The sequence below is a fragment of the Chiloscyllium plagiosum genome, unplaced genomic scaffold (genome assembly GCF_037043375.1).
Source record: "Chiloscyllium plagiosum isolate Xiang-an unplaced genomic scaffold, Cpla_swu_hap1 HiC_scaffold_51, whole genome shotgun sequence".
Classification (NCBI taxonomy): Eukaryota; Metazoa; Chordata; class Chondrichthyes; order Orectolobiformes; family Hemiscylliidae; genus Chiloscyllium; species Chiloscyllium plagiosum.
Genome location: NW_028270189.1, coordinates 31,607,221 through 31,679,309, shown reverse-complemented (window position 1 = coordinate 31,679,309; position 72,089 = coordinate 31,607,221). Strand labels below are relative to the sequence as shown.

Sequence of the window (72,089 nt, the reverse complement as noted above, 5' to 3'; positions counted from 1 at the left end):
CAAACAGCACAGCAGATCCGATTGGCTAAAGGGCTTAATTCTGCTTCAATTTCCTATTTTCTGAAGTGATTCATTTTGGAAAATCGAATTCAAATGCAGATTACAGGGTCAAAGGTAGCATTCTTGGCCGTGTGGAGGAACAGACGGATCTTAGGGTCCACGTCCTTAGGTACCTCCAAGTTGCCATTCAAATTGATAGGGGTGTTAAGAAGAATATGGTGAGTTGGCTTTCATTAACAGGGAGATTGAGTTTAAGTGCTGCGAGATTATGCTGTAGCTCTGTAAAGCCCTGGTTAGACCACACATGAAGTATTGTGTTGTGTTCTGGTCACCCCATTATGGGAAGAAATTGGAAGCTTTCCAGAGGGTGCAGACAGGATTTACCAGGATGTTGCCTGTGCAGGAGGGCATGTCTTATGGAGAATTTCTAAGGGAGCTAGGCCTTTTTCATTGGAGTGAAGAAGGATAAGGGATACATAACATAGGTGCAAGATGATGAGGCATAGATAGAGTGGACAGCTGGAGACTTTTTACCGGGGTGCAAATGGCTATCACGCAGGGAGCATAATTTTAAAGTGATTGGAGGAAGGCTGAGCGGTGATGTCAGAGACAGTTTTTTTTCGACAGGTAGTGGTAGGTGCATGGAATGCACAGCCAGCGGTAGTAGTAGAATCAGATACATTCGGAACATTCAAGCATCTCTTGGATAGACACATGGATGATAATAAAATGAAGGGTATGAAGTTTAGTTTAGTCTTAGACGAGGATAAAAGGTTGGCACAACATCGAAGGCTGAAGGGTTGTGCTGTGCTGCACTGTTCTATGTTCCAATTTCCTACACTCTTGTGAGCTTATGGTATCTGGAGTTCATCTAACCTCAGTTGAGGCTAAATTTGGTAAGTATTTGATTGTCGGTTGTTAAAGGAAATGTGGATAGGTTTGAGTTTTGAATGGCCTATATCTGTTTCTAATTGATGTGACCCTTTGTCAAAAGAATGGTGATTGGCTTGAGGGGAACACATTTTAAGAATAAGGGCATTCCCATTTCTGACTGAGACAGGGATGTTCCTTTCTCTTTAGTGTTGTGTGATCTGTAGTGTTCCCACGCCCAAGCAGCAGTGAAGACTGGGTTACTAAAAACATTCAAAATTGAGTTCCATAGATCAATGATGAACAAAAGAACCCATGTCTATTGGTAACAGACTGGAAATTGAAGTTTAGTTACAATCACATCAACAATGCACATTCTGAATGGAGCTGCAGGCTGTTCCTAACCCATGTCTTGTTCTCTCACTCAAACCCTCGATTCTGTCACAGAGGGAGAGGAAGGTCCAATTCAGCCCGTCAGCAATGAGACACAATGAGACCTTTTTGCCCTCTGAGGATTTACAAAGGAAGATGATAAAGTCAGTCAGCCATTTGAGTACATTACACAGCACACGAGGAGGCCATCCAATCTTTCTAAGCTGCTACACAGGAACTGGGAACCATTGGTAACTATCAGGAAATCGACAGTAGGGATTGATGTTTGTTTTCAGTTTGGAAATCTTTAACGTGGTGGAGTTCCTAAGAGATCAGTGCAAGATCAACAACTATTTCGAACCTGTTAATGATTTGGATGCGGGGACTGATTGGATTGGAGCTCAATTAGCTCAGCCACCAAGATATTCATTCAATAAGATGTCAAGTGGAGGTAGAGAGTCTGTAATGGGGTAGAGACAGGGGAGGTTATTGTGTAAACCTTTAGCAGAAACAGTATAACCTGGGCTAATGAAGTTTATGTTGTGACAAAAGGGTAAAACAACAGTAAACAACTTCAAAGGAGAGAGATCACACAACTCAGTGGTACAACGGGATTTGTGCACCCTAGTACATACATCACACAAAGTTATTATACAAATTGGTAAGTGGTTAGGAAAGTATATAGAATTATTCTATTCCATGCAAAGGCTATCAGAATAGCCTTTTTTTTTACTGCATCTGTACAGGGGCTGCCTGAGGCCACATCTGATGTATTGCATGTAGTGATGATTCCCTAAACTGAAAAATAAATATACTAAATTGATTTTGAAGCTTTGTAAAGATGTACATGTTCCTGGAAAGAAGGCCTTATTCTGTCATACAGCACAGAAACAGACCTTTCGATTCACCTTGTCCATGACGACCTGATGTCCTCAATTAATCTCGTTCCATTTGCCAGCACTTGGCCCATAACCCTTCCTATTCAAGTAGTTATTCAACTGGCTTTTACATGTTGTAATTTTCCCAGCCACCAACACTTCCTTTGCCAGTTCATTCCATACACTCCGTGAAAAGTTTACCACTTTTATTTCTTTTAAATCTTTCCCCCTCACCTTCAATCTATGTGCCCTAGTTTTGGACTCCCTCAACCTCAGACAATGTCCTTGGGTATTCATTGATTTCCATGCCCCTCATAATTTTATAAACCTCTACAAGGCCAGAGCACTTCAGGTTTGAGAATGAGAGATTTTCATACTGAACCATATAAGATCTTGAGGATCTTGAGCATCAGGTGCTTGGCTGATTGACATTTCCTCTGGTGTGGGAAACTAGAACTAAGGATTCAAATTTAAGAGAACAATGTATTCATTTTGACACATAGTCCAAAGACATGGATTTATTGGACAAAATTATGAGGACACATTCAAACGCATCTTCAAATTATAGCTTATAAATTGCTCCTACATGGATCAGGGAACACGGATGGAGTCATACAATCCTGAGCATATTCAAGGAGGCTTCACTTGGTCCAATTAGGTGGTCAGATAAAATTATTGTATATTTCATTTAAAAGTTGGAGAAGATGCAACTAGAGAAGTCACGGCTTATTGTTTTCTTTGTTTCCTTGTTCCATCTCACAGTAACGTATGAGTGGTGAAAACTCATCAGGCATCTTTAGCACTCGTGAAGGATTCTTGTTGAGAATTCATTGGAATCTCCACACTGCCAGAAGCAAAGGGAATTCATCCAAATCCAAATGTTCCAGTAAGGAATCCGATTGACAGCAGCTTGTGTGAACAGAATGACCTCCGATGCAGAATAAATTTAATATTTCCTTTTGTCTTGAATTTAACTTTTGCTACAAAACTCTCTTTCAAGTTGATATTCTGCAGAGATTTTTTCTGTTTGTCTTTATGCATGTGTATGTGTGTGTCTGCGTGCACTTGTGTGTGTGACACTGTGAGTGTCTCAGTGTATGTGCCTGTGTATGTGCGTGTTTCTGTATACACAAACTGCGTCTCAGTATACATTGAAAGATAAATATTAATGTACATATTTGTCCACACTGCTTGTCATGTATCTTTCCATTAGGTTGAGTAAGTTTACTCTGGTAAATTACTTTTCCAAATTTAAGCTATTTACCTGACTTGTCCCTAACAAAGAACCTGACCTAGTCTGAGACCTACATCATTGATTATATCACTTACCTAGCTCTATTTAAAATGTCATGACCAATGGAGGAGGGGGACTATAAAATGAAACAGAGACCTTTCCAGCCCCAGTCTGAACAGGAATGAGGAGAAATTATCAAAGGGCTGTTTGAGTGGGAATGGTCTTCCCCAGAAGTTTGTGGTGCTTGTGTGTTTGCATTTATTGAAAGCCATGCTACTTCAATATTGGATGGTAAAGGACAATGAACTACAGAAAGGAAACTGAGGCAGAAGCCACAATCTGATCAGCCACAATCTTAGTGCCTGGTGGAGAAGGCTCCAAGTGTGTAATGATCAACCCTTCTCCTCTGTCCCATGTTCCTATGTTCGAATGAACCTCTCAAACCTGCTGGACAGGAACAGTTGGAGGTCATTTACCCCAATAACCTGGTGCACAGTAACAGCGGAAATCATTCAGCAGATGAAGACTGTCACACACATTTTGACATGCCGTTGGAAAATATTCTTGGGAAAAGAAAGGGTTGGCAACGGTGGGAAAAATCTCACTCCTCTGTCTTTGCAGAACTGTCTTCATTTGTTGGTCATGTTGCCGATCCAGATTCACTGTAAATACAGCGCCCATACCTCACCCAGAGATGGGCCACAAAATCATCTGGTCTCTCTGACTGCAACATCCAATAACAGTACTTCCAGGAAAATAACTTACCAATAACAGAATGAGAGAACGTCAGATACACGAATAGGTCATTCAGCTCTTCTGGCCTGTCTTTCCCTTCAATATGATCAGAGCTAATCTGCAAAAGCCTGAACTCTTCTTTTAAGCTCCATCCCTGCAGCCCTCAACATCCTGATGCCTCATATATCCATTGTGCCCCCTTCTAAACATCTTAGTGATCTACCTCCCCTACATCTCTGGAATACAGAAGTCCCGACAGTCACTACCCTCTGTGAGAAGGAAACGCTGCTCACAAAGACACCATGAGCTATTCACATGAATAAAAGATATGAACACACGGTAAGTGTAACTGGCCTGATATCAAGGTAGGATTTCAAGGAACCCGAACAGAATTGAATGCAGTAGGAATGAGTCGTAAACTCCCCAGTGGTTAGATGCATTCAGAGGACAAGGGAAGATATTTGTGGTTGGTGAGGATCAATCATCTCTGTCACAGGATATCTCACGGTGCATCCTCAAGGTAGCTTTCTTCAGCTGCTTCAACGTCTTTCCCACATCATACGGTCAGAGGCGGGAGATGTTCACTGAAGACTGTTAAGAATAATTTGTCACTTGTCCACTGCTGAAGCAGTCCACATCCATGTGCAGCAAGACCTGGATCACATCTAAACTGTGTTGCTAAAGTGAAGGTAACATTCATGTAACAGTACTACTAGAAATTTCTCTTTCCCACAGTTAAGTAAGAGGAGCTCATTCAGCACCTCAAGCTGGTTGCAACAGAATGTATTCAACCCACTGAAACTATTGGTCAAGAATAGGGATAGCCCATTCAGTCCCTCCTACCTATTACACAAGGAGGGAAGGAGTGTAGGTAGCACATCGAGGTGGTAAACAGGAGCCAGGAGTTGCCAAGTCAGGTCTTTGAGTCTCTTCCATGTGACCAGGAAGAGGTCATCAGCCTGTCAAGTCAATTATGTAGAAATAGCAAAATGTTATTGATGCCCCAACATGACAAACAGTGAAGCAGAGACTACACAGATAAACTGTTCTATGTTGTTTCTCCTGGATCCATTGTGAGTGGTACAGGTGTTACTTTAACTTGGTTTACAGAAGGTGAGAAGGGAAAGTGGATGGTTCGTGCCAAGTCTCAACGAAATAGCTTCTGTCTCCGAGAAGACAGACTGGTGTTTCGATGAAGATTAGAAACTGGTGGGAATGGCTTACTCTTTCAGGAGTAAGGTATTGTGGCTGCTGACAGATTTGTGAACAGTGCAGGTTCATACACCAACTGCATATTGAGACAGTGAGAGTTCATTCAGAGCCTGGAGCTACCTCTCAACCAACATGGGGGCTCCGGGCAGGTATGTGAACTATTGGGAATCAAATATCATGGAAAAATGTAATATTTCACCTGACCAGTGTCTTTGTCTTGACAATATGAGTGTTAGTGCATAATCTTCAAGTTTAAATGTAAAAGCGTGTTATTTGCTCTCAGTGCCACGGATTAAACACTCATTTTCCTCACATTTTCCTCACGGTACCATCATCCAGGAATAAGTCTGGTAAAACTATTTTGCACTGTCTCAGTTGCAATGAAATCATTCCTTATAAAGGAGAGAGAATCTGTACTCAGTGGCCTAAATACTGTCCAAGCAACACGCTACAACTGCAGGAATATGAATTTACTTGAACACTTGAATCATTTTTTAATGAAGGACAACATACCATTTACTGTCCTGATTACTTGCTGGGTCATGTGAATTGTGTAAGTGATAACTGCAGTTCCCAATCTCTCATTTTCTAATAAATTCAAAATGAAACCGACTGTATTTGTTGCTCACGTTCAATTCATTTCTTTGCCTTGTGAGCAGCTGTGGCTACCCGATGAGCAATGACCTTTAGTCCAGAGCAGAATCTTACTCTCTGTATTCTCCCCATTACCCAATTCTCAATCCCTGTAGCATATTCACCCTTTACACAAGGACTTTAATGTTCTTCAATTACCTGTCAAAAGCCTCCTAAAAATACAAATACACTGTTCCCATTGGTTCTCATTTGTCGATGTCACAATCATCATCCTCCACAAACTCCAAGTGGCTTATCAAAAACGATTTCCGGGAATCCAAGATGGCGGCGACCCAGCAAGTCTGAGTCTACAGTGCTCCTCCCAAGACTTGGGCAAAGTGGGTCACCCACCCCGAACACACTCACCAAATTATTCAAAATTGCTTTTGCTTAATGTATTATGTTGTTTAATATTGAATTTAAACAATTTAATCGTCAGTAAAAATAACTAGACGGAAGGGAGCCCGCAGCTCTCATCAAGCAGGACCCCCTCCCTCTCCAGCTGCGGCAGAGGCATCCGAAGCCGCCCGGGGGGATTTACCTACGGTGGCGAGCCTTGTGGAAATCATCTTCAAACTGGATGCGAAGATCGACGCTTTTATTGAAGAATCCCGAAGTCAATGGGACTCATTCTCGGCCGCGCTGCAAAAGCACGACCCAGACATTAAGGAAATCGAGCGTCGAGTCTGAGGGGCGGAACTAAAGGCCGCGACCTCCGAAACTACAGCGCAATCGGCCGTGGATCAGGTCCGGAATGGAGGTCGTCGAAAAAATATTCGTTTGCTGGGCCTTCCCGAACGGGAAGAGGAAGGACAGCCTACAGTGTTTCTCGAACAGTGGCTGCCACAGCTTTTAAATCTGGACGCTGGATAAGGATAGAATGGTCCTCCCGGGTCGCAATATGCGGGCCTGGCTCGAACCAGCGCCCCCGCCCGGTCCTGTTCCGGCTGCAGAGCTATAAGGAGAGACAGATACTCCTAGAAGCCTCTAGAAATCATGGAAAAGATCCCCAAACCATGATCTATAAAGGATCCAAGATCATGTTATTCCAGGAGTTTTCCCCAGCTCTGGTACGAAAGAGGAAGGCATTCAATGAGGCGAAGAAGTGTTTAAGGAACTTAAATATTCAGTAATCCTTATGCTACCCAGCGATGCTACGCTTTAACCATGAAGGATCGGTGTATAACTTCAGATCGCCGGAAAAGGCCAAGAATTTTTGGACTCTCTTAGATAAATTGTAACAGATAATTGATGTTGATTTGCCTTCCCCCCATTCCGGTTTATATCCCCCCTTTTAAATATATTCATACCCTTTGTTTACCTTACTGTTAAATATTATCTTGGGGGGTGGGGAGAGGGATTTATTTATTTGTTCTCTACTTAACGATTTTCTCCCCCCCCTTATATATATATATATATTAACATTACTGAATATATCCAGGTGTTGGTGTGGGTGGGGGCATGGGGGTAGGGTGCTCACTGTTAACTCTAGCTTTGTAGTATATTTCCATTGTTCTTCATCCTATTGAGGAGCATCTGGATCAATGGCGGGGCATTGGTTGGGAGAGGATACTATGGACTTTTGGAAAGGAAGTGATAACCCCTGGGAACCAAGGGGAGAATCTCCGTTTAAATAAGTTTTATATTTTTTTAATCTCGAAATAGTTTTTTATTATACTGTTGTGAGTGTATTAGAAAACCTTTATTTTTTTGTGAATTTTATATGCTCTATGCTCGGGATGTTCTGGATAGGGTTTCTCCTCCCGAGGGGTCTCGGATTTACCCGAACGATTATGGTTGAGAAGTCGGTTAAGTGGTGCACCTGGAATGTCAAGGGGTGTAATTCACCAGTCAAAAGGAAGAAAATATTATCAAATCTCAAGAAAGAAAGGGTTGACATAGCTCTCCTACAGGAGACACACTTACTGAGTAAAGAACACCTGAAATTACAACAGTTTTGGATTTCATCAGGCCTTTTTCTCTTCTTTAACTCAAAAAGTAGGGGAGTTGTTATTGTTATTCGGAAGAATTTCCCTTTCAAACTCCTAAATCAGACAAAAGACGAATCTGGACGATATATTCTGATGAAAGCCCTTATAAATGGTGAGGAATATGGATTTTAAATTTGTATTGCCCCCCAGCACATCCTTTTAAATTTATAACGGAAGCCTTCTCAAAATTGATGGCTCTTGATGGCGAGGAACAATGAGACATTCCCTCCGTATTGGCGCGTGGACCACTTCTGGATGAAAGATAGTAAATTTGTAAGGTACTTCTCTGCAGAAATTAAAACTTTTTTAGAAATTAATTTAGGTACGGCTAGCAACCCATCAATGATGTGGGAGACCATCAAAGCTTACGTGCGAGGTTTGATCATCTCATACTCAGCGACCCAGAAGAAATTAATCGAGAACAACAGCGTCTGCTCGAAGTTCACTTAAAAGTGGCTGAAACAGCATACCTTGATAAACCATCTATTATATAATTGCAAAGCATTACGGCCCTTAGGACAGCTCTAAACACCACGCTTATCCAAACGGCTAAGAGGGAAAAAGTATTTGCAAAATAAATGTTATATGAATTTGGCGATAAACCGGGTAGATATTTAACATTTCTTGCAAAGAGAAAGAAGGGCCCTCAAACTATCACGTCTATCAAGGAAAGTACGGGTAATTTGACTCATGATCCTAAAAGGATGAACGCAATCTTTAGAAAACTTTATTCTGATTTGTATAAATCGCAGGATTGTGAGGATAGGACTAGGAGGATACAATCATTTTTTTTAAAAATGTGACCATTCCGGAACTAACTCCGGAACAGGTATCGGTCTTGAACGGTCCCCTAACAATCCAAGAAATACTTGACGCAATCAGGCAACTTCAGAGCGGTAAGGCACCTAGCCCAGATGGCTTTCAAGCTGAATTCTATAAAGAATTTACAGGAATATTGGCTGGTCCACTTATGGACATGTATAACTACGCATACAGTCAGGGCTTTCTCCCGCCTTCATTGAAAGAGTCAAATATCCCTCCTATCCTTAAAGAAGGAAAGGACGCAGAAGATTGCGCGTCATACAGACCAATATCCTTGCTAAATGTAGATTTTGAAATCCTTTCTAAAACGTTAGCATTGAGGCTAGAAAGGGTATTACCACATATCATAAAGGAGGATCAGACGGGATTTATTAAGAGCTGTCGACCATCTAATAATATTTGAAGGGCTTTGATTCAAGTCTGCCATCAGGGAAAGATACCAGGAGTAGTAGTCTCATTAGACGCGGAAAAGGCATTCAATAGGGTTGAATGATCATATTTGTTTTACACATTGGAGAGGTTTGGCATTGGAAAGGTGATAACCAAATGGGTCACAACATTGTATAGTGATCCCAAACCAGTTGTGGTTACCAATGCACTAGGTTCGGATAGCTTCAGTGTGGGTAGGGGCTGCCGTCAGTGATGTCCTCTCTCGCCATTGTTATTTACGCTAATAATTGAGCCACGAGCAGAAGCTATACGGGCTGACCCTAATATAATAGCCCTGAGGATTGGTACAGGTAAACATAAAATTACCTTTTATGCAGATGATGTTCTTCTGTTCCTCAGTAATCCTCTGATGTCCGTACCTTGCCTAATCCAAGTTATTAATACATTTATGCATTCTCAGGCTATAAAATTAATTTCTCAAAATCGGAGGCTATGCCAATGGGTGGCCTTGCTATGATACCCCACTTAGTGGACGGATCCCATTTTCCCTTTTGGTGGTCCCTAGAGGGTTTCTTATATTTAGGCATTTTTATTACCCCAGTCTTTGTTCAGTTATACAAGACTAACTTTGTGCATTTACTGGAAAGGATAAGGCATTTTGGGAAGATTTTCTCTTCCTTCCTCTGTGGAGACAGAACCAACATATTCACCTCACCGGACGGAGATGGCCTCTGTCACCTTGTGAGTACATGAGAGAATCGCACTCTGGCCAAACGGATGCTTCACCCACTCCTGCATGGAAAGTTTCAGAATCAAAACAGTTGATGGGCATTTTGAGTAGTCCTCTCCCTGGTGTGAGACTACAGGTTATGCTGGAGCAGGTTTCACAGCTCTGTGACCTCCTCATTGTTGAAATTAACTGGATTCACACTTTGCACATGGAAACCATTCAACATTGGGAAATATTTGTGGAAATCTCAGAAAGGATAGTGTAGTGTCCTGCTCCTTCCTATGCAGTCTCTGTAGACCCAGACTCTCTCCAAACTGCAGTGCCAAAACCTTGTCCAGAGTGGGGACACCAGACCCTCAGATTTCCCCAAGTCATTGTAGTAGTTGATGACACAAACCCAAGAAAACAATCCAGAGAACCTCCTCTCACTTTCCAGTGACGGGTACAAGTCAAATCTCTGTATACACGTCACACCCACTCAGAGTTAAGAAATTATTTTTTCTCCTCAGTTTCTATTCCTGGCTGAAAAACCATTGCAGCTCTGCACAGTCCCCGTGAGCTAAAATACTACTGGTTCTGTTCTCCATGGAAGTAGTTGACAATGTAACTGAAAAACTTTCTGTACCTCAGTCACAATAACAGCAACACTACCATTACCAGTGTAGATACTGGGATTGCGATGGTCTAGGGCTATTATCTCCAGACTATTAATCCATGGGCCCAGCTAACGACTCAAACCTGGACTTGGACCCGCCTCATCAGATTATGGAATTTGAATTCAATGGAGTATTTGGGTTAACAATCTAACGAAAGATTGTCAATTGTTAAATAAAAACAAACATCTGGCCCACTTGTGTCCTTCGTGGAAGGAAATCTGTTATCCTCACGTGGTCAGGCCTACATGTGACACCAGACCCAAAGCAATATGATTGACTCTCAACTGCCCTTTGAAACGGCCATTCCATCCATTCAGTTATATCACGACAAGGTCTCAAAGAAATGAAACTAGACAGATCTAAACACTGGCAGACTACAACATATGGACTGCTATGGTTCAAGAAGGCAGCTCACCAACAACTTCTCATGGGCAATCCGGAAAGGGAAATATACACTGGCCCAGCCAGTTACACCCATGCCGCATTAATGAATTAAAGAAGATGACCACACTCAGGAAAGAGAGACAGAGGGGACAAAAAGTATGGAACGTACAAAGACCTTGTTCATTAAAACCCCTGGATTAATGAGCCAGGGACAGAATGAAAATAACATTAGTTAGGAGACAGAAAGGAATGGGAGCAGTGGTTGTGGAGATTTGAGGGGAATACAACAATATTTCCATAGTCACCATCACGCCTTCTGGCAGACAGAATGAAATGCAACGCAAAGCAACGAAACTTATTGCATTTGGGCAAGAGAATGCTGATTGCTGATATGGTTCTGTGGGTCAGGGATTAGCATGACATTTTCACATGGCGATTCCAACCTCAGGCGAAGTTCTGTGTGGAGTTTGCATATTGTCGCCACGTCTGCATTTGTTTCATCCCACAGTTCAAAGATATGCAGAATAGGTGAAATAGCCAAGCTATCATCTCATTGTGTTCACCGATGTGTAGGTTAGGCACAATAGTGAGGGGTCAATATCGGGGGGTAGAAGAATGGGCCTGGTCAAGTTACTCTTCCAAGGAGCTGTTTCCACACTACATGCATTTGATGAATGCGAACAGGGCAATTTAAAATGGAAAGAATAGTATGCTACATACGTTTTTTAATCACTGGATATGCAGTTCGACAGGGTTGTGCACAGAAAGAACATAAAACATTCCACTGCAGTGCAGACCCTTCAGCCCTCGATGTTTGGCCAACCTATGAAACCAATCTGAAGTCCATCTAAACGACACTACTCCATTTTACATCCATATGCAGTGCTGGATCCTGTGGCTGCTAGACTGCGCTGCAGCAGGTTTTGCGGGAACCAATAAAAGGGAAACCTATAATTGTAATCTTTCTGCCTGCTGCAGATACACCCCTCCATTTCATACATCGGTAAAGATGGTCACTACACAGTCCTTATGGGGAGCAAGGGCTATCTTCACATTTTGCAGACCCTCCACACAATGATATGTACTGAATGGTACAGACTTTAAAAAGGTTGAACAACTAATGATGAGGCATCCATGAGGCACAATGGCCCATCGGCGGCGGCAGCAGCATCGTATTCAGTACAACTCATACAGTCTGCAACTTCCTGGACCGACATACCTCCCACTGTACAGTAACCATCACGGCCCGACATACCTCCCACTGTACAGTAACCATCACGGCCTGACATACCTCCCACTGTACAGTAACCATCACCGCCCGACATACCTCCCACTGTACAATAACCATCACGGCCCGACATACCTCCCACTGTACAGTAACCATCACGGCCCGACATACCTCCCACTGTACAGTAACCATCACGGCCCGACATACCTCCCACTGTACAGTAACCATCACCGCCCGACATACCTCCCACTGTACAATAACCATCACGGCCCGACATACCTCCCACTGTACAGTAACCACCACGGCCCGACATACCTCCCACTGTACAGTAACCATCACGGCCCGACATACCTCCCTCTGTACAGTAACCATCACGGCCTGACATACCTCCCACTGTACAGTAACCATCACGGCCTGACATACCTCCCACTGTACAGTAACCATCACGGCCCGACATACCTCCCACTGTACAGTAACCATCACACCCTGACATACCTCCCACTGTACAGTAATCATCACGGCCTGACATACCTCCCACTGTACAGTAACCATCACGGCCCGACATACCTCCCACTGTACAGTAACCATCACGGCCCGACATACCTCCCACTGTACAATAACCAGCACGGCCAGACATACCTCCCACTGTACAGTAACCGTCACGGCCTGACATACCTCCCAATGTACAGTAACCGTCACGGCCTGACATACCTCCCACTGTACATTAACCATCACCGCCCGACATACCTCCCACTGTACAATAACCATCACGGCCCGACATACCTCCCACTGTACAGTAACCATCACGGCCCGACATACCTCCCACTGTACAGTAACCATCACGGCCCGACATACCTCCCTCTGTACAGTAACCATCACGGCCCGACATACCTCCCACTGTACAGTAACCATCACGGCCAGACATACCTCCCACTGTACAGTAACCGTCACGGCCTGACATACCTCCCAATGTACAGTAACAATCACCGCCCGACATACCTCCCACTGTACAATAACCATCACGGCCCGACATACCTCCCACTGTACAGTAACCATCACCGCCCGACATACCTCCCACTGTACAGTAACCATCACCGCCCGACATACCTCCCACTGTACAGTAACCATCACGGCCCGACATACCTCCCAATGTACAGTAACAATCACCGCCCGACATACCTCCCACTGTACAATAACCATCACGGCCCGACATACCTCCCACTGTACAGTAACCATCACCGCCCGACATACCTCCCACTGTACAGTAACCATCACGGCCCGGCATACCTCCCTCTGTACAGTAACCATCACGGCCTGACATACCTCCCACTGTACAGTAACCATCACGGCCTGACATACCTCCCACTGTACAGTAACCATCACGGCCCGACATACCTCCCACTGTACAGTAACCATCACGGCCCGACATACCTCCCTCTGTACAGTAACCATCACGGCCTGACATACCTCCCACTGTACAGTAACCATCACGGCCCGACATACCTCCCACTGTACAGTAACCATCACGGCCCGACATACCTCCCTCTGTACAGTAACCATCACGGCCTGACATACCTCCCACTGTACAGTAACCATCACGGCCTGACATACCTCCCACTGTACAGTAACCATCACGGCCCGACATACCTCCCACTGTACAGTAACCATCACACCCTGACATACCTCCCACTGTACAGTAATCATCACGGCCTGACATACCTCCCACTGTACAGTAACCATCACGGCCCGACATACCTCCCACTGTACAGTAACCATCACGGCCCGACATACCTCCCACTGTACAGTAACCATCACGGCCCGACATACCTCCCACTGTACAATAACCAGCACGGCCAAACATACCTCCCACTGTACAGTAACCGTCACGGCCCGACATACCTCCCACTGTACAGTAACCGTCACGGCCTGACATACCTCCCAATGTACAGTAACCGTCACGGCCTGACATACCCCCCCCACTGTACAGTGACCGTTACTGCCTGACATACCTCCCACTGTACATTAACCATCGCGGCCTGACATACCTCCCTCTGTATAGTAACCGTCATGACCCAACATACCTCTCAGTCTACGGGAGCCATCAAATGTTTAGCACTGCTCCCTCACAGCGCCAAGGTCCTCAGTTCAATTCTGGCCTTGGGTACCTAACTGTGTGGAATGTGCACATTCCCGCTGTGTCTACATGGGTATCCTAAGACAGTCCAAAGATGTGCAGTTCAGGTGAATTGGCCACATTAAATTGCGAATTGTTTTAGTCATAAGGAAATGGGTGTGTGTGGGTTACTCTCCGGAGTGTTGACGTGGACTGGTTAGGCCGAAGGGCCTGTTTCCACACTGTAAGGAATCTAATCTACTCTCCAAGGTTCAAGTCAGGAATATGATGGAATAATCACTTGACTGAATGAGTGCAGCTCCAACAGTATTCTAGTATGCACTTATTAGCAACAGGCAACACAGTTGCATGGGGAAAATCATGTTTCACAAACTTGATTGAATGTTTTGAGGAAGTGACAAAATTGATTGATGAGAGTGTGGGGCTGGATGTTGGCCGTTTGGACCTTAGTAAGGCCTTTGATATAGTTTCTTATGGCAGGCTCATACAGAAGGTGAAGGGAATTGGGATCAGCGGTAAGATGGAGGGAGAACTGCTTGGCCACTGAAGACAGAGTAGTGGTGGAACAGTGTTTTTGTGACTGGAGATCTGTAAATTGATTGGCGGAGTTGGAGATTGTGAGGATGATTGCCAGAGAATACAGTAGGATATAGGTCAGCTGCAGATTTGGACAAAGAAAACACAAATGTAACTTTGTATGGACAATTGTGACGTGGTGCATTTTGCAAGGTCTAAGGCAGGAGCGAAGTATAAAATGGATGAAAAATACTGATTGCATCAGCATCCGAAGGGATCAAGGTGTACACCATGCAGTTCCCTGAAAGTGGCAACACAGGTTGATAGGGTGATCCAGAAGACTGACGGCTAACTTGCAGACATGCATCGGAGCATGCAGTATGAAAATTAGCAGGCCATATTGCAGCTGTAGGGAAACTTAGTTCGAGGTACATTTAGAATATTGTGTACAGTACCGGTTGCCACACGGTGTTGAAGTGTTGGAGAGGGTATGAAAAAGTTTTACCGAGGATGTTGTCTGGTTTGGAGGGTATTAGCCAGAAGGAGAAATTGAACACACATGGTTTGTGTGCACCTGGGCATCATTGACTATGGGGCTACCTGATAGATATTTACAAAATTATCAGAGGCATAGATAGAAGGACAGTTAGAGGCTTTTTCCCCCCCAGAGTAGAAATATCAAGTTCTCAGGACCGTAGGTTTTAGGTAAAAGAGAGCAAGTTCAGGAGATGTGTTAGGTAAGCTTTTTTTTGGTTTTGGACAGAATGTGAAGGTGCCTGAAACGCACTGATAGAGGGGAAGAAGCCAAGATAGCAAGGAGGGAACAGAATGACATAGAGGGTTTCGGAGCAAAAACTTTTGTTTTAACTTTAGAAAGGCATCATGTGTCAGTGCGGGTTTGCTGGGCTGAAGGGCCTGTTCCTGTACTGGACTGTTCTTTAAGACAATATTTGAGCGCGGGAGTGGCGAGATGCTCACTGAATGATTACTGATGATCAACAGCCACACATTATTGTGGATTCCGCCCCCCCCCCCCACCAACCACCATCAACTTGCAGCTTCATTTCCTCCCCCACTGTGGGGAAACTCAATATAGAGAATTTGACATGAAAGTCAGACCTGGTACCTGGTGACTCCATCTCGCCGCTCGCTCCTGCAGGTTTCTATCCAGAACACCAACGTCTTGGGGGAAAATGCATTAACAGAAGCTGCATGTACTCCACACCCACCAATGCTGACATCTGACACATGCCAGCTTCACCATGCATTCCCAGCACATCTCCGACCCCCTAACAATACGCTTCTGTACTTTAATGCTGCAGCTCAGGGTGCACTGACAACTCTCATTGCAATGCTACTGCAAGGACACTGTGCTCAGGGACACACACCCAGCTCATGGATTGTCCCTCTGGGCTGCTCACTCCGTGTTTGTACACACTCACTTTGAGCTGACTTGAATGCTCACAGAATGCCTTATCCTGCCCTCAGCAGTGTTTCCCCTCAGCCAGAGCTACCAGGCTCACCCGCCTGCTGTATTGTCTTGGTGTTTAGCACAGACACAAACCCAGGAAGCTTGATATCATTGTCCACAGTCAGTCACGGTCACGGTGCCCAGCACAGTCAGTCAGGGGGAGTCTCAGATCCCCATCTGGGAGTTTGGACACAATCAGTCAGCCTCTTGTGGTTGTTATGGTCAGGATCCATCCCGTGAGGGGGCGAGAAGCAGAATGTTTGGAGCCCCCTCTCCCTCTTGGCTCTTTCTGCTCTCGTGTAGAGTGTGGAATTGTTTGTAACAGCTGGTACAGACCGAGAGAAGGTGCTGCATTCAGTGAGAGTGGGATAACATGAGCCTTTGTGGGAGGTGGATGCAGTAACAGAGAGACAGTGAGGGCGAGCTCACAAAGTGCAGATGGTGGTACTTGCCATGGTGGAGTGGAGAAGGTCACTGACCTCCTTCCAACACTGCTGGGCATTCATCCAGCAGGCTGGCACCTCACTGACACAGGGGTCAACCACCAACCAAGCTGGCAGGGTATCGTATCATGGCTACCCCTGCCAGTCCTGGAGGAAGATAATGTCCCTCTCGTTCACCATGCCATCCAGCAGAACCTCAGCGGCTTGGTCTCAAAGTTAAGTCCCAGTTTTACCCCCTATGCCATGTCTTGGGCAGTTTCAGATTGACAATCTAAGAGTGTAATGACTTTTTACTAATGGCCCCTGGAACAGGGAGGCTGGTGCATTCTGGGATATCAAGGCAGTGGCAGTTGTTATGATGAAGGGGAAAATCATCGTGTTCGTGTCAGTTGAGAAGATAATCACGTGTGCAGGGAGTGTAGTTAATGAGGCAGATTGGGGATGGTATCATGAGAAAATGCACTTCACCTTTTGGAGAGAAACCCTCCATAAATCCTGACTAAAATGAGACTTGACCAAATCATAAGATGGGTTAGGCTTCTGTCTGTCTGAATCAAAGTAGGGATGCAGTGTGAAATATTGGGAGCAACAAACTTGGAGCGGAGGATTACAAAGGAGATTCAAATCCTTAAAAAGGGGTAACACAATGTTCCAGACTGTTAAAAGGAGCAGGGGGAAAATCCCTGCCTTATAGTTACCTACATTATCCAATCCCCACTGGATGCAGGGATGGTGCTGGAGGCCTGGAGAACGGCTAACACCGCAGCTTTGTTTAATGTGGAACAAGATTTAATAGGTCGCGGCTGGAATTCTGAGACAGTGGATAAACGGTCACTGAGGAAGTCCAGGGATTCCAGGACAGTCGGTCTGGATTTGTGCAAGGAAGATCGTGTGTAATTAATCTGACTGTATCGGTCTGAGGCAGTAACTTGGAACTGCATGTGACTTCTTTGGATTTGACGAGAGATCCCATGGCAGACTGTTTAAAAACAGAAACTATGGGGTCCAGGTGAACGGAGCAAACAACCCAGAGGAGTGCAAGGCAAGGCATTTGGGGACATCAGCAATAGAGAGGAATGTACAATAAATGAGAGTCTGGTCAGTGTGGGCAGATAAATGAAGGTAGCTGGAAACATCAATCTCGTTAATGTAGCAAATGGCACAATTTCCTCTATCAGCCGAAATGCAGAATTTCAGAGCAGGAAACCTATGCTGGAACTGCATAAATAATGAGTTCAGTGACAGCTTGAGGATGGTGTGCAGTTCTGGTCACCCCATCACATGGAAGGATTGAATTGGACTGGAGAGGGTAATTAAAAGATCCGTTACCCTGTGACAGTGGAAGTGCAGTTCTGAGGAAAGATAGGAATGGAGGATGCTGAGAGGAGATTTGATTGGGATGCACATGCTGTCAGGGGCCTGGGTAGAGAGGGAAATAACATCTTGTTCCTGTTGGTAAACTGCTTTACCAGTGGTGAATATTTAATGTAATTGGCTGAAATATCAGAAAAGTGGTGAGGAAAGTTGTTATTTTACCCAGAATATGGTTGGGATCTGGGAGGAACACATGGAAGCCAAGTAGAGGCAGAAACTCTCAAACCATTTTAAAAAGGTGCTGGGATCTGCAGCTGAAGGCCTATAGGATCCGGGGAGACAGAACTAGGACTTTAAAAAAAAAACATTACCTCTTGTCCAATGCAGACAGTGGACAGATTGATCTTGTTGAAACTGCTATTTTCTGAAGTTTTCAAAGATTACCAATATCTGATAGAATCAATACGCAGAGATGAGGGTGAGGGCAAGGAGGAGCAGTATGTGAATTGATTAGCATCACAATAATACTGATCCCATCCTTTATACACAATGCTCCTTCACTGCGTTGGCCTATTTATCCTTCCTGTAGAAATGGGGAAAACCTTTAATTATCCAGTTCCCAGTCATGGTCACACTGCAGCCCCATCTCCATAATCCCAGCTACACCTGAGCTGGTTCACCCTGTTTCAAGTTAACATTTCACTGGCCTCGTTGAAAAGTTCCCAGCTTCATTCTTGCCCCATTGAAGGCTGCTCTCAGTCAACTAATGCTTCTCACTCTCAATTATTGCATAGCATTCTCTATCATCATCCTGAACGTTACAATAAAATGATCGCTGCCCCCCAAAACGTTCCCCAATGGATCCACTTACCCCACCTCTTCCCCAAGGACCAGGTCCAACAGTACATGCTCTCTTCGGCTGGACATATACTCCTGCAGTGAGCTCTCCTCCATGTAATCCAGGAACACTCGCCCCTCAGGACGCTGCACCACCAGTAACCCAGTCAATACCTGAATAAATTAAGTTTCTCATTATAACTAATCTGTAATACTGTCTTCGCTCTCAAATGACTCTGCATATTTATTCTCTCCATCGTTTCTTTGGTTGTTGGCTCACAGACTGTACCTCACAGCTTAATTGTACACTTTTTGTTCTGTAGCTCCAGCCAAATTCATTCTGTCCTAGGACGGATCCTCTTTCTCTTGGACTCCTTAACTAACGCTAATCTAAACCAATACTTCTACCTTCATCCTTTCCCTTCCTTTCTATCATTTCAGAATCCCTTATACCGAGCAATATTTAATAGCCTGTCCTGCCATTCCTTGAGCCAGCTCTCGGTGATCAGTACATCAGATTTCCACACACCAAACTGCTTCTGTAACTCCGCACACTCCCAGTATTCAGGTCCATGCAGAGGACCTCAGATTAAGGCTTTCTTTCTCACTCCGTCTTCCACTGTTAATCGTGTTGTTGTAAGTTAGTACCAACTGTATCTCCCATTATTTTGAGAATCCTGGTACTCTCCTCTACTATTTCTTTTTGGAACCTAAGCACACACCAAGTTATTTACAATCCCTCCAAAAAAAACCGTAAGAAATTCAGTCCCAGCTCTGTCACGTTAGCCCATCCAGTTTGTGCAGTTGCTGTCTTCCCCAGAACCAGTTCCAATGTCCCAGGAATCTGAAGCCCTTCCTGCTGCACCATCGTTCCAGTCACACTCTCATCTACCTAAAACTCTGAGTCCTGTTCTCACTTGGACACGGCACTGGGAGTATTCCAGGGATTGCTACATTTGCAGACCGGCTTGCTAACAATCCAACTTGCTCCCTAAATTCTGACTCCCAGACCACGTCACCCTTCCTACCCAGGTCATTCCTACCAACATGGGCATGATCTTTGACTGCTCACTGTCCCCCAGACGAATGCTCTGCAGACACAGTGACATTCGTAACCCCACTATCCCGGAATGACAGACACGCTGACACCTTCTTTACTTCCCTGACTCCCCTGTGACTATTGCCCCTCCGTCCTTCTCCCTCCCCTCCTATACAGTCAGGCTGCTTGTGGGGCCACAGACATGGCTCTGACTGCCCTCCCTTGAGCAGCCTACATCTTCATCAGCTTCCAAACTGGGAGATTGAATTGGGAGGGAGACACCAGGATATGCTTGTATTCCCTGACTGTTTCTCTCCGATTGCCTAGACCCCAGACCCTTCCTTCTTCCAGGCCGTCATGACTGTAGGGTGATCTGCTCTGTGTGTGTGCTTTCCACTTAATCTCAGCATCACAGATGTCCCATAGTGTCTCTAGCCACTGTCTGAGCTCCATGTACCTGGGAGGGACTATGACTTCACAATTAACAGAACACATTTTACATCTGACAAACATGGCCTAAAATGCATTTTGTCTCGAGTTACTTAATTAATTACTTAGAATTAAGTTAACATCCAGGAAATAACAATATGCTTAAATCCCTTATTCAACTGTGGCTTACTGAGGGTAATTTATTATATTGGCTCACAATTTTACTTCTCCCTCTTATTTCTGTGTTCAACCCTTATTTCAGAAGTTGAAAAAAATTGCTAACTTATAGCAATTAACTGACAGTCGCTAATAACAGCGAATTTATCAGCCAATGAACTTACAGCATTTTCTGTGATGGCTCTTGTACTTATTTCAAACTCAGTGCAGGCAGGTCCCAGCAGCAGAAAGTTATCTCTGTGACTCCCAGGTACATGTAACCCTCCAGCTCCCACTGCACTCTGCTCCCTCACAGGGTCACCGTCTCTGTGACTCCCAGGTACGTGTACTCCTCCAGCTCTCACTCCACTCTGCTCCTTCACAGGGTCACTGTCTCTGTGATTCCCAGTGATGTGTAATCCTCCAGCTCACACTCCACTCTGCTCCCTCACAGGGTCACCGTCTCAGTGACTCCCAGGTATGTGTAATCCTCCAGCTCTCACTCCACTCTGCTCCTTCACAGGTTCACTGTCTCTGTGATATCCAGGTATGACTAGGCCTCGATCCTCAGTGCTGATTTATATCCTCTCACTTTGGTGCTTCTGTAACTCCCAGGCGTGAGTGAACCTCATGTTCCTGCTTCAAGTAACTCCCTCACATGGTCACACCCTCTGTGACTCGGTGCTGATTTCGCCCCTTCAGCTCTGCTGTTTCTCCAGCTCTGTGGTGCTCTCTCTCAGGTTCTCTCCCTTTGTGACTTCCAGGTAATGGTAGGCCTCAAGCCTCAGTTGAGATGTATAACATCCCATTGCACACTGGTCCCTCACAGGATCGCCGTTGTGCCTGGAAGATAGTGGAAAAGAGGATTAGACAGATCAGAGGGTGTTACAGTGATTGAGGGAGCTGTTGGGGATGGAACAGGTTATCTGGAGAGGTAGGCAGACCTGCAGTGTCTAAAGCAGGTTACTGGAAGATACATGGAGGGTTGTAGGCACTGAGGGAAGCAAAAGAAGTAGAGAGATGGCGGCTTGTTGTTGATGGAGCCTTGTAGAGTCTAAAGGGATTTTTGTGAGCTGCTTACTGAGATGTGAAGACTTCAACAAATTCAAATTGACAGCCAGGGAGTGTTGATTGGCACTGGAGACTGTTGGATGTTACAGAGTTAGAAGACTCGCAGTAACTGGGGGGTGGGGGGGGGGGGGGGGGTCGGTTTACAGATGTTTGAAGCACTCGTGGTGTTCAAGGACCCTCAGAACATAAGGAGGTACAGAGAATGGGAGCATTCTAAATAGTGGGATTGCAGGGGCTGGGAGAACTAGGATGGATGAGGAGGAGGATGAAAAGTACCAATGCAGCACAACCAGCCGCTGTAATTCACAGAGATTTAAGGAAGTGAACCTGTGCTGTCATTGAATACAGTTATATGGAGAGTTACAGATACTGAGGGGTTACAAATTTAGAAAGGAAGAGGTTATGGGTGATCAGAAGTTTAAACAAGAATACAGAAATTTGAGCGATCACTAGCACAGATGGCAATGGAAGTGGTGAGACATTCTGATGAACAATAAGAGTTGTCAGCAGAGGAGGATGTCACATATACAGGAAGAGCTGCATTGTCTGTATGCAGTTACAGATGTGTGGAGTGATGTAGCGCCTGCTGGAGGGGACACAGATAACAACAGTTCCAATGGCTGGTGCAGTGGTTCAGGAAGGCAGCTCACCACCACCTTCTCAGGGCAAACTCCAAATCAACAATACATCCAGCAATGCTCATGACCACGAGTGAATAAATAAATAAATAAATAAAGTATCTACAAGCAGCACTGAGGTCACTCAGGCAGGCCCCTTCAGCAGCACTTCACAAACCCGGAGCAACTATACCCTGGAAGGACAGGAGCTCCAGGTGCATGGTAACATCAGCATTTCCAAGGTGCCCTCCAAGCCACGCTCCATCCTCCTAGCACTGTGTCTGTCCCTACACCTAAAGGACCGCAATGGGTGAGGAAGGCAGCTCCCCACCACCTTCTCCAGGGAATTACAAATGGGAAGGTAATGATGGCCAAGCAAGTGATGGCCACATCACATCAGTGAATTTGTACGAGGGAAACTCATGGACTGTTCATGACCCCTTTGCTTCCTCCACACATCCCACATTCCCATCTCGTTCTGTGTCAGCAACAAACATGGAAGCAGTAGATTTTGTTCATCTATCAAATGCATCGAATCCCTTTGTGAATAGTTGGGGGTCAAGCACTAATCCATTTATTCCCACTTAGTTTTCTGTTAAAGAATTCCCAATCCATGCCAGTACATTCCCTCCAATCCCACATTTGACAATTTTGCTTATCCACATCTTCAGTGGGACCTTGTTGAAAGGTTTCTGAAAACCCCGACAAACCATTCCTCTCTTTTATCTACACTGCTTTTTCCACAGCCAGACAGGAAAACAAACCCAGCAGGGTTTGTGAAATAAAATTTCAGTTTCAGAACAACATGCTTGGCATGGGTAGAGGATTGGCTGATTAGCAGAACACAGAGTAGGTATAAAGGGGTCGTTTTCACGATGGGTACTGGTGACGAGGGGAACTCCGCAGGGGTCAGTGTTGGGACCACACTGTACATGTTATACATTAACAGTCTGGACAAAGGATGTGAGTGGGTACAAGAACTAATTTTACACGAAAGAGCCCAGGATGAAATGTTTGTCATATGAGAAGCTGGTGAAGTCTCTGAGTCTGTACTTGATGAATTTTCAGAGTTGGCGGTGGCAGGATCTCATTCAAACTTACAGAATACTGAGGGGCCTAGATGGAGTGGAGGGGGTGGGGAGATGTTTTCACTGCTGGAGAGACCAGGGCTCAAGAGCACAGCTTCAGAGGGAAGGAACAACCCTTTAGAATGGAGATCTGGGGGAATTTATTCAGCCAGAGGGTGATGAATCTGTGGAACGGTTCCTACCGTAGGGAGGGTTATAGATGAGGGTGGCATTTACTGGATAGGGTACAAGAGCTGGAGAAGGTTATGGAGATGATTAGATGGATGGAGATACTAGAGGAGCTTACATTGACAGGGTGAGTGATAGTGAGGGGAGACTGTTACACAGACAGTGAGTCTTGCAGGAACTGGATTGGGAGAGTCACAGGCATTGGATTGGGTTCTACAGATCGGGAGTAATGCAGGGACCTGTTGGATTACACAGATAGGGTGGATTGTGGGGTCTCCACATGTTGAGAGGTTTTCAGGAAGAGGTTACACCAATTACACAGGGATGTTGGAGCTGTCGTAGTTTACAGAGTTTGGGATGTTTGGAGCTGTTTAATTGTTAGAGGGACATTTTTAGGGTCATTAATATGGAACGCAGAGGGAGAGTTTAGATTTTATTAGATTCCCTACAATATGGAAATGGCACTTCGGCCCAACACGTCCACACCAACTCTCCAAAGAGTAATCCACCCAGACACACTTCCCTCTGAATGATGCACCTAACGCTCGGTCAGTTTAGAATGGCCAATTTATCTGACCTGCACATCTCTGGACTGTGGGAGGAAACCCATGAAGACACAGAGACAATGTGCCAACTCCATACAGACAGTCACCCGAGGCTGGAATTGAATCTGCGTCTCTGGCGCTGTGAGGCAGCAGTGCTCACCACTGAACCACCCAAACTGCAGAGCTACACATAGAGAGGGTGTTCGAGGGGCAGGGAGGAGCACACTGAGATGGGAAGTGTTGCTGCAGCTGGAAAAGGGTCTGGAGGTGTTTACACAGATAAGGAATTGGGTCGGGATGGGAGATGGTTACAGAGGTCATGTGGTGCTATAGGCCAGGAGACAGGAATGGGATCTGGCCTGCAGAAGGTTACAGTGATGTCATGTTCTCTTGGGGCTTGGGGAAGGTACACAGGTGGGTATTTTGGTCCAGGCTGGAGGATTTTACAGAGACAGGGTGGACTGTAGTTATTGTGGAAAACTACAGAAATAGAGATTATTGTACTGAGTGCAGGATGCGGTTACTGAGATTGGGCAAGTTACCGAGTTTGGAGCAAATTATACATCGGGAGAGTCGTCAGCATTGGAGTAGGTTTCAAATAAACAGCAGGATTATGGGAGGGGTGGAGGTTACAGAAATTGGAACTTTTCTGGGAATTACAAGCATTCAAGACACTGGCACAGATGCGTTGGACCGAAAGGTATGTCTCCTTGCTGTATGACTATCACATGACAAGAGACAGTGTGAGAGGGGGAATATAGAACAGAAAGACTCCAGGTTTTATTACGACCTTCTTAAGGGAGGCCTGCTTTCCCCTCTGTTGTCCTGATCCTCACTAAGACAGCACAGGTCTGGATTGATAACTCTCAACTTCCTATATTGACATAGGAAGACTCAGTACAGCAGTGATGAAAGTAAACAAGAGTGTGTGGATTGCGTCTGGGCCCATCATGCTCTATATTCACCCTTCAACACTATATCTGTGTCATGTCTTCTGGACTAAACTTCGATCCCTTAAATTCGCTCTGCTCTGTTCACCTCGCTGCAGGATTTATTGAAGAAACTAGATCTCCCTGTCCTCCGGTTGACTAATTGCTTTCAATGAGATGATGAATGAAACACCCAGCAATTGGGAGGTTTATTGAGTCAGGAACATCCTGAGTACCTGCAGGAGAAATAGACAGAATGGGAAATTAGACTGATGCAGTGAGGGTTGCACAGGGAGAAGGGCGCTGAGTACCACAGAGATCTGGAATATCCCAGTCTCCATCCATGGCCTGTGCTGCTGCGTCTCTCTGGAGTGGAGAGTTCTGTTGGCTCAGGGTCTGGAGTAACTACAAAAGCTGCAGTCACTGGCAGCAATTAGACTCTCACAGTGACAGATACCACATGGAGTGAGACTGGGTGATAGCATCAAATTGCAGGAAGGTATCAGGATCAAACCACGGTCAAGAAGAAGGGTTTTGATTCATGGTGCACTGGGATCAGTACTCAGGGATGAGGGAGCTGTCAGTGGGGCAGTGTTATTCTCACTAGACTGTTCATCCAGAATTTAATGACAGTGGCAGGGATACCCATCTGAATGCTCAATATCCTTTCAAGAACGAAATCTGCGATAGGCAGCTGGTCTGACCTACATATGACTCCAGACCCAGAGCAATAGGGTTGACTCTAAGCTGCCTTGTCTAATAGTCTCACAAGGCACTTGGCTCAATGGCAGCTCGGGGTGGTGGTGGGGTGGGGGGGGGGGGGGGGTTGGGGGGGGCATGAAATGCTGGCCAGCCAGAAACAGCAACATCCCATTGAGTGAATTGAAAACAACATCGTTGGGACCAGTGTCCTGGCAAATTATGTCGGTGGGTTTATGGACAGTGCTTTAATTGACAGAGAAGATGCAGCGACAGGGTTCAGGTGAAAGGAGCTTCCCAATTCCAAAGAGAAAAGGGGACACATTGGAACAGCATGGGAATGTGGCTGAAGACAAGCAGAAAGGAACAGGAAGGGACAGAGGTTAACTAAAACTGTACATCAGTGAATTAGGCTGTGACAGGACATTCTGGGAAAAAGTCAATTACAGTGTTCGTTTTTTTAGAATGAACAATGTATCTGTAATAAGGTAATAGACTTGTGACACCGAGATAAATAAGATTTAGTCACCAGGGAGATGTGGTTCGAGGAGAGGCAAAAGGCAGCACATAAATATTCAATCGTACCCATCCTTGAGGGGTCTCAGGGAGTGTAGGATGGGTAACCCTGAGAGTAATGGGTAACAAAGGCATAACAGAGAAAGCATGTGGCCTCAGATGATGCAGCTGAATCAGTCTGAATGCAGATTATGAGTAACTCGTGTCAAAAACACAAGCAAGAGAACAGTGGTTAGGCTGCGGAACAATATTTCATTGCTCAGCCCTGTTGCACATTCCAGTGAATTCCTGTGTAATGCAAAGGCAATGTGATAATTTTGGGAGACTTCAATCTTTGTCAAAAATGATATTCTCCGAACTCCTCTTCAAGTGTTTGTGTCAGTGTTTCTTTGAATAACACATTGTGTAAATGACCAGGGACGTGACTATCTCAGATCGACCGTTGGGTGATGAAGCTGAGTGAAGGAGTAATGTCACACTGAGATATCTTCTGGGAAATTGTAGTGTAGTGGAATTCAGCGAGATGATGGATTTTTAAAGTGACCATAAAGCACACCCTACAATCACAACCAAGCATGTGTTTGATGGGAGAATTGACCAAGGTAAACAGGGGAAACAGTGAAGTTTGTGGCTGGAAATGGACAGTGCTTTAATTGACAGAGAAGAGGCAGCGACAGGGTTCAGGTGAAAGGAGCTTCCCAAATCCAAAGAGAAAAGGGGACACATTGGAACAGCATGGGAATGTGGCTGAAGACAAGTAGAAAGGAACAGTGCAAAACATTTCGTCGTAGAGGTGTACAGCACAGAAATAGACTCTTCAGTCCATCTCGTTCACGCTGCCCACATACGCTAGCATAATTTTGTCTCACTTGCCAGCACTTGGCCCAAATCGCCCTCAACCCTTCCTGTTCGGATACCCATCCAGATGCCTTTTAGATGCAGTAATAGTACCAGCCTCCACCACTTCCTCTAGCAGTTCATTGCATTCACGCATCACCCTCTGCCTGAAAAAGTTGCCCCGAAGGTTCCTTTTATTTATTTCCCTTCTCACCCTGAACCCAGGCCGTCCGGTGCTGGACTCCACTACCTCAGGGAAAAGACCTTGTCTGGTAAACCTATCCATGCCTCTCATGATTGTATAAATCTCTATATGGTCACCCCGCAGCCTCAAGTAGCCTCAGCCCATTCAACCTCTCCCTTTAGCTCAAATCTTCCAATCCTGGCAACATCTTTGTAAATCTTTTCTGAAACCTTGCAATTTATACAACATCCTTCCTTGGGAGGAGACAAGAACTGCATGCAATATTCCAAAAATGGCTTATCCAATGTCCTGTACAGCCACAACATGACCTCCCAACTCCTCTACTCAGTGCTCTGATCAGTAAACGCAAGGAGAATAAACACCTTCTTCACTATCCTATTTACCTGGGATTATACTTTCAAGGAACTATGAACCTGGACTCCAAGGTCTCTTTGTTCAGTAACACTCCCTAGGACCTTACCACTCAGTGCACCAAGATCCTTCTGTATATCAATGTCCCTCAGTATCCTAACTTTCTTCTTGAATTTGACATGACCTCACACTTGTACAGATTACACTTAATTTGCAATTTCTTTGCACATCTTTCCAACTGATCAGTAACCTCCTGCAACCTTGGATCTCCTTGCTCATTCACCCAACTCCACCAATTTTCATATCCTCTGCAATAATTACCTTTGTGACTTCCTTTCGTTTCAATTGTGTGAGAATGTGTAACCAGACGGCAGAAAATCCCAGCAAGAGCTCACCCATTTAAGATGGAGATGAGGAGGAATGTCTTCACTCAGAGGGTAGGGAATCTGTGGGAATTCCTGACTGCAGGGGGCTGTCGAGGCTGGCTCATTAAGAATATTGACAGCAGAGATGGTCAGATGTTAATGGATCAGGGAAACAAGGGTTTTGTGGAAAAGGCAGGAATGTAGAGTTGGAGAGTATCAGGTCAGTCATGATCTGATTGAAGGGCAGAGCATCCTCAATGGGCCAAATGGCCTCATTCTACTCCGACATCTTATGGTCTTAACTCAAACTCAATATCTGCATTATCACACTATGGGTCTTTCCTCACAAAACTCCTCTAAAATGGGACGATTGGATATTTATTATTACACAGCATTTGAAATCCAATGGACAATTTTGTTGCTGGCTCCTTGATATGATGTTATAGAAAACCATCTCGTATACAATCCAGGATTCCATCCATTACAGCCCTGATCCTCATTAGTTATCCAGTCGGGATGGAGACCACTGTCACACACAGTTACTGTACTGCCCTTGCTACAAGTACATTCAGTGTCCTGACTGTAACCATATTGACATTCCCATCACTGGTTGATTCCTTTAAAGGAATTCCAGCCAATGACTGCTGCAGCTGCTTGTTCATTCCCAGCTCCATCCAAATAGACTCCAAATTTTGATCTTCAGTTCCACGTGGCTGTCTCATTAATGCATTAACCTCATCCTTTCTTCACAACTTGTTGGATTTTTGCCTATCCTGCCTAGATCCCAACAACCCTTCAATATTCCCTTCCCAGCGATGGTCATTCTTCAGCTCCATCTCCAGAATGACGGTTCCAGCATATCTGTTCACTGTCATTCCATCTGCCTTATGGCGAATGTAGGGTGTCATTCCTCAGTAGTGGGGGGGGGGGGGGGGGGTTGAACGGATGGATAGAGGTTACAGAGACAGGGAGGCTTACAGGGACTCGAGGATTTTCGAGCGAAATCTGGGCAGTAATGTTCATGGGAGAAAGGGGTTTGCGGATTGGAGGAATTTACAGAGGTAGAGGGAGCTGGATTAGATTCTGGAGATAGGGATAGGGATGGATATAGGGAGAGGCAGGCAGACTGAGAGGCACAGACAGGGAGTCTTCAGTAGGAGATTATTGTGTATATTGACAGAGATATGGAAGGTTGTAGTGACTGCAGATGTTTACAGATATAAGAAGGCTTCTAGGTTCTGGACGCTGCACAGATAGGAAGGCAATGGAGAATGCCAGGTTACTGGGCTGGAGACAGTTACACAAATGGGGAGGGTTGCACAAAATGAAAGAGGTTCCTGTGGTTGGGAGGGTTGGTGGGGAGAGGGCGAGGTTTAAATAGATTAAGATCGAAGATTAGTAGAACAATAAGGAGGTTACGATTTTTTTCCACAGGTAAGGAAGGGTTGTAAGAGCTGGAGAAGTTTACCCAGATAGGGATGGATGGAGAGGTTAGAGATAAAACACATTTACATGGAGGGTGGCATTGGTCGGAGGAGCTTACAGGGATAGACAGGGCTCGGCAATTACAGGGATGAAGGAATTTAGTATCTACTGGACAAGTTTAGGAATTAGGGTGTCAGGGATTGGAGAACCTGACAGAGACAGACAGCATTGTGTGTACTAGAGGAGATTCCAAATAGAGGAAGGATTATCGTGACTGTAGTATATTACAGAGATCACTAATAGAGTATGTGCCAAGACTGATGCCTGGGACCTCCTGTGCAGTCTCAGGGAGTTCCAGTACAGCAGACGTGACAGCAGGGCCCTCACAATATGGTGGGAATGAAGCCTAGAATGTTGCTGTTCCTCGCCCAACATTATAACTCTGTCCTGTGTTCCAGGTCTGAATAACGAAGGCCACTACCTCCACCCTGTGCTGTTTACTATGATTGATCTTACCAGCTGTAGGATTTACTGAAGGCTCCAGATCTCCCTCTCCATCTCTCTCTGACTGACCAAGTGTCTTCAATGAGGTGATGGATGAGACAGGAGTTAGAAACGTCCTGATTACCTGCATGAGACATAAATAGACAGAATGGGAAATTAGACTGATGCAGTGAGGATAACTCATGTCGAGTAGCACTGAGTCCAGCAGAGATCACAAAAATCCAAGTCTCCATCCCTGGTCCGTACTGTTGCGGATTGGAGGATTCTTTTGGCTCTGGATCCGGAGGAGCTATAAGAGTGAGAGACGCTGATAGGAGCAGCAATTAGACCCACACAGTGAGGGATACCAAATGGAGACAGACTGAGTGATATCACCAGAGATTTCAGGATCAAACCATAGTGTCAGAAGAAGTGGGTCTGATGCAGTGGGCACTGCTACCAGTACTCAGGGAGGAGTCAGCTATTTTATTGAGATGGTTCAGTGCTGGGATCAGTGTGTGTCCTGGGCAATCATATGACCAGGACAATGTAGTCTGCTTTAAACTGACACAGACAAGGAGGGACAGGGCTCATCTGAAAGGAAATTCCCAATTCCATGGAGAAATGATCAAATATTGAAACATGGGGCTGAGGCTGAGGAAAAACAGGAAGAAACAGGAAGAGACTAAGTTTAACTAAAACTATACATCAGCAGATAGGTTTGTGACAGGAATTTGTGATTTAAAAGTAAATTACTATTTCGTAATTTGAATGCACGAAGCATTTGTAATAAGGGATATGCTGGTGCGACTGTGATTTCTATCTAATCACCATCAGGGAGACGTGGTCACAGGGTGAACAAAAGGTGGGGCATTAATATTCACGGCTACACAACATTGTGGAAAGTCAGGCAGAGTGGGAAGGAGAATGGGGAACTCTCATCGTTAGGGATAACAATGGGATTATATGTGACCTCAGATTATCAATCATTAGGAAACCAAATTCTGGGTAATAAGAGTCAGAACACAGAAGGTGAAGGGCAGTGTTAAGGCCCCATTACAGCATTACATTGTGAGGCATGGCATTGGACAGGGAATTATTGGAATTTGAAACAAAGACAGTAGGACAACTGAAAGGGGATTCAACTTCCCTATCTCACCATCTCATTGGCGGTGGGTCACAAACCAGGCTGACTCTCTCCCTCTCTCAGGGGAGTCTGTGTGTTGCTGTACAGGCCAACGTGACCTTCCACACTTGGGGCAGAAGGTGGCCGTGGGATGGGAATGGGGATGGGTGAGACATTGGTGTGACAGCGCGCTCCTTGTGCTGTTTTGTCCTGGATTCCCCTTTTTCTCTGGGTCTCTGACTGTACAAGTCCAGCTCTGGTGCAACACTGTGTATTTCTCCACTTGCTATTCCTAAACTCACTGGCCCACTCTCAGATAATCCTCTTCACTGTCCACTTTACCACCACTTCCAGTCTCACTCACAAACTTGCCAACCATGACTCCTGTATTATCATCCAAACCGTTCATATAAATGATGCACAACAGTGACCCAGCACTGGACCCCATGACACACCGTTGGTCACAGGCCTTCAGTTTGAGCAGCAACTCTCTATGAGCATGCTCTGTCTCTTACCGTCAATCCAATTTTGTTTCCAGTTGGTGAGTTATGAGTGATCTAAACTTATTAACCAGTCTGCCATGCAGAACCTTGTCAAAGGCCTTGTTAAAGTTAATGTGGACATCGTCCACTGCTCTGCCTTGCTCTATCACTTTTCTACCTCCACAAGCACTCAATCCAGTTTGTGAGACATGGTTTCCCGTGCACAAGGCCATGCTGACCATCGCTGATCCATCCTTGCCTTTCCAAATGCATGATGATCCTTTCTCTCAGAATCTCCTCCAACAACTTACCCCCCTCTTCCATCAGTCTCACTGGTCTGTAGTGGCTGTTGATGATACAAATATTCCTGTGAGGTGCCCTGTAAATTCCTCCCGAGCTTCTCACGGAGCGCTGGGATACATCTGATCATGTCCCAAGGTTTTATCAACCTCCTTTCATTTTAAACCATCCTGTTATCCAATGTGAACATCAATATTTATTGAACTAAATGAACTTTAAACCTGAAGTCTTTTCCCTCCCTCGTATGTGCCTCTGGACATCCTGAATAGGAAACTTGCTCTCGATGGCTAATGTATTTTCCCTGACTTTTTGATGTTCCCTTTCTTAGTCAGAGTCCCAACCTCCTGCTAAACTAGTTTAAACCTTCCAGGCTAACACGAGCAAATCTTCCCGCAGAGATACTGGTGCCCCTCTGGTTCAAGTCTAACCCATCCACCCCAACTCCCCCCCCGGCCCCCCCATACAGGTCACCTCTACCCCAGAAGAGATCCCAATGATCCAAAAACTGAAAACCCTGCCCCCTCCAACACCTCCTCAGGCATACATCCACCCCCCGGCCTATCTTTCTATGTCTATCCTCACTGGGGCATGTGGCACTAGGAGTAATCCAGAGATCACTGCCCTTGAGGTCTGCTTTTTAACTTCTTAGCTAATGCCTGATACTCATTTCATAGGACCCCCATCCCATTGTGTTCATGAAGAGGGAGTAGTGAAGACAGCAAGTCCAGCGAATACAGATCAGGCGATATCGTGAGTTTGATGAAGAAAACACAGTGCAATAAAACCAGGTGAAGCCATTCACAAGGATAGGGAGTGCAACGGGGTCCTTAGAAATGGCTGTGAAATATCCTTGTCAGATACTATGAAGGAAAAGCCACAAGGCACTTTGTCAGGATAGTTAGAATAAAAGGGTAACTGAGGAAAGGGTGAGGCCTATTAAAAACCAAAGAAACAATCTGTGCATGGAGCCAGAGGAAGTAGGTGAGGTCTTCAATGAATACTTCCCATCTGTATTCATGCAGGAGAAAGACATTGTAGCCGGGGATTTCAGACGGGATGGTAAGGTTCTATAACATTTTAAGATCAATAAGGAGGAGGAACTAAATATTTTCACTGGCATAAAAAGGTGGAGAAATCCCCAGTGCCCAATGAAATGTATCCAGGCTGCTATGGGAGGTAAGAGAGGAGATTGGTGGGCCCTGGTGGATATCTTTAATGCTTTGCTGGCAACAGGTGAAGTGCCGAATGACTGGAGGATCAGTAATGTGGTTAATTTGTTCAGGAAGAGCAGCAGGGATAGGCCAGGTAATTACAGAGCAGGTAGTCTGACAGCAGGAGGGAGGGAAATTATTGGAAACCCCTGAGGATGACTTGCAAATGCAAGGATCAACTCTGATTAGTCATCACGGATTTGGTAGAGGAAGATACTGTAGGAGGAATTCAGCTTAGTTTTTTGAAATGGTGTCTACAAACCCCGAAGGGGGCCGTGCAGATGATGTGGGTTACATGGAGTCATTAAGGCCTTTGACAAGTTCCCACATGGAAGGCTGGTCCAAAAGGGAAGAGCCCATGGGATCCAAGACAAGTTGGTAATTTGGATACAAAATTGGTGGATAATCTTTTTCGTGTTTGAAATTGTTTCACCAGTGGGAGTACCACAGGGATCTGTGCAGAAACGATCGCTGGTTATTCTGGGGAATAATAACTTCGATGTGAAAGCAGAAGGTATCATTAGTCGGTTTGCAGATGACATGGAAGGTGAGGGATGTTGTTCACAGTGAGGGGGATGGTCTCAGGCTACAGTCTGATGACGATCAGATGATAATCTGAGCAGAGTTTAGTTCTGATCAATGTGAGGTCATACCCTGTGGGAGGTACGAAAAGCGAAGGACAGACATAATGAATGCTTGGACCTTGTGGAATGGTGAGGAACACAGGGACCTGAGTGGACAACCCAAAGATCCCTGAAGGTGTCAGCACAGGTGGACCGGGTGGGGAAGGCACCTGAATTAGGAGCGGGAGGGGGACCCACATCCTGATGGGGCGAATTACTGGAGCTGCTTGAGAGGATATAATCTAATCTGGTAGGGTATTGTATCTTAAACAGTCGTAAAGCCAGAAAGAAGATTGAGGCTGGTTCACAAGTTAAAGAGAGCCATTTCAAGTGATAAGGCAGGCAAAAACATAGCAGGGAATGGGGAAAAACTGATGATTAAACTGCATTTATTTCAATGCAAGGGGCCTGACAGCTAAGGAAGATGAACTCAGGACATGGATTAGAACATGGGACTGGGATATTATAGTTATTACAGAAACACAGCTGAGGGAGGGGCAGGACTGGCAGTTCATTGTTTCAATGTAGAGGGACGGCAGGAAGCATCGAAGGGGAGGCAAGAGAGGACGCGTGGTGATGGGTTTTGATTGCATGAATCATCCCAGCAGTACTTAGAGAGGATATTCCTGTGGGATCACCCAGTGAAGCTATGTTAGTGGAACAGAGAAATAAGAATGGGTCATCACTTCGATTTGATTGTCCTACTAATCCCTAATAACAAGTGGCAAACTGAGGAACAAATATGTCGGGAGATATCAAATGTCAATCATAATAATAGGGCTGTTATGGTAGGGTTTTTTTTTTAACTTTCCATCTTAGACCAGGACTGCCAGTGTTCAGCGTTTGCAGGGGAGGAATTTGGTAATTGATTTCCAGTAAACTTGCAATCAATATATAAATGGCCTGAAAACAGAATTGGGCAAAACCTGACCTCCCTTTGGGAAACAAGGTCGGGAAAGGGACGGAGGTGTTAGTGGGAAAGCATTTTGCCAAAGTGACCACAGTTCTATTAGTTTGGAGGCAGCGATGGAAAAGGACAGGCCTGGTCCACAAGTTCAAGTTATAAAATGGGGCCAGACTAATCTTGATAATATTAGCCAGGAACTCTCAAAAGGTGATTGGGGAGTCTATTTGCAGGGAAAGGGAAGTTTGGCAAGTGAGAATATTTTAAACATGAGATAAATTGAGCGATCACCACCAGCATGTGCCTGTTTATGTGCAGGTCAATACTGACAGCATTCAGAAACACTGGCTGTCTACTGAGGGTCTAGTCAAGGAAAAGGGGGCACATGTCAGGTATAGCCAGCTGGATCAACGGGATCCCTGAGGATCACAGGGGCTGTAGGATGGAAATCAGGAATGCAAAAAGAGGACATGAAATCGCCTCGGCAAAGAATGATGAGTAAAATCCAAAACTGATTTTAGATAATATAGATACAATAAGAGTAAACGATTAACTTGGGACAATGTAGGGGCCCTTAAAGATCAATGAAGCCGTCGATGTGCATGACTTCTGGATATGGCTAAGATCCTAAACAATTTGTTCATTCTAGGACTTACTGTGCACCAAGATTGGGGAACTCAGATTACTACATTACAACACAATTGGAGTACTCTGTGCAATTCTAGTCTCCCTGCTGTCAGAAGGATGTTGTGAACTTGAAAGGGTTTGGAAAAGATTAATAAGAGGCTTCCAGGGTTGTTGCTGAATAGGTTGGGGCAATTTTCCCTGGAGCATCGGAGACTGAGGGGTGAACCTACAGACATTTATATAAACATGTTTATATACATTTACCCCTTCACCTAACACTATGGGCAATTTAGCATAGCCAATTCACCTAACCTGCACATTTTGGACTGTGGGAGGAAACTGGAACACCCGTAGGAAACCCACACAGACAGTTGGCTGAGGCAGGAATTGAACCCGGGTTTCTGGTGCTGTGAGGAAGCAGTGCTAACCACTGTGCCATCATGCCACCCCAAGCAGGGGAGTGGAGAAATCCTGGTAGTTATAGACCCGTGAGCTTTACTTTGATTCTGGGTAAACTGTTGGAAAGGCTTGTAGGGGATAGGATTTATAATCATCTGGAGATGAGTTAGTTGATTAGGGATAGTCAAAACGGTTTTATGAGGGGCAGGTCGTGCCCTCACAAACCTTATTGAGTTCTTTAAGAAGGTAAACAAAGAGATGGATGAGGGTAAAGCACTTGATGTGGTGTATATGTATTTCAGTCAGGCTTTTGTTTAAGATTCCCCGTGGTAGGCGATTGTCGATAATACGGAGGCATGGGATTGTGGGTGATTTTGCAGTTTGGATCAGAAATTGGCGCACTGAAAGAAGGCAGAGGGTAGTGGTTGATGGGAAATATCGATCCTGGAGTTCTGTTACTGGTGGGTACTTCCAGGATGTGTTTTGGATCCACTGTTGCTGTCAAATAAATAAATGGCCTAAATGAGGGCATTGAAGGATGGGTTAATAAATTTGCAGAAGACACTAAGGTCGGTAGAGTTGTGGATAGTGACGAAGGGTGTTGTAGGTTACAGAAAAGTTCAGATAAGCTGCACAGCTGGACTGAAAGCTCGCAAATGGAATTTAATATGGAAAGGTGTGAGGCGATTCACTCTGGAGGGAGTAACAGGAAAAAAGGGTACTAGGATAATGGTAAGATTGTTGGTAGTGTAGATGAACAGAGAGATCTCTATGTCCATGTACAGAGATCATTAAAAGTTTCCACCTAGGTTTATGGATTTTTTAAGAAGGCATTCAGTGTGTGAGCTTGTCTTGGTAGAGGGATTGAGTTTCTGAACCATTAGATCATGCTGCAGCTATACAAACTTCTGAGTGTGGCCACATTTGTTCACACTGCATTACCGGATGGATGTGTAAGTTTAGAAATGATTCAGAGGAGATTTACTAGGAAGTTACCCGGTATGGAAGGAAGGTCTTATGAGGAAAGGCTGAGGGACTTTAAGCTGTTTTTGTTCAAAAGAATGTGTTTGAGGTCAATTAATTGAGACATATAAGATAATCAGCAGGTGAGATGGGTTGGACAGTGAGAGCCTTTTCTCTTGGATGGCGATGCCTACCACAAGGGGAGATAGCTTTACATTGAGGTAGATATTAACATGAATAAATAGATATGGGACAGATGCCAGAGGTAGGTTTTTTACTCAGATTAGCCGGGGCATGGAATGCATAGCCTGCAACAGTGGTAGACTCGCCAATTTGAAGGGGATTTAAACGGTCATTGGATAAACATATGGACAAGAATTGGAATAGTGTTGGTTACTTGGGCTTCAGATTGGTTCCACACGTTGGTGCAAAATCGAAGGCCGAAGGCCTGTAATGCGCTGTCATGTTCTGTGTTCCAGTGGGCATAAATATGAGATGGGAGACGAAAGACATAAAAGCAATTTTAGGAGAAAAGTTTCCACACAGAGGATGGTGCAGTTATGGAATAAATGTTCAGGGGAAGTGGTAGAGAAATGTTCAATTTGGGGGGGGAGGAGAAGTTTGAAGGGATACGGGTCAAATGCAGGGAAACGCGACTCGTTCATGGACACTGGTCAGCATGGACTAGTTTGGTTAAAGGAAAAGTTTCCGTGCTGCATGGCTCGGTCTCCAGTTACTGGAGGAGGAGACTACCGAGATAAGGCATGTTGTGGACACTGAAGCAATTTACAGCGATAGTGATGGTAGTCCGGAATTCAGTACATTTCAAATATGTGGAGGGAAAATCGGGCTAGGAGGAGATTACAGAGATAGGAACTGTTATAGGAGTTATAAATTATTGAAGACACTGCTGAATAAGCCATGCCATAGATACAGTATTACAGAGTAGTGAGTCTTAGTACAACAGAACTTACAGCAGGAGTGGTGATTGAGCGTGTGGTATGTGTGAACTGTGCTCCCCATCGAGCACTGTATCTGTGTCATGTCCTGTTAGCCGATATTTGGAGCCCTCTCATTGCTCTCTGCTCTGTGCACTGTGAGTGATCTTACCTCACTGCAGGATAAATTGAAGGTTCCAGATCTCCCTGCCCTTTGTCTCTCTGGCTGACCAACCATTTTCAATGTGGTGATGGACGAGACACCCAGCAGTTGGGCAGTCTACTGAGTCAGGACCTTCCTGAGTACCTCCAGGAGACAGAGAAATAGAGAGAGACAGAGAAATAGAGAGAGACAGAGAGAGAGAGAGAGACAGAGAGAGACAGAGAGAGAGAGACAGAGAGAGACAGACAGAGAGAGAGAGAGATAGTAAGTGATATCACCAGAGTACTGGAAGATATCAGGATCACATAATTATGTTGGAAGAACAGGTTTCGCTTCATCATGCACTGGTATAAGTCAGGAATGAGCAACGTGTGAGCAGGCGAAGTGATGGCCGAGTGGCATTATTGCTAGAGCATGTATCCCAAACCTCAGCTAATGTTCAAGGAGGCAGGTTGGAATCCCACCATCTGAAATGGTGGAATTTGAAATCAATAATTTTAAAAATAGTAATTAACAAACCACAAATAAGTATGAGACCATTGCTGATGTACAAATAAACCCAAAAACTTGTCCTTTCGAGAAAGACATCTGCCCATCCTGACGTGGTCTGCACGACATCCCCACAACAAAGTGTGTGCTTCTCAAAGACCCTCTGAAATGGCCGAGCAAGCAACTCAGATCAAGGGCAACTAGGGCTGGGCAAGAAAGGCTGGTCAGCCAGAGACACCCACATCCCATGCCTGATTTAATAAATAATCCATTAGGATGGTCCCACTGGAAATGTTCTGGGATCAGTGTCCTGGCCGATCATGTCAGTAGGTTTATGGACAGGGCTGAAAATGTGTTGCTGGAGAAGCGCAGCAGGTCAGGCAGCATCCAGGGAACAGGAGAATCAACGTTTCAGGCATAAGCCCTTCTTCAGAAATCTTATGCCCTAAACGTCGATTCTCCTGTTCCCTGATGTTGCCTGACCTGCTGCGCTTCTCCAGCAACACATTTTCAGCTCTGATCTCCAGCATCTGCAGACCTCACTTTCTCCTTATGGACAGGGCTTTCAACTGACAGAGAGGATGCAGGGACAGGCTTCAGGTGAAAGGAGCTTTCTAAATCCAGAGAGAAAACGTGGAGCAGCGGAACAGTATGGGAATGTGGCTGAAGACAAACAGAACGGAACAGGATAGGACAGAGTTAAACTAAAATTGTACATCAGCGAATAGATTTGTGACAGAAAATTGTGGGAAAGAGTAAGTTGTGTTTTATTTTGAAGGGACAAGGTCGCTGTAATAAGGAAGATGGATTTGAGACACAGAGATAAAAGAGATTTAGACAGCTGGGAGACATGAATACAGGATGAACAAAAATACTCAGTGATTCACAATCTTGTGCAAACTCAGGCAAAACGGACAACACTAACAATAATGGATAACAAAGGCATTACAGAGAAAGCATTTGGCCTCAGATGATGAAGTAAAGTCAGTCTGAATATAAATTCTGGCTACTACTTGCCAAGGACAAAAGTAACAGAACAGTTTTAGCAACCGAACAGCATTCCATTGCTCATCACTGCATTACACAGGAACTCATTGACATTTTTTAACAAGGGCATTGTGATAATTTTGCAAAACTTCAATATTTGTATAATCTGAGACAATCACACGGGCAGCATTGATATTGGAAGAGGATTTCGGACAATTTTTTTCAGTGTTGCTTTGAAAACCACATTGTGCAACTGTTAAGGGACATAACTATCGCAGAGCGGCCGTGTAATGAAACTTAGTGAATGAGTAATGTCACCTGCAGAGATCCTTCGGGAAATTGTGATAAAGTGCAGTTTAAAGAAATATAAAGTTTTAAAGTGAATCACAGAAAGGACAAGCTACAACTAGAAACAAAAAATAGCCAATTATATGAGTTTGAGAGGAGAACTGACCAAGGTAAACACGCTCAACAGACTGAAATATGTGGCTGGAAATGAACAGTGGAAAACATTTGAAGGGACAATGCAAAATACTCAACAAAAGGACATTCAATTGAAACAGTAAAAACCTCAGCAAGAAATTCCCACTGATCCCTGACTCAGGACAAAAGAGATCATACTAGATTATGAGGCTGAGAAGATCACCAAAAAGTACTTAAAATCCTGAAATGAGAGTGTGTTTTAGGAGTAAATGTTAATGCATTGCAATGGGTCTGCTCGCAGGAGGATGGCTGTGGGAAGGGGAGCCACGGTCAGGGTTCATTGACATGATAGGAACAGGGAGAGGTGAAGGTGCTGGAGGTGGTCAGAGTGTTACAGAGAGTGGTCAGGGTGTTACAAAGCCAGGACGGATTGCTGCAGCTGGAGGAGTTTGCAGAGGTAGGGAGGGACATAGGTATTTTTATTTGTTCATTCATGGGATGTGGGTGTCACTGCCTGGACTAACATTCTTTGACGCTGTGCTAATTACCCAGAGGGTAGCTCAGAGTCAGCCATATTGCTGTGGGTCTGGAGTCACATGTTAGAATATTTGATGTCCTTCCCTAAAGGAGGTTAGTGAACTAGATGAGTTCTTCCTACTGATCAACAACGTTTTAATGGTGGCCCCACCAATGTCTTTTACAGCCACAACATGACATCCCAACACTTACTCTCAATGCTCTACCCAATGAAGGTAACCATCCCAAACACCTGCTTCACCAGCCTGTCTACCTGTGACACCACATTCAAAGAACTGTGTACATGGGTCACTGGCTGACAACAATACCCAGGGGCCGAGCATTAACTGTACAATTCCCACCCTGGTTTGTTTCACCAAAATGGAACACTTCACATTTATTTAATTAAACTCCATCTGCTATTCTTCAGCCCACTATCCCAGCAGTACTGTTCATCCTGTTGAATCACAGATACCTTCTTCACTGTCCACTTTACCACCAAAAACCTTACTTACCAGGAAACCAATATTCCCATCCAAACCATTTATCCAAATAACAAACAACAGGGGACCCACTACACCGCTGGTCACATGCATCCAGTCAGAAAAAACAACATGTCTCCCATCACCCTCCGTCTCATACCATCAGGCCAATTTTGTATCCAGTTCTCTCGTTCCTCCTGAATGCCATATCCTTTTTGCAATGATCTGAGCTTATTACCCAGTTTATCAGACAGAACATAGAACACAGAACAGTCCAGCCCAAGACCCTTCGGCCATGACTTCAAGCCAATGTTTTATCCAACTGTAAGATCAAACTAACCGACATACCCTTCATTTTACTATTATCCATGTGTCTATCCAAGAGTCTATTAAATGTTTCGAAAGTATCTAATTTTACTACCACCTTTGACAGTGCATTCCAACCACCTACCATTCTCTATGCTCTTATCCATCCTCCAATCACCTTAAAATTATGCCGCCTTGTAATAGCCATTTATTCCATAGGAGGAAAAGTCTCTGACTATTCACTCACTCTGTGCCCCGCATCACCTTGTTCACGGAACAGGAGAATCGACATTTCGGGCATAAGACTTTCTTCAGGATTCCAGAAGAAGGGCTTATGCCCGAAACGTCGATTCTCCTGTTCCCTGGATGCTGCCCGATCTGCTGCGCTGTTCCAGCAACACATTTTCAGCTCTGATCTCCAGCATCTGCGGACCTTACTTTCTCCATCACCTTGTTCACCTCTACCAATTCACCTTACCACCTTCTTCACTCCCATGAGAAAAGCCTTAGCTCCCTCAAACTTTTTTAGTAAGAACTGCCTTCCATTCCAGGCAGCATTCTGGTACATCTCCTGTGTACACTCTCTAAAACTTGCACATCCTTCCTGTAAACAGGGGACCAGAACTGAACACAATATTCCAAGTGTGGTCTCACCAGGATGCTATAAACATGCAGTAAAACCTTCCGGCTCTTAAAATCAATCCCCTTCTAAGGGGAGCCAACACAACATATGCCTTTTTAACAACCCTACCAACGTGCGTGGCGATTTTGAGGGATCTATGGACACGGACCCCATGATCTCTCTGTTCCTCCGCACTGCCAAGTATTCTGCCTTTCACCCCGTATTCTGTATTCAAATTCGACCTTCCAGGATGAATCACTACACACTTTTCCAGATTGGACTCCATCTGCCACTTCCAGCCCAGCTCTGCGTCCTGTCAATCTCCCATTGCAACCTACAACAGCCCTCCACATTACCCACCACTCCATCAACCTTCATGTGATTGGCAAACTTACTAACCCACTCTCCAACATTCACATCCAAGTCATTTACAAAAATCACAAAGAGCAAAGTCCCAGAGCCGATTGTTACAGAACACCACTGGTCACTGAGCTCCAGGCTCAATACTGTCCATCTGCTGCCACCCTGTGTCTTCTCTGGGCCATCCAATCCTGTATCCAGACAGACAGATTTCCCTGTATCCCAATCATCCTTTTCTGAATGATCCATCAACGTATTCTGTCATATCCTCAAAGAATTCAATAAGATTTTTGAGGCATGACCTGACCCCTCACAAACCCATTCTGACTGTCACTAATGTAACTATGGTTTTCCAAGTAGTCATAAATCCTGCCTTTAGGGTCCTCGTCAATAATCTGCACACCACAGACATTAGACCAAATCTGTAATCCCCAGAATTCTACCTCCGTAACATGGCCTGGACTCTACAAATCTTCTCTCCTGTGCCATGTTCCCCAGAAGGGCACTGAAGGGTGGTAAGTGTTACAGAGATAGGGACGGATATCAGGACAGGAGGATTTTGCAGACATTAGGAGGGTTGCAGTACCAAAAGGAGGCTTCAGTAGTTGTGAGGTTTCATGTTGATGAAGGCATTTGAGGAGGGAGGGAGGGAGGATTGTAGGGAAATGAGAGGTTTCACAGTTTAATTGCTTTGTTAGGACTGTAAGAGGTTCCTGAGTTGGGGAGGGTGTAAGCACTGGTGGATATTACATAAACATGTGGTTTTAGTTGCAATGCAGGAAGAGGATTCAGGAGGCTGGAGAGTATGGGGTCTGAATGAGGTTATACAAATGGGAAGGGTTGTCAGGATTGCAGCTGTTTACAGAGACAGCAATGGTCTGATCTGGAGCAGAGGACCCAGATTGGGAGGGATATGGGAACTGGAGGTGGTTTGACAGGGAGGGAGGACCATAGGCCCACAGGAGGTTACAGAAATATGGAGAGCTGTAGGGCTGACGGATTCATGGAGTTGGGAATGTTGGGAGGGATAGAAAAATTTACAGGGATAAGGATGCTTGTAGGACAGGGCTGGATTACACAGACAGTGACTGTTTTAGGGAACTGACCAGATTACAGAGATAAAGAGGTTTGTATCATCTGGCGAAACAAACAGAGATATGGAGGGTCATCGTGACTAAAGATATTTACAGATATAGGAAGGCTTAGGTTCTAGGGGTTATTTAGACATGGAGGCTGTGGAATCTGGATTGGTTTTTGAGAGATTGGGGTAGCAAGTTTGGTTGGAGACAGTTTCACAGATAAGAGAGCATTGCACAAACAGGAGGAAGTTCCTGCGGTAGGGAGGGTTCGAGTGGAGAGTGATGTTTAAACAGATAGGGGTAAGAGCTGGAGAAGGTTATGGAGATGGGTAAATGGATGGAGATACAGGAGGAGCTTACATTGACAGGGTGGGTGATATGTTTCAAGGTGGAGATGCTACAGGAAGGATCGAAGGGGAGGCAAGAGAGGACGTGTGGTGGTGGGGTTTTCATTGCATGAATCATTACATCAGTACCGAGAGAGGATATTCCTGTAGGATCACCCAGTGACGCTATGTTAGTGGAACTGAGAAATAAGAATGGGTCATCACTCTGACACGATTGTCCTAATGACCCCGAATAATCCGTGGCAGACTGAGGAACAAACATATCAGGAGATCTCAAATATCAATCATAATAATAGGGCTGTTATGGTTGGGGTTTTTAAACTTTCCAAACCGAGACTGGGACTGCCAGTGTTCACTGTCTGCAAGGGAGGAATTTGGTAATTGTGTTCCAGAAAACTCCCAATCCATATGTAAATGGCCTGAAAAGAGAAAGCGGGAAAACCTGACATCCCCTTGGGAAACAAGGTAGGGAAAGGGACCGAGGTGTGAGTGGGAAAGCATTTTGCCAAAGTGACCCAAGCCTATTAGTTTGAAAATAGCGATGGAAAAGGACAGGGCAGGTCCACAGGTTCAAGTTATAAAATGGGGCCAGACTAATCTTGATAATATTAGCCAGGAACTCTCAAAAGGTGATTGGGGAGTCTATTTGCAGGGAAAGGGAAGTCTGGCAAGTGAGAATATTTTAAAACTGAGATAAATTGAGCGATCACCACCAGCATGTTCCTGTTTGTGTGCAGGTCAATGCTGACAGCATTAGAAAACATTGGCTCTCTATTGAGGATCTGGTCAGGTATAGCCAGCTGGATCAAGAGAATCCCTAAGGATCACAGGGACTTCAGGAACACACTTTGGGTAGAAATCAGGAATGCAGAAAGGTTACATGAAATAGCCTCAGCAGAGAATGATAAGGAGAATCCAAAAGTGATTGTATAAATATATTAAGAGTAAAAGAGTAACTCGAGACAAAATAGTGTCCCTTAAAGATCAATGAGACCATTGGTGTGTGGAACCGCAGGATATGGCTAAGACCTTAAACACATTTTTTACTCCAGAACTTATTGTGGACAAAGACTGGGGAACTCAGGGAACAAGAGTCATACATTAGACCACATTTGGAGTTCCCTGCAATTCCAGTATCCCCGCTATCGGAAGAATGTTGTGAAAGTTGAAAATGTTCAGAAAAGATTAACAAGATGTTGCCAGGATTGTTGCTGAATAAGATGGGGTTATTTTCCCTGGAGCATCGGAGACTGAGTGGTAACCTGACAGAGGTTTATATAAACATGAGGGGTATGGATTGGGTAAACAGTCAAGGTCTTTTCCCAAGAGTTGGAGAGTCTAAATCTAGAGTGCATAGGTTTAAGGTGGAAGGGGAAAGGTTTAAACGGCACTGAAGGGACAGCTTTTTTATGCACACGGTGATGTGTATATGGAATGAGCTGAGAGAGAAAGTAGCAGATACTGATACTATGACAACATTTAAAAGGTATCTGGATGGGTATATGAATAATAAGGGTTTAGAGGTACATGGGCCAAATGCTGGTAAATGGGATGGATTTATTTCGATCTTCTGGTCAGCATGGATGAGTTGGACCAAAGGGTCTGTTTCCATGCTGCCCATCTCTAAAAAGATTGCATGTTATAGAAGAGGTGGTGCTGTAGATTTTACAACACAAAGGAATGGAAAGCCCCAGGACCTGATTAAGTGTATCACAGGACATTGTGCGACGCGATGGAAGGAATTGTGGAGCCGCGAGCAAAGATATTTTTACCATTGACAGCCATGTGTGATGTGCTGGAAAGGCTGGAGGGTGGCAAAGTGGGCAGTGAAGGAGGTTTTTTGAGATTACAAAGCGATCTTGATGAAATGGGTGAATGGGCTGAAAAACTGTAGATGATATTCAATCTGAATAAATGCGAGGTAGTGCATTTTCTAAAACAAACAAGGGTAGAGCTTATACAACTAATGTTCGGGTCTCGGTTAGTGTTTTAGAGCAGAGGGACCTCCGGGTTCAGGCACATAAATCTTGAAGCTTGCATCACAGGATGGATAAGGCAATGCTTGGCATGCCTGACTATTGCTCAGTCCATTGAGTGGAGGATTTGGGACGTCATGTTGAGATTGTGCAGACATTTATGAGGCCTCTTCTGCACTACTCTGTCGAATTCTGGTCGCCTAGTTATAGGGAGGATATGATTAAGCTGCAGGGGTTCAGCAGAGATTTACCAGGATATTGTTGGATATGGAAGGCTTGAGTTCTGAAAAATGGCTGGATAGGCTGAGTCTTTTTTCACTGGGGCCTGGAGTTTGAGATGTAATGTTATAAGAGCTTATTTTAAAAAATGAGATATAGATCGATTGAATGGTAGTTGCCTTTTCCGCAGGATGGGGGAGTCTCAAGAGGAGGGACCACATTTTTAAGGTTAGAAGAGAGAGATGTTCAAAAAAAAAAAGACATGGGGGCAAATTGTTACAGAGAGGGTGTTTTGATTGTGGAATGATCTTCCTGAGGAAGGGTGGACGTGGTTAAAATTACACCGTTTAAAAGACAGAGATAGTAAACAAATATTTTGCATCAGTTTTTGCTGGGGAAAATGATATGGAAGATATAGAATGTAGGGAAATAGATGGTGACACCTTGCAAAATGTCCATATTACAGAGGAGCAAGTGCTGGATGTCTTGAAATGCATAAAGGTGGATAAATTCCCAGGACCTGATCAGGTGTACACTCGAACTGTGTGGGAAGCTAGAGAAGCGATTACTGGGCCTTTTGTTGACATATGTCTTTCGTCGATAGTCACAGATGAGGTGCCGGAAGACTGGAGGTCGGACAACGTGGTGCCACTGTTCAAGAAGAGTGGTAAGGACAGGGGAATCCTGAGGGAGGATGTACATGTATTTGGAAAAACAAGAAATGATTAGAGATAGAGATTTGTGCGTGGTAGATCATGTCTCACAAACTTGATTGAGTTTTTTGAAGAAGTATCAAAGAGGATTGAAGAGGGCTGAGCGGTAGATGTGATCTATATGGACTTCAGTAAGGCATTCGACAAGGTTCCCAATGGGAGACTGATTAGCAAGATTCTATCTCATGGAATGCAGGGAGAACTAGCTATTTGGATACAGAACTGGCTCAAAGGTAGAAGACAGAGGGTGGTGGTTGAGGTTTGCTTAATAGTCTGGAGGCCTGTAACCAGTGGAGTGCCACAAGGATTGGGCCTAAGAATGGTGAATAGCCAAGGGTAAGGGAGTCCAAAACTCAAGAGTACAAACGGGACGTGAGAGAGCAAAGATTTAAAGAGGGAGCTGAGGGGCAACATTATCCACAGAGGATGGCGCACAGACAGAACAGACTGCCAGGGGCACATGGGAGAAACAAGAACAATGACAACATGGAAAATACATTTGGGCAAATACTTGGAGAGGAGAAGGTTTGAAGATGAAGGGCCGAACGCAGGCAAATGAGACTCATTCATTATAGAAAACATGGAGAGCATTGAGGAGTTGTACCACAGGTTCTGTTTCCGTGCTGTATCACTCTGTATCCAGTTAAAGAGGATTACAGTACCGAAATAAAGCATGTTGTAGATACTGAAGCAAGTTACAGCGATAGGGACGGTAGTCTGGAATGCAATACATTTCAAATATGTGGAGGACAGTCGGGAAGGGAAATAGTTATAGGGACAGGAACTATTATAGGAGTTAAAAATGACTGATGACGCTGGTGCACAAGCCATGCCATAGGCACAGAGATGCAGAGTAGTGAGTCTTAGCACAGTGATGGAGGGAGAACACAGAACAGAAAGATCCCAGGCAGCATTCCCAAACTCTCGTTGGAGACCTGCTTTCCCCTCTGTTGTCCTGATGCTCACTAAGACAGCACAGGCCTGGATTGATAACTATGAACTCCCCATGCTGTTTCAGTGCAACGTAAATTAAAGTAGAGGTGGTGATTGAGTCTGGGGTGTGTCTGTATTGTACTGTGCTTCCCCCTCTAGCACTGTATGTATGTCATGTCCTGTTAGCGATGTTCGGAGCCCTGTCATTGCTCTCTGCTCTGTGCACTCTGAGTGATCTTACCTCACTGCAGGATTTATTGAAGACTCCACATCTCCCTGCCCTTTGTCTCTCTGGCTGACCAACCATCTTCAATGAGGTGTTGACGAGATCCCCAGAAATTGGGAGGTCTATTGAGTCAGGAACTTTTTGAATACCTACAGGAGACAGAGAAATAGACATAATAGAAAATTAGACTGATGCAGTGAGGGTTACACATGGAGAATGGAAATGAGCCCCTTAGATATCTGGAAAATCCCAAACTCCATCCCTGGCCTGTGCTGTTGCGTCTCTCTGGAATGGAGAATTCTGTTGGCCCAGAATCTGGAGTAACTTGAAGAGCGGGAGGCGCAGATAGAGGCAGCAATTAGACCCACACAGTGAGGGATACCACATGGAGAGAGACTGAGTGATATCACCAGAGTGCTGCAAGACTTCAGGATCACACACTCATGTTGGAAGAATGGGTTTAGCCTCATATTGCTCTGGTATCAGTACTCAGGGATGAGCAAACAGTGAGCAAAATGAAGTGATGGGGAGTTCTTGCTAAAACGATGCAAGGTACAAGTCAGACCACACCTAGATGATAATAACAGTTTGTGTGCCCTAAGGAAAGACATTCTTGTATTGGAGGCAGGCCAGGGAAGGTTCACTCGGCTGATCCTGGAGATGGCGAGATTTTCCAATGAGAAGAGGTGGAGTAGATTGCCCTTGAACCTATTGGGTTTTGAAGAATGGGAGAGAAATTGAATGAAACATCCAGGATTCGGAAGATCTTTGACAGGTTAGATGTCGTTAAGTTAGAAAATCGATCAGTATAGCAGAGTAATAGACCCTTCGGCCCACCAAGACTGTGCTGACCATGATGCAATTCTAAACTTATCCCATCTGCCTGCACTTGGGCGATATCCCTCTATTCTCTGCCTGTTGATGTTTCTGTCTAAATGCCCTTCAAATGTTTGCTCTCGTTGCTACCTCTCCCGCCTCCTGAGCAGCTTCTACCCTCTCGGTAAAGACAACTGGCCTCATTCATCTCACTTAAAACTTCTCACTCTCACCTTAAACAGATGCGCCCTAGTATTTGACACTTCTACATTGGAAGGAGGATTCCAACTATCCACACTATTCACGCCTCTCCTAATGCTGTATAACAGTATCTGGTCACCCCTCAGTCCCGATATTCTCGCAAAACAATCCAACTGCATCCAACCTCCTTACAGTAAACACATTCACATCCAGGCCATATTCTGCCAACCCTCTGTTGCAACCTCCCCAAAACCTCCACATTTTTCCTGTAGCGTGGCGATGAGAACGACACGCAACCTTCCAAACATGGCCGAATGAAGTCTCATTCAGTCACAACATGACATGCAAACGTCTGTACTCAATACTGTGCCCAATAAAGGTAAGCATACCATCCACCCCCTCTCCCACCACATCCTGTTGGGTTGTTATTTTTAGGGTGCTATGGATTTGCTTCCAATGTCTCTCTGTTTATCAATGTTTCCAACTAGTCAATTAGTGTACTTCTCTCTTCCATTTGACTTCTTAAATGCATCACTTCACACCCGTCCAGATGAAATTCAATTTGCCACATCTCTGCCCAACGTTCCAGCTGATCTTCATAGTGCTGCAACCTTGAACACTCTTCCTCGCTGTCCACAATTCCCCTAAGTATCCCTGATCATTTCATGCCTTTCCAAATGTCGTCTGCAACATACTAATCAAACTGCTGACCTTTTCATCTGAATCACCGATATAAATTACACACAGACATCGCAGCACTGATCCTTGTGAAACAGCATTGGCCACAGGCGTCCAATCAGAAATTCACCACTCCACATGCCTCTGTCTACTATCACCAAGAAAATATTGTATCTAACTTACCAACGAGCATGGATTGTGATTTGATCTTCCAGATCCCCCTTGCTATTTGGAAGCTGTCCATTCAAAATGACTCTATATTTTGATTCCCAGATTAACTTGGCTGTCTCACTAATGCACTGACTGCATCCTTTCTTCTCAACAAAACGGGACCTTGTTTGGGTGTTTGCTGATCCTGCCTAACTCCCTACAATCCCTCAATAATCACATTGCTGTCATGACCATGCTGTAGCCACACCTCCATAAATACAGTTCGATCATATCTGTTCCCTTCAGGTAATCCTGTCATTCCATCTGCCTTGTTGCAAATGCATGGCGTGTGTCACCGAGAGAGGGCCTTTGAGGGATGGGTAGAGGTCACAGAGTTGGAGAGATGTTTGGGGGCGCGACAATGTTGCAGGGTTAAACATAGTTACAGTTGCTACAGAATGTTCACAGGAGAAAGGCTTTAGAGAGATAAAGCGTCTTTGATTAGACTTCAGAGAGAGGGACATGTGTAGGGTTGTGGATCGTTACATGGACTATGTTGATCAGGGTGTAGAAACATTCGCATGAGTCCAGGATGTCATACATTTAACAACAGTTGTGGGATCTGGAGAATATCACAGTGACAGGAAGGATGGTTTGGATTGGAGAATGTTACAGGGAAAGGGAGGCTGGTATGGACTGGAGAATGTTGCAACCACATGGACGATGATACACACAGGGGAATGTTGCAGGGAGAGGGAGGAAGTTGTAGAATGGATATAGGTAGAAGGAGAGATGATTTAGCAGCATTCACAAAAACCTGGACTCGACAGAAATCTGAAGAGTTGTATCAACTTGATCGTGTACACAGGCACGAAATCTTGTGGGGGTTGGAGCAGCTCAACATGATAGGGAGGGGCATGGAGACTGGAGATGTTGCAGAAAGATTACTATGTTTAATGCTTTAGAACTCTACATAAGTCTGTCCTGGTTCCTTCTTTATGTTTTTGAACCGCTGCCGATACGCTTAGACCGTGGGCGGCACGGTGGCACAGTGGTTAGCACTGCTGCCTCACAGCGCCTGAGACCCGGGTTCAATTCCCGCCTCAGGCGACTGACTGTGTGGAGTTTGCACGTTCTCCCCGTGTCTGCGTGGGTTTCCTCCGGATGCTCCGGTTTCCTCCCACAGTCCAAAAGATGTGCAGGGTCAGGTGAATTGGCCATACTGAATTGCCCATAGTGTTAGGTAAGGGGTAAATGTAGGGGTATGGGTGGGTTTCGCTTCGGCGGGTCGGTGTGGACTTGTTGGGCCGAAGGGCCTGTTTCCACACTGTAATCTAATCTAATCATAAGACCATAAGACCCAGGAGTGGAAGTAAGGGCATTCGGCCCATCGAGTCCACTCCGAATTCAATCATGGCTGATGGGCATTTCAACTCCACTTGCCCGCATTCTCCCCGTAGACCTTAATTCCTTGTGACATCAAGAATTTATCAATCTCTGCCTTGAAGACATTTAGCGTCCCAATCTCCACTGCACTCTGCGGCAATGAATTCCACAGGCCCACCACTCTCTGGCTGAAGAAATTTACCCCCTCTAATTCTAAGGCTGTTTCCACGGGTCCTAGTCTCCATCTCCTGAGCAGTTCCACCCTCTTGGTAAAGAAAACTGGCCTCATTCATCTCAGTTAAAACTTCTCACTCTCACCTTAAATCGAGGCGCACTAGTATTTGATATTTCTACATTGGAAGAAGGATTCCATTTATCCAACTATATAGCCTCTCCCAATGCTATATACGTCTACCAGGTCACCCCTCAGTCTCCGATATTCTCGCAAAACAATCCAACTGCGTCCAACCTCCTTACAGTAAACACATTCTCATCCAGGCAACATTCTGCCAACCCTCTGTTGCAACCTCTCCAAAGCCTCCACATCCTTCCTGTAGTGTGGCAATGGGAACAACACACAACATTCCAAACATGGCCGAATGAAGTTTCATTCAGTCACAACATGACATGGAAACGTCTGTACTCAATACTGTGACCAATGAAGCTAAGCCTACCATACTCCTCCTTTACCACCACATCCTATTGTGCCATTATTTTGAGGGAGCTACGGATTTGCATCCAAGGTCATCTGTTTATCAATGTTTCCAATTAGTCAATTAGTGCACTTCTCTCTTCCATTTGACTTCATAGATGCATCACTTCACAGTTGTCCCGATGAAATTCAATTTGCGATTTCTCTGCACAGCGTTCCAGCTGATCTACATAGTGCTGCAACCTTTAACACTCTTCCTCATTATCCACAATTCCCTGAACTATCCCTGATCATTACATGCCTTTCCAAATGTCGTCTGCAACATACGAATCAAACTGCTGACCTTTTCATCTGAATCACCGATATAAATTACACACAGACATCGCAGCACTGGTCCTTGTGAAACAGCATTGGCCACAGGCGTCCAATCAGAAAGTGACCACTGCACATGTCTCTGTCAACTATGACCAAGAAAATATTTTATCCAACTTACCAACAAGCATGGACTGTGATTTGATCTTCCAGATCCCCCTTGCTATTTGGAAGCTGTCCATTCAAAATGACTCTGTATTTTGATTCCCAGATTAAATTGGCTGTCTCACTAATGCACTGACTGCATCCTTTCTTCTCAACAAAACGGGACCTTGTGTGGTTTGTTGTTGACCCTGCCTAAATCCCTACAACCCCTCAATAATCACATCCCAGCCATGGTCATTCTGCAGCCACACCTCCACAATAACAGTTCGATCATATCTGTTCCCTTCAGGCAATCCTGTCATTCCATCTGCCTTGTTGCAAATGCATGGCGCGTGTCACCGAGAGAGGGCCTTTGAGGGATGGGTAGAGGTCACAGAGTTGGAGAGATGTTTGGGGACGCGACAATGTTGCAGGGTTAAACATAGTTACAGTTGGTACAGAATGTTCACAGGAGAAAACCTTTAGAGAGATAAAGCGTCTTTGATTAGACTTCAGAGAGAGGGACGTGTGTAGGGTTGTGGATCGTAACATGGTCGATGTTGGTCAGGGTGTAGATACATTCACATGATTCCAGGATGTTGTACATTTAACAACAGTTGTGGGATCTGGAGAATATCACAGTGACAGGGAGGATGGTATGGACTGGAGAATGTTGCAGGGAAAGGGAGGCTGGCATGGACTGGAGAATGTTGCAACCACATGGACGATGATACACACAGGGGAATGTTGCAGGGAGAGGGAGGAAGTTGTGGAATGGATAAAGGTTGAAGGAGAGATGATTTTATCTTCTGGAAGGAGTGTCAGACAGAGTGAGTGGTGTGCATGCTGCAAGATACGACAGGGATAGGGAAGCTTGTAGAGATTGGAGGAGAGTGTCATGGAGAGGCTTGTGAGAGACCAGGTTCACTTATGAACATAGGATGTGTGACAGTGAGCAGAGCCTTTTGCAGATATAAACAAGGATACAATGGCCACAAAGCAGTCTCACGTATACATAGATATATAGGAACTGAAGGAATTGAAGAGATGACACAGACTGGGAGTGTTGTTTGCAGTGGAGGAGATTAACCTGATAGGGACAGTTTTAGAGACAACAAAGTTAGGAAATAATGCGGGGTGCAATGGTGAGAGCAGGTTTCAACAATTCGGAGGATATCGACCAGAAGTAGCTTTAACAGATAGTGATGGCTGTCAGGTCTGATGGGGGCTGCACAGTAAAGTGAATTGTAATGGCTGGAAACATTTACACAGATGGGGAGAGTATTAGTGATCGGCAGAATTCACAAAAAACGGGCCTGCAGGACACGACAGAAATCTGAAGCGTTGTATCAACTTGATCGCATACACAGGCAGAAATCTTGTGGGGGTTGGAGCAGTTCAACATGATAGGGAGGGGCATGGAGACTGGAGATGTTGCAGAAAGATTACTATGTTTAATGCTTTAGAACTCTACATAAGTCTGTCCTGGTTCCTTCTTTATGTTTTTGAACCGCTGTCGATACGCTTAGACGATAAGACCCAGGAGTGGAAGTAAGGGCATTCGGCCCATCGAGTCCACTCCAAATTCAATCATGGCTGATGGGCATTTCAACTCCACTTACCCGCATTCTCTCCGTAGCCCTTAATTCCTTGTGACATCAAGAATTTATCAATCTCTGCCTTGAAGACATTTAGCGTCCCGGCCTCCACTGCACTCTGTGGCAATGAATTCCACAGGCCCACCACTCTCTGGCTGAAGAAATATCTCCGCGTTTTTGTTTTGAATTTACCCCCTCTAATTCTAAGGCTGTGCCCACGGATCCTAGTCTCCTCGACGAACGGAAACAATTTCCTAACGTCCAGCCTTTCCAAGCCATGTATTATCTTGTAAGTTTCTATTAGATCTCCCCTTCATCTTCTAAACTCCAATGAATACAATCCCAGGATCCTCAGCCGTTCCTCATATGTTAGACCTACCATTCCAGGGATCATCCGTGTGTATCTCCTCTGGACACGCTCCAGTGCCAGTATGTCCTTCCCGAGGTGTGGCGCCGAAAACTGGACACAGTACTCCAAATGGGGCCTAACCAGAGCTTTTATATTCCAACCCTCTTGAGATAAATGACAACATTGCATTCGCTTTCTTAATCACAGACTCAACCTACATGTTTACATTTAGAGAATCCTCGACTAGCACTCCCAGATCCCTTTGTACTTTGGCTTCATGAATTTTCTCACCGTTAAGAAAGTAGTCTATGCTTGTATTCTTTTTTCCAAAGTGCAAGACCTCGCATTCGCTCCATTTCCTGGACCACCCTTCCAAACCGTTCAGATCCTTCTGCAGCCTCCCCACTTCCTCAGTACTACCTGCCTGTCCACCTAACTTTGTATCATCGGCAAACTTTGCTAGAATGTCCATAGTCCCTTCATCCAGATCATTAATATATAATGTGAACAGCAGCGGCCACAACACTGGCTGCCATTCAGAAAAAAGAACTTTTTATCCCAACTCTCTGCCTTCTGTCAGACAGCCAATCCTAAATCCATACCAGTAGCTCACCTCGAACACCATAGGCCCTCACCTTACTCAGCAGCCTCCCGTGTGGCACGTACTCAAAAGCCTTTTGGAAGTCTAGATAGACCACATCCACTGGGTTTCCCTGGTCTAACCTACTTGTCACCTCTTCAAAGAACTTCAACGGGTTTGTCAGGCATGACCTCCCCTTACTAAATCCATGTTGACTTGTTATAATCAGACCTTGCTCTTCCAAGAATTTAAAAACCTCATTCTTAATGATGGATTCTAGAATTTTACCAACAACCGAGGTTAGGCTAATTGGCCTATAATTTTCCATCTTTTGTCTTGAATCCTTTCTTGAACAAGGGGATTACAGCAGCGATCTTCCAATCACCTGGGACTTTCCCTGACTCCAGTGACTTTTGAAAGATCTCAACCAGCGCCTCCACTATTTCCTCAGCCACCTCCCTCAGAACTCTAGGATGTAGCCCATCGGGGCCAGGAGATTTATCAATTTTAGACCTTTTAGCTTTTCTAGCACTTTCTCTTTTTTAATGGCACTAATAGTACTTCTGGTACTAATCCACAAGCACTTAAAATAGCCTGTTTGACATGCTCATAACCTCCTGACCACTCATGAAACAGCACTGCAAATACCTTACTGGCTCTGCCTAACAGTTTAGACTGAACTAGCTTTACCCACAAGACCTCAGGCCACTCCATCTGTCTCTCCAATTTTTCAAATGAAGTACAGAGCTCCTTGAAAGTAGAGTCACAGGTAGATAGGATAGCAAAGGCGGCACTTGGTATGCATTCCTTTATTATTCAGAGTATTGAGTACAGGAGTTGGGAGGTCATGTTGCGGCTGTACAGGACATTGGTTAGGCCAACTTTGGAATACCGTGTGTAATTCTGTTCTTCTTCCTATCGGAAGGATGTTATGAAACTTGAAAGGGTTCAGAAAAGATTTACAAGGATGTTGACAGGGTTGGAGGATCTGAGCTATAGGGAGAGGCTGAACAGGCTGGGGCTGTTTTCCCTGGAGCATCAGAGGTTGAGGGGTGACCTTATAGAGGTTTACAAAATTATGAGGGGCATGGATAGGATAAATAAGCAAAGTCTTTTCACTGGATTTGGGGAGTCCAGAACTAGAAGGCATAGGTTTAGGGTGAGAGGGGAAAGATATAAAAGAGACCTTAGGGGCAACGTTTTCACACAGAGGGTGGTACATGTTTGGAATGAGCTACCAGAGGAAGTGGTGGAGACTAGCACAATTGCAACATTTAAAAGGCATCTGGAAGGGTACATGAATAGAAAGTATTTGGAGGGATATGGGCTGGGTGCTGGTTGGTGCGACTGGACTGGCATGGACGTGTTGAACCGAAGGGTTTGTTTCTATGCTGTACATCTCTATGATTCTCTGACGCTAATTGCCGAAGTTTCAAATCACTGCAGGCAGTCAGACACCGAGATAGAATTGTAAGGTCTTTTGGAGGTTCCACAGTTCGGGAGGATTGCAGGGGCTTGATGTTGTACATGGAAGTAGGGTTACAGGGACTGAAGCTGGAAACAGAGATAGAGAGAAGTGCAGGGGATTAGAGAGATATGGAGGCTAGTGGTCTCTGGTGGAAGTTCCAGGTAGAGGGATGGTTTTTGGAACTGTTGGACCTTGAAGATATAGGTAGATTTGGAGGGGCTGGGGAGATTTACAGAGGCATGGAGAAATGTAGTGACTGGAGCATACGGAGATGGTGAGGGCTGTAGGAGATGGAATAAGTTGGATGGACTGTGGAAAATTGGAAGGGTTCACGCAGACAAGGAGGATTGTAGCAGAGTGAGGAGTCTAAAGAGGTAGGGAGGGTGGAGCATTCTCAGTAATGATAGGTTTGGAGCACTGTCCAGACTGGGGGAGGTTTCAGAATGATGAAGGGGTCGAGCAAAGGAAGTGGTCGTAAACATTATAGGAACATATACCTGTCACTTCGGTGCTGTGCCACTGCGGGTCATCAGGAGGACAGTTGTCCTCATTAAAATGTACAGATCCTCAGGGGAATGGACAGGGTGGATGCTGAAAGGATGCCCACTTCCCCTTATGGGAGAGAGACAAACAAGCAGACTCTGTTTGACAAAGGTGGAGAAGGGGGAGTTGTCTTTTTCTTCCAATGGCCCAAACCTCCTTCAGATTTGTTCCCACACAGCTCAAAGGTATGCAGTGCGATAACAAAGAGCAAGGTCATTTGGGACTGCAGGAGGTACGAGACCAAGGCCAGGTTGGAGGGACTGGAGGCAGTGAGAGAGAAGGAAGATGTTCAACAGCTGGAAGGGTTTCCAGGGAGTGGACACTGTCAGGACTGGGAATCATGACACGCTCATTCATGAGAGGGAGATGACGATATGACACAAGGTCAAACACAGCAGGAGGATCCCAAGCTCCATACCTGTCATTTATTTATGGAGTTGCTCTCGCCCAGTCTGTGCCCAGCCACATAAACAGAGTCAAGATTAGAGTGGTGCTGGAAAAGCACAGCAGGTCAGGCAGCATCTGAGGAGCGGGAAAATTGAAATTGGGCAAAACGTCGATTTTCCCGCTCCTCAGATGCTGCCTGACCTGCTGTGCTTTTCCAGCACCACTTATTCGAGACTATGATCTCCAGCATCTGCAATTCTCACTTTTGCGACATACAAACAGCATGAGGTTTCCCAGCTGTTGGTGCTCAGGGCCCAGTACACTCACCCTTGAACCTGTCAGTGAGGTATTTACACAGTTATACATTCTCCAGAAACACTGTGTCCTAGCCGACATAAATGGTACATTGACACTCTACCAAGCACAGATTATCTGCACTCAGATTCCCTGGTGATACAACCCTCTGAGTGATTGTCTGCAGAGAACGACAGCATCCACGAATCCCCATTGCATGGGTCAGGGTCAATGACAAAAGTTTCATTCTTTTAAAAATCACAACTCCTCAATTCCTGCATTTCACAAAACTGCCATTTAAAAATATTAAAATAAAGAACATTCTAAATGAAGGCTTTGATTAAGTGAGCTGTGGTCAGTCATGTAGATCTGGAGGTTACCACAATGCACAGACAGTGTTTTCTATCAGAGCAGCACCGGGTCAGTGTCAGGCGAACAAAAGGTGGAACATAAATATTCAATGGTTCACAACCTTGTGCAAATTCAGCCAAAATGGACAACGCTAACAATAATGGGTAAGAAAGGCATTACAGAGAAAGCATTTGGCATCAGATCATGAAGTAGAGTCAGTCTGAATGTAAATTCTGGCTACTACTTGCCAAGGACACAAGCAGCAGAACAGTTTTATGCACCAAGCAGCATTTCATGGCTCTTCACTGCAATCAATAGGAATTCATTGGAATTTTTAATAAAGGCATGGTGAACATTTATTGAAACGTCAATATTCACAAAATCTGGGACAATCACACTGACAACAGTAATATTGGAAGAGGAGGTCAGAGAATTATTTTCAGTGTTTCTTAAAATAACACATTGTGCAACTGGCGAGGGACGTAACTGTCTCAGAGCGACTGTTGTGTGATAAAACTTAGTGAATGAGTAATGTCACCTGGAGAGATCCTCTGGGAAATTGTGATAAAGTGCAGATTAAAGAAATATAAAGTTTTAAAGTGAATCACAGAAAGGACAACTAGAAACAAAAATAGGCAATTACATGGGTTTGAGAGGAGAACTGACCAAGGTAAACACGCTAAACAGACTGAAATACGTGTCTGGAAATGAACAGTGAAAACATTTGAAGGAACAGTGTAAAACACTCAACAAAAGGACATTCCACTGAAACAGACAAAAACTCAGCAAGAAATCCCCACCAGTCCCTCACTCAGAACAAAATGGATCATATTAGATTATTAGGCTGAGAAGATCACCACAAAGTACTTAAAATCCTGAAGTGAGAGAGAGTTTTAGAGTAAGGTTTAAAGGGATTGCAATGGGTCTGCTAGCAGGAGGAGGGCAATGGGAAGGGGAACCGTTGTCAGGGTTTATTGACACGATACGAACAGGGAGAGATGAAGGTGCTGGAGGTGGTGAGAGTGTGACAGAGAATGGTCAGGTTCTGAACGCTGTTACAAAGCCAGTAAGAATTGCTACAGCTGGAGGGGTTTGCAGAGGTAGGGAGGGACATGTGTATTTTTATTTATTCATTGATGGGATGTGGGTGTCACTGCCTGAACCAGCGTTCTTTGACCCCATGCTAATTACCCAGATTGCTGGGGCCCTGGTGGATATATTTAATACTTTGCTGGCCACAGGTGAAGTGCTGAATGACTGGAGGATCGCGAATGTGGTTCCTTTGTTCAAGAAGGACAGCAGTGATAGGCCAGGTAATTACTGAGCAGATAGTCTGACAGCAGGGGGAGGGACGTTATTGGGAACAATTGTGAGGATGAATAAACACTTGCAAAGGTAAGGATCAACTCGGTTTATTCATCACGGATTTGGCAGAGGGAGATACTGTCTGAGGAATTCAGTTCAGTTTTTTTGAAATGATGCTTAAGTATATTGATGAAGGCAGTGCAGATCATGTGGTTTACACGGACTTGAATAAGTCCTTTGACAAGATGCAAAATGGAAGGCTGGTCCAAAAGTACTGGGTTCCAAGGCAAGTTGGCAAATTGGATGCAAAATTGGTGGATAGAGTACTTTCACCACTGGGTGTACCACAGGGATCTTGGCAGGAACCATTGAACATTAATACCTCCTGCTTTCACATTCAAGTTATCATTAGTCGGTTTGCAGATGACATGAAAGGTGAGGGTGTTGTTCACAGTGAGGGGGATGGTCTCCGTCTGCAGTCCAATGTCGATCGGATGATAATCTAAGCAGAGTTTAGTTCTGATTGAAGTGAGGTAATACTCTGTGGGAGGTACGATACGAGAAGAACAGACATAATAAACGGTAGGTCCTTGCGGGGTACTGAGGAATACAGGGACCTTAGTGGACAAATCCATGGATCCCTGAAGGTGCCAGCACAGGGAGACAGGGTGGGAAAGGCACCTCAACTGGGAGCAGGAGAGGGCCCCACATCCTGGTGGGGTGAATTGCTAGAGATGCTTCAGAGGATATAACCTGTCTGGCAGGGTGTTGGATTTTAAATAAACATAAGGCCAAAAAGAAGATTGAGGCTGGTGCACAAGTTAAAGACAGCAATTTCAGCAGACAAGGCAGGCAAGAACATAGCAGGGAATAGGGGAAAACTGATGATTAAACTGCATTTATTTCAATGAAAGGGGCCTGACAGCTAAGGAAGATTAACTCAAGGCATGGATTGGAACATGGGACTGGGATATTATAGTTATTACAGAAACACAGCTGAGGGAGGGGCAGGACTGGCAGCTCATTGTTTCAAGGTAGAGATGCTACAGGAAGGGGAGGTAAGAGGGGACGTGTGGTGGTGGGTTTTGATTTAATGAATCATCACAGCAGTACTTAGAGAGGATATTCCTGTGGGATCGCCCAGTGAAGCTGTGTTAGTGGAACTGAGAAATAAGAATGGGTCATCACTCTGATACGATCGGACTGCTGACCCCAAAAATCTGTGGCAGACTGAGGAACAAATATGTCGGGACATCTTAAATATCAACCATAATAATAGGGCTGTTATGGTAGGGTTTTTGAATTTTCCAAACCTAGACTGGGACTGCCAGTGTTCAGCGTTTGCAAGGGAGGAATTTGGTAATTGTGTACCAGAAAACTCCCAATCAATATGTAAATGGCCTGAAAAGAGAAAGGGGCAAAACCTGACCTCCACTTGGGAATCAAGGGAGGGAAAGGGACTGAGATGTGAGTGGGAAAGCGTTTTCCCAAAGTGACCACAGTTCTAGTAGTTTGAAAACAGCTTTGGAAAAGGACAGGCCTGGTCCACAAGTGCAAGTTATAAAATGGGGCCTGACCAATCTTGATCGTATTAGCCAGGAACTTTCAAAATGTGATTGGGGAAGGGAATTATTTACAGGGAAAGGGAAGTTTGGCAAGTGAGAATATTTTAAAAGTGAGATAAACTGATCGATCAGCGCCAGCATGTTCCTGTTTGTGTGCAGGTCATTGCTGACAGCATTCGGAAACACTGGCTGTCTATTGAGGGTCTGGTCAAGGAAAAGGGGGCACATGTCAGGTATAGCCAGCTGCATCAAGGGAATCCCTGAGGGTATACAGGGGCTGTAGGAATACACTTTGGGTGGAAAACAGGAATGGAGAAGGAAAGGGGAATCCAAAAGTGATTGTATCAGTATATTAAGAGTGCATAAGTAACTCAGGACAAAATAGTGTCCATTAAAGATCAATGAGGCCATCGATGTGAGGAACTGCAGGATATTTGCTCAGATCCTAAACAATATTTTCACTCCAGAACTTACTGTGGAGAAAGACTGGGGAACTCAGGGAACAAGAGTTAGACCACAATTGGAGTTCTCTGCAATTCCAGTCTCTCTGCTACAGGAAGGATGTTGTGAAACTTGAAAGGGCTCAGAAAAGATTAACAAGATATTGCCCGGGTTGTTGCTGAATAAGCTGGGGTAACTGTCACTGGAGAATCGGAGACTGAGAGATGACCTTACAGAGGTTTATATGAACATGAGGGGCATGGATAGGGTAAGCATTCAAGGCCTTCTCCCAGAAGTTGGGGAGTCCAAAACGAGAGGGCATAGGTTTAAGGTTAGAGGTGAATGGTTTACAGAGGGACTGAAGGGACAGCTTCTTCACACACATGGTGATGTGTGTATGGAATGAACTGAGAGAGAAAGTAATGGCGACTGATACAATTACAACATTTAAAAGGTATCCGGATGGGCATCTGAATAGTAAGGGTGGGCGGCATGGTGGCACAGTGGTTAGCACTGCTGCCTCAGCGCCAGAAATCCGGGTTCAATTCCCACCTCAGGCGACTGACTGTGTGAAGTTTGCACGTTCTCCCCGTGTCTGCGTGGGTTTCCTCCGGGTGCTCCAGTTTCCTCCCACAGTCCAAAGTTGTGCACGTCAGGTGAATTGACCATGCTAAATTGCCCGTAGTGTTAGGTAAAGGGGTAAATGTACGGGAATGGGTGGGTTACGCTTCCGCGAGTCGGTGTGGACTTGTTGGGCCAAAGGGCCTGTTTCCACACTGTAAGTAATCTAATCTAATCTGTAAGTAATCTAATCTAAAAGGGTGTAGACGTATATGGGCCAAATGCTGGAAAAGGGAATGGATTTAATTAGATCTTCTGGTGAGCCTGGACGAATTGGGGACCGAAGGGTCTGTTTCTATGCTTTATATCTCTATGACTTGAAAACAGCACATGTTATAAAACAGGTGGTGCTGGAGGTTTTAAAACTCAAAGCTATGGCAAGTCCCAGAACCTGATTAAGTGTATCACAGGACACTGTGGGATGTTTGGGAAGAAATTGTGGAGCCCCTAGCAAAGGTATGTGTACTACTGAGAGCCATGTGTGATGGGCTGGCAGGCTGGAGGGTGGCATCATGGACAGTGAAGGAGGTTTTCTGAGATTACAAAGGGATCTTGATGAAGTGAGTGAATGGGCTGAAAAACTAGAGATGGAATTCAATCTGAATAAATACGAGGTAATGCACTTGGTAAAACAAACAAGGGTAGAGCTTATACAATTAATGTTAAGGCTTCGGTTAGTGTTTTAGAGCAGAGGGACCTCCGGGTTCAGGTACATAATTCTTGAAGTTTGCTTCAAAGGATGGATAAGACAGTGTTTTGCATGCCTGACTATTGCTCAGTCCATTGAGTGGAGGATTTGGGACGTCATGTTGAGATTGCACAGACATTTGTGAGGCCTGTTCTGCAATACTCTGTCCAGTTCTGGTCGCCCAGTTATAGGGAGGATATTATTAAGCTGCAGGGCGTTCAGAAGAGATTTACCAGGATATTGCTGGGTATGGAAGGCTTGCGTTCTGAAAAATGGCTGGATAGGCTGAGTCTTTTTTCACTGGAGCCTGGAGGTTGAGACATGCTATAAAGGTTTATGGGAAAAAATAAGGTATATAGATCAATTTAATGGTAGTTGCCTTTTCCTCAGGATTGGGGAATCTCAAGAGGAGGGGCCACATTTTTAAGGTGAGAGGAGAGAAATGTTCAAAAAAAAGATACGGGGCAATTTGCTACACAGAGGGTGGTTTGAGTGTGGAATGAACTTCCTGAGAAAGGGGTTGATGTGGGTACAATTACAACATTTAAAAGATATTTGGATAAACAGGTGAATAGGGAAGGGTTGGAGTGATGTGGGCCAGCAACAGACAGCTGGGAAGAGTTTAGTTTTAGATTATAGTGGGTATCAACTGAAGGGTCAGTTTCCATGCTGCATGGCTCTATGACAAGAATATGGTTTTATTCCATTATTGAAGAAAGGATCAGGGCTGGGCCCACTGATGTGTATCATCTTCATAAATAATTTGATGGAAAATATAGGAGTGATTGTGCGAAAGTTTGTTGATGATCAAATTAATGGTGTCGTGGGCAGTAAGTACGGTTATCAAAGGGGATCGTGACCAACTGGGTCAGTGCACCAAGGAATGAAAGATGGAGTTTAATCCAGGTGTTGGATTTTGTTAAGACAAACCATGGAGGACTAACACAGTTAATGGAAGGGCTCTGGCCAGGGTTGTCGAACAGAGAGAGAGAGAGAGCGAGAGCGAGAGCGAGAGAGACAGACAGAAATCCAGAAATTGACTATAAACAAAAATAATAAGTAACCACAGCTGCTTCTCATTCTTAAAGATAACAGTGATGGATCCCCACCATGCAAATCAAGTTGAGCAGGTTCTAAAAACATCTGTCATTTGCTGGATGAAGACCATGTTATATGGAGTAAAGTTGCAGTTGACTGTGGATTAGACTACCTCCCAGAAATAGATGAGTTCAAATTCCTTGTGGGAAAGACAGTTGAAAGATGTGTGGCACACAGTAATAAACAGCCAATTTGCAAAGCTTTTTTTACAAATCGTATTCATCCATAATTTGCTTGTTACTTCCTGTTTAATTCAAGGTAATCCTAAATAGAGTCATAGAGTCATACAGCACGGAAACAGACCCTTCGGTCCAACCGTTCGATGCCGAACAGAATCCTGAACTAAACTAGTCCCACTGCCTGATCCTGGTCTAAGTCCCTCCAAACATTTCCTATTCATGTATTTATCCAAATGTCTTTTAAACATCATAGTTATGCCCTCATCTACAACTTTCTCAGGAAGTTCATTCCACAAGTGAACATTGGTTCATGTCTTTTCAAACGTTCCCTCTTCTCACCTTAAAAATACACCCGTGTCTTAAAATTCCCCATTTTATGGAAAGACAACCACCATCAACTCTATCTATACCTCTGATTATTTTACAAACTTCCATCAGGTCACTTCTCAACCTCCTCTGTTCCAGCGAAATAAGTCCCAGCCTATCCAGCTTTTCTTTATAATTCACACCTTCCTGATAAATCACTTCTGAACCCTCTCCAGCTCAATAACCCTTCCTATAAATGGGCGACCAGAACTGAATACAGTTTTCCAGGAAAAGCCTCACCAATGTCCTGTACAACCTTCACCTAACATCCTAACTCCGATACGTAACTGGAGTTTCGGACTGATACTATTTTGACTTTGCCTGGTTGACTCTTACGTTCTAAACTGTGAAAGCTTGTGGCTTTTTATTTCAGCAAATAATTGGGATTACCAATTTTCTTTACTTTAAAACAAAAAAAATATGGTTTCTAATAAGTTTGCAATAGGAGAATCAGAGATCTAGACAGCATACATATATATGTTCTAACAAATCTTGAGTAAAATTTAAGATCAAAAAAATTCTACTTTTCCAGTAGTCATATGATGTGGAGAAGCAATTCCAATGAAAGCAATTAACAGTTTGAAACAACAAAATGACTGAGAAATAAATTGAAGGGTTTTGATCAGGGGGTGCAAGTTATATTGTTCCTTGGAAGCGGCATCACGGGTGGACAGGGTGGGGAAAACGACATTTGGCACATTTGCCGACATTGGCCAGCACTTTGTTACATACGTTGGAGACATTTGTAACATTGTCCTCAATATTTCCCTTGGGCAGAGGAGGCCACGGGGTGACCCTAAGAATGGTGAATAACCAAGGGTAGGTGAGTCCAAAACTAGAGGGTATAAACAGGAGGTGAGAGAGCAAGGATTTAAAGAGGGAGCTGAGGGGGAACATTATCCACAGAGGATGGTGCATAGACAGAACAGACTGCCTCAGGCACATGGGAGAAACAAGAACAATTACAGCATGGAAAAGACATTTGGGGAGGTATATTGAGAGGAGAAGGTTTGAAGAGATAAGGGCCAAATGCAGGCAAATGAGACTCGTTCAGTTTAGGTAACATGGGCAGGTTCTGTTTCCGTTCTGTATCACTCTGTATCCAGTTAAAGAGGATTACAGTACCGAAATAAGGCATGTTGTAGACACTGAAGCAAGTCACAGCAATAGGGATGGTAGTCTGGAATGCAGTACATTCCGACTATGTGGAGGGACTATCGGGAATGGAGCAAGTTACCGGGACAATTACTGTCATAGGAGTTAAAAATGACTGAAGACACTGGTGCACAAGCCATGCCACAGATACAGTGTTGCAGAGTAATGAATCTTAGTACAGTTTTGGAGGGAGAACACAGAACAGAAAGATCCCAGGCAGCATTCCCAACCTCTCGTCAGAGGCCTACTCTCCCCTTTGTTGTACTGATGCTCACTAAGACAGCGCAGGCCTGGATTGATAACTATGATCTCCCGATGCTGTCTCAGTGCAACATAAGTTAAAGTAGACGTGGTGATTGAGCCTGGGGTGTGTCTATACTGTGCTCCCCATCCAGCACTGTATCTATGTCATGTCTTGATGGCCAATGTTTGGAGCCCTCTCATTGCTCCCTGCTCTGTGCACTATGAGTGATCTTACCTCACTGCAGGATTTATTGAAGGCTCGAGAACCCCCTGCCCTTTGTCTCTCTGGCTGACCAACCATCTTCAATGAGGTGATGGATGAGACACACAGCAGTTGGGAAGTCTATTGAATCAGCAACTTCCTGAGTACCTACAGGAGACAGAGAGATAGACAGAATGGGAAATTAGACTGATGCAGTGAGGGTTACACAAGGAGAATGGAAATGAGCCCCACAGATATCTGGAAAATCCCAAACTCCATCCCTGGCCTGTGCTGTTGCGTCTCTCTGGAGTGGAGAATTCTGTTGGCTCAGGATCTGGAGTAACTTGAAGAGTGAGAGACGCTGACAGAGGCAGCAATTAGACCCACACAGTGAGGGATACCATATGGAGAGAGACTAAGTGATATCACTGGAGTGCTGGAAGACTTCAGGATCACACAATCATGTTGGAAGAATGGGTTTAGCTTCATGGGTCAGTGCTCAGGGATGAGCAACCAGTGAGCAGGTGAAGTGATGGCCTAGTAACATTATTGTTAGGGCATTTGTCCAAAACCTCAGCTAATGTTCAGGGGAGGCAGGTTTGATTCCCATCATAAGGTATGGTGTAATTTAAAATCAATAATTTTAAAAATAGCAATTAACAATCCATAAACAAATATGAAACCATTGCTGATGTAAAAAAATCACAATCCCTTAGGTTAGATTCCATACAATGTGGAAACAGGCCTTTCGACCCAACCAGTCCACGCCATCCCTCCAAAGAGTAACCCACTCAGACCCATCTCCCTCGACCTAATACACCTAACATTATGGGCAATTTAGCATGGCCAATTCGCCTGACCTGCACGTCTTTGGACTGTGGGAGGAAACCGGAGCATCCAGAGGTAATTCACGCAGACACGGGGACAATGTGCAAACTCCACACAGTCGCCCGCGGCTGGAATCGAACCTAGGACCCTTGTGCTGTGATGCAGGAGTGCTAATCACTGAGCCACCGTGCTGCCCACTTGTCTGATCACCACGAGGTCCGCATGACATACCCACAGCAAAGTGTTTGCCTCTCAATTGCCCTCTGAAATGGCCAAGCAAGCTACTCAGTTCATGGGCAGCTAGGGCTGGGCAATAAAGGCTGGTCAGCCAGAGACACCCACATCCCCTACCTGATTTATAAGAAAATCCAATAGGATGGTCCCACTGCAACACTGCTGGGACCAGTGTCCTGGCCAATCATGTCAGTAGGTTTAAGGACAGGGCTTTAAACTGACAGAGAGGATGCAGGGGCAGGGTCCAGGTGAAAGGAGCTTTCCAAATCCAAAGAGAAAAGGTGAAGCATCGGAACAGTATGGGAATGTGGCTGAAGGCAATCAGAAAGGAACAGGATGGGACAGCGATTAACTAAAACTGTACATCAGTGAACAGGTTTGTGACAGGAAATTGTGGGAAAGAGTAAATTATGTTTTATTTTGAATGGACGAAGTCTTATCAATAAGGCAGATGGATTTGTGACACTGAGATAAAAGAGGTTTAGACACCAGAGAGATATGGTTACAGGGTGAACAAAAGGTGGACATAAATATTCAATGGATCACAACCTTGCGGAAACTCAGGCAAAATGGGTAACACTAAGAAAGGCATCACAGAGAAAGCATTTGGTCTCAGATCATGAAGTAGAGTCAGTCTGAATGTAAATACTGGCTACTACTTGCCAAGGACACAAGGAGCAGAACAGTTTTAGCCACCGAACAGCATTCCATTGCTCATCACTGCAATAAACAGGAACTCATTGGAATTTTTTAACAAAGGCATTGTGATAATTTTGGAAAACTTCAATATTTGTATAATCTGGGACAATCACACGGACAACATTGATATTGGAAGAGGAGTTTGGTTAATTTTTTTTCAGTGTTTCTTTGAAAAACACATTGTGCAACTGTTAAGGGATGTAACTATTGCAGAGGGACCGTGTAATGAAACTTAGTGAATGAGTAATGTCACCTGCAGAGATCCTTCGGGAAATTGTGATAAAGTGCAGTTCAAAGAAATATAAAGTTTTAAAGTGAATCACAGAAAGGACAAGCTACAACTAGAAACAAAAATAGCCAATGACATGAGTTTGAGAGAACTGACCAAGGTAAACAGGCTAAACAGACTGAAATATGTGACTGTAAATGAACAGTGGAAAACATTTGAAGGAGCTGTGTAAAATACTCAACAAAAGGACAATCAATTGAAACAGTAAAAACCTCAGCAAGGAATTCACACTGATCCCTCACTCAGGACAAAAGAGATCATACTAGATTATAAGTTCACCAAAGAATACTTAAAATCCTGAAGTGAGTGTGTTTTTTAGGAATAAATGTTAATGCATTGCAATGGGTCTGCTCGCAGGAGGAGGGCTGTGGGAAGGGGAGCCACGGTCAGGGTTCATTGACACGATAGGAACAGGGAGAGGTGAAGGTGCTGGAGGTGGTGAGAGTGTTACAGAGAGTGGTCAGGGTGTTACAAAGCCAGGACGGATTGCTGCAGCTGGAGGGGTTTGCAGAGGTAGGGAGGGACATAGGTATTTTTATATATTCATTCATGGGATGTGGGTGTCACTGCCTGGAACAACGTTCTTTGACCCCTCTGCTAATTACTGAGAGGGTAGCTCAGAGTCAGCCATATTGCTGTGGGTCTGGAGTCACATGTCGGCCAGACCAGGTTAGAATATTTGATGTCCTTCCCTAAAGGAGGTTAGTGAACTAGATGAGTTCTTCCTACTGATCAACAATATTATAATGGTGGCCCCACCAATGTCTTTTACAGCCACAACATCACATCCCAACTCTGACTCTTAATGCTCTACCCAATGAAGGTAACCATCCCAAAGGCCTGCTTCACCAGCCTGTCTACCTGTGACACCACATTCAAAGAACTGTGCACCTACACCCCTGGGTCACTGACTGACGACACTACCCAGGGCCCGAACATTAACTGTACAAGTCCCACCCTGGTTTGTTTCACCAAAATGGAACACTTCATATTTATCTAATTAAACTCCATCTGCTATTCTTCAGCCCACTACCCCAGCAGGACTATTCATCCTGTTGTATAATAGATAACCTTCTTCACTGTCCACTTTACCACCAATGTCAGTGTCATTCAAAAAAACTTACTTACCAGGAAACCAATATTCCCATCCAACCCATTTATCCAAATAACAAACAACAGTGGGCCCACTACACCGCTGGTCACATGCCTCCAGTCAGAAAAACAACATGTCTCCCATCACCCTCCGTTTCCTTCCATCAGGCCAATTTTGTATCCAGTTCCCTCGTTCCTCCTGAATGCCATATCCTTTTTGCAATGATCTGAGCTTATTACCCAGTTTACCAGACAGAAGCAAGAACACAGAACAGTCCAGCCCAAGACCCTTCGGCCATGATTTCATGACAACCTTTTGTCCAACTGTAAGATCAAACTAACCGACATACCCTTCACTTTACTATTATCCATGAGTCTATCCAAGAGTCTATTAAATGTTTCGAAAGTATCTAATTTTACGACCACCATTGGCAGTGCATTCCAACCACCTACCATTCTCTATGGTCTTATCCATCCTCCAATCACCTTAAAATTATGCCGCCTTGTAATAGCCATTTATTCCATAGGAGGAAAAGTCTCTGACTATTCACTCACTCTGTGCCCCGCATCACCTTGTTCACGGAACAGGAGAATCGACGTTTCGGGCATAAGACCTTCTTCAGGATTCCTGAAGAAGGGCTTATGCCCGAAACGTCGATTCTCCTGTTCCCTGGATGCTGCCTGACCTGCTGCGCTGTTCTAGCAACACATTTTCAGCTCTGATCTCCAGCATCTGCGGACCTCACTTTCTCCATCACCTTGTTCACCTCTATCAGTTCGCCCCACCCCCTTCTTCACTCCCATGAGACAAGCCTTAGCTCCCTCAAACTTTCTTAGTAAGAACTGCCCTCCATTCCAGGCAGCATTCTGGTACATCTCCTGTGTACACTCTCTAAAACTTGCACACCCTTCCTGTAAACAGGGGACCAGAACTGAACACAATATTCCAAGTGTGGTCTCACCAGGACGCTATAAAGATGCAGTAAAACCTTACGGCTCTTAAAATCAATCCCCTTCTAAGGAAAGCCAACACAACATATGCCTTTTTAACAACCCTACCAACGTGCGTGGCGATTTTGAGGGAATAATGGACATGGACCCCATGATCTCTCTGTTCCTCCGCAATGCCAAGTATTCTTTCACCCTGTATTCTGTATTCAAATTCGACCTTCCAGAATGAATCACTTCACACTTTTTCAGATTGGACTCCATCTGCCTCTTCCAGCCCAGCTCTGCGTCCGGTCAATGTCACATTGCAACCTACAACAGCCCTCCACATTCCCCACCACTCCATCAACCTTCATGTGATTGGCAAACTTACTAACCCACTTTCCAACATTCACATCCAAGTCATTTATAAAAATCACAAAGAGCAGAGTCCCAGAGCTGATTGTTACAGAACACCACTGGTCACTGAGCTCCAGGCTCAATACTGTCCATCTGCTGCCACCCTCTGTCTTCTCTAGGCCATCCAATCCTGTATCCAGACAGACAGATTTCCCTGTATCCCAATCATCCTTCTTTTCTGAATGAGCCATCAACATATTCTGCCATATCTTCAAAAAATTCAAGAAGGTTTGTGAGGCATGACCTGCCCCTCACAAACCCATACTGTCTGTGGCTAATGTAACTATGGTTTTCCAAGTAGTCATAAATCCTGTCTTTAGAATCCTCGCCAATAATCTGTACATCACAGACATTCGACCAAATCTGTAATTCCCAGAATTCTACCTCCGTAATATGGCCCGGACTCTACAAATCTTCTCTCCTCTGCCATGTTCCCCAGAAGGGCACTGTAGGGTGATGGGGGTTACAGAGATAGAGAGGAATATCAGGACATGAGGGTTTTGCAGACATTAGGAGGGTTGCAGTGCCAAAAGGAGGTTTCAGTGAGGTTTCATGGTGATGAAGGCATTTGAGGAGGGAGGGAGGATTGTAGGGAAATGAGAGGTTTCACAGTTTAGGTGTTTTGTTAGGGCTGCAAGTGGTTACTGAGTTGGGGAGGGTGTAAAGCACTGGTGGATATTACATAAACACGTGGTTTTGGTTGCAATGCAGAAAGAGGATTCAGGAAGCTGGAGAGTATCGGGTCTGAACGAGGTTACACAAATGGGAAGAGTTGTCAGGAGTGGAGGTGTTTACAGAGACAGCAATGATCTGATCTGGAGCAGACGACCCAGATTGGGAGGGATGTGGGGACTGGAGGTGGTTTCACAGGGAGGGAGGACCATAGACCCACAGGAGGTTACAGGAATGTGGAGAGCTGTAGGGCTGACGGGTTCATGGAGTTGGGAATGTTGGGAGGGATAGAGAAGTTTACAGGGATAAGGATGTTTGTAGGCCAGGGCTGAATCACAGACAGGTAGTGTTTTAGGAAGCTGAGCAGATTACAGAGATAAAGATGTTTGTATTGACTGGAAGAACAAACAGAGATATGCAGCGTCGTCGTGACTGAAGATGTTTATAGACATAGGAAGGTTTAGGTTCTGGGGATTATGGAGACTGTGGAATCTGGATTTCTTTTCAGAGACTGGGATAACAATTTTGGTCAGACTCAGCTTCACAGATAAGGGAGCATAGCACAAACAGGAGGAAGTTGTCGAGGAAGGTGACGTTTAAACAGATAGTGGTGTAAGAGCTGGACAAGGTTATGAAGATGGGTAGATTGTGGAGACACAGGAGAAGCTTACATTGACAAGGGGGTGATAGTGACAGGAGGGTGTTAAATAGATAGTGGGTTTTGTAGGGACTGGATTGGGAGAGGCACAGGCATGGAGTGAGTTCGACAGATCAGGATTACTGCAGAGACCTGAGAGGATTACACTGATAGGGATGGTGGTCGGGTCTCCACAGACTGTTGGTGTTTAGGGACTGGAAGAGATTTGGTAGATAGGGAGGGATGTAAGAGCTTATGGAGAGTGGAAGAGTTGGAGCAATTTGCAGAGGTAGGTTTCTCCGACAGGAGTAGGTTAGAGATAGTGAGGGTTGTGTGGTCTGAGTAAGTCAAAAAGGGGAGAGTTTTCGCATCTGGAAGAGGTTACACTGACAGGGACAGTTGAAGAGACTGAAGCAAAAATGCATGGGGAAGGTTACACAGATAGGGAGGTGAGTAGGGACTGAAGGTGAATACACAGACATGGAGGGTTGTATTGTTAGAGTGAGCTGAGAGGGATAGGGACCAGTGTCGGGATTTACACAGATAGAGAAGGTTGTGTTTTTGGAGAAGGTTACAATGATACAGACAGTGTTAGGGGGTGTTTAGTGGACTACAGAAGAGCTCAGAGAGAATGTATTATGGGGAGTGGAGGAGATTACAGACACAGAGATGGCTGTGGGGTTGAAAAGAGCTTCTACAGATCCTCGGTGCTGTAAGGCTGGAGGGAAGTTATAACAGTGAGTGTTGCCAAGAGTTAATTACGTCACTGATATAGAGCAGGTCTCAGCACGTAACTGTCAAAGGGAAATTGAGACAGTCTAGATGAGTTTTCAGAGATACAAATATTTATGGGAGTTTCAAGAGGGAACAATGATTGGGAGTGCTCTACCAAATGGTAATAGTTATAGGGAGGGTTCTAAAAGCAGGAAGAGGTGACAGACATATCGATCTTTGTAAGGACTGGAGACTCTTACATAGGCAAGGGGTGTTTTAGAGTCTGGAGGAGATGACAGTGTTAAGGAGAACATTGGGGATCAGGCCAGGTGTAAGAGACGGGGGTTGTTGACAGGGCTGGACAATAACCTGAATAGAATCGCCATCGTGTGGAACCAGGCCATTCGGCCCAACCAGTCCTTTCCAAAACTCTGAAGAGCATCCTACCCAGACCCACCCCTCTACCTGTACATTAAACCCTGCATTTCTCGTGGTGAACTTACTTAAACCACACATTCCTGAATACCACAGTCAATTTATGATGGCCAATCCTCTGATGGTGCAAATTTTGGACACACACACACTCAGCAAGGGAGCGACACGCAAACACACATGGTG

General features: G+C 44.9%; 1 long non-coding RNA gene across 1 annotated transcript; it reads right to left on the bottom strand.

Annotated features, from left to right (window-relative positions):
* Positions 1–18,946: 18,946 nt before the first annotated feature.
* LOC148135133 (uncharacterized) lies at positions 18,947–65,116 on the bottom strand. The gene is made up of 5 exons (XR_015755556.1): positions 64,993–65,116; positions 47,203–47,336; positions 29,807–29,918; positions 20,660–21,317; positions 18,947–19,024 (listed from the first exon to the last, which is right to left on the bottom strand). It is a non-coding gene; the product is annotated as an uncharacterized LOC148135133 (long non-coding RNA).
* Between the last annotated feature and the right edge of the window lie 6,973 nt (positions 65,117–72,089).